Genomic DNA, 72,089 nt, shown 5'->3' on the forward strand with positions numbered 1-72,089 from the left:
TGTGCTATTTTGGTTAGTCGCATTACCAGTCTGATATTGAACCGCTATATGGACATGACTAGGGTGGTATATATCCTGCTGTGGACTGGCCCCTATTACACTGTGAAGTGAAATTATATTTCCCTTAAGCGACATCATCCCCCGGTTGATGTGCCCGTGGTGACCAACGTCTAGATATGCGGTTGCATGGATTTGTTACAATGCTGTATGAAGAGAGTTGCGGGATGAGATTTGCATACTTTCACTGTAGGACCTGGGGTTACCATGGCAGTGAACAGACACCTAGACGCGTCACCAGTCAGGTGACCGGGTGCAGCGTCATTGATCATATGACTATATTGTCGATCATGTGGGGTATGGGAATCTCGTTCTAACATTCGCGCAGCCGCAGTCGCATGCGGAAGACGCCGCTCACCATGGACACACCACGGATCAACAGCCCAAATAGGAACGCTTGGTAAGCCCTATATTAATGTACACTGTGGTGGGATTGATTATATGATTGATTGTACCTGAGAAGAGGTGGGACTATTGGTGGAAGCACACCCACTGTTATATTGGTATGAATTAGTACCCCTATATATATGTAATATGAGTCACTTGTAAACTTGTATGTAGCTTGATAAAGACGGATGTCGAAACGTTGCTGCTGAATATCTGGTGGATTAAAACACATTGAATTTGCTTCTGGAGTGCCGTGACCTTCCTTATTTTTTGATGGCCTAGGCTAAGCTGCAAGAAGGCTGTGGCGCTACTGTGAGTGCTAGTGCTTTCTCAAACAGCTGATTGTGGGGGCCTGGGTGTCAGACCCCCACTGATCAAATACTGATAACCTATCCAGAGGATAGATCATCAATATAAATGTTTTGGAAAATCTCTTTAATTGCAATTTAGCTGAGACTGACAAAGTGTTAATGGTGCTTGGTCAATGATCACACAACCAAGTTGGTGCACCCTTAATTTTAAGTTCTGCAGCAAAGTATATTTTGAGGCAGGGTCATACTGGGAGGCATTTTTCCTTGCAGTGATATAGGCTACAAATCTGGCATGGCAACTGTCATACATATGCTAGATACCCTCCTGAGGTATTTCATTCCAAGCTCTTTCAACTTGGACGGTGTTTGTCTGCTCTATATGAGAGATCCATCGACCCATCCAATCCCAGACATTGTTAATGGGGGAGAGATCTAGTGATCAATCTGGCCAGGGGAACTGCTGGATACCCTGAAGAGCACATTGCGTAGTGCAATCACTGTGTGGATGAGGGTTATCGTGTTGAAACACAACATCTCTTGTCAAAAAGGCTGTAGGACTGGTTCCACAATGTCCTGGACATACTGAAGGCTAGTCAATGTTCCCTCTATGAATACCAGCTGGGAATGACCATGGTAGATAATGGTGCCCCACACCATGACACTTGGAGTTTATCTTGGTGTGTGTCTCAGGTGCTCTCCAGCCCCCCATGCAGCCATCAATGGCAAACAATAGTGTTCAGTCACGAAAGGAGGTTCTGCCTTGGTATTAAAATTGGCTGCATTAGAGTTTGCAGGATAGTTCTCTTTTTTGTACTTGCATTTCCTGACATTATACAGTAGAGTAATGTCCATGGGTTGTGTCTACTATTTCAGCTTAGCCCCATTTACTTGAGTCACTCAGGATAAATACCAGTCCCAGGGCAAGAATGGCACTGCTTCTAGAAAATAAAGCAGATCTATTTCTCATACAAGTTGGAGCTTCACCAAACCATTTCAAAATTAATTACCGGAGGGTTTACCCAGCCCCTTCAGCTTCATTACCAGGCCTGATTTGATAGATTTTCTTCATTTTGCATCACCATATTAAGAGAGCCATAAGGCTAGTTTCACACTAGCGCTAAACAATTTCGGCAGGCTGTTCAAATCAACAGTAATGAACTCTGGCACGCTGTTCCTCAACTAGATGATTTTTGAGACTGTTTAGTGCTAGTGTGAAGCTAACCTAATTTTATTATTTGGCCAAACGTGTAGCAGCTATACGTTGTTTATATATTGTTTTGTTTGCAGCTTGAGTTGCATTTTTCAATGGTACAATTTTGGGTTACATATAGCTTTTATTCACTTGGGGAATGGAAAAAACAGCAAATTATTTTTTGTGGTATAACTTTATTATACAAGTAACTACAATTTCAGTAATACATTATATATGTGTATTTTTTAACCTCTTTAGAATATAAAAATATTTTTTATTTTTAGGTATTACTAGGCGATCTATTGATAAATTATATAATGATTTTGCTATGCTCAGTATACCAAGTCATTGCTGCCTGTCAATAATATAGCTGTGGTTGGCGTAAAGGCTTATTTTAGGCCTCTGGCTGCCATTGCAACCCATGATTGCAATACAGGGTGCCAACGGGGTGACAGATGAGGAACCCTCCCTTTGTCTAACTACATAGATGCCACAGTCAGCACTAACCATCAAATCTAGGAGGCTTCTGTTTTCCCCTGCACCTAGAAATTCCAAGTAACAGCATACTTATTTGACCATCATTAGCAATGATTCACTTTCAAGATACCCCTATTAACAATTTCAATACCCTTTTTTTCGGGCAATAAACTTTTCATACAGAAAAATGTAACAATAGATTTCAGGAGCTCCTTCTCATAAACACACATGTAAGTCTATTTAACACGCACTATGACTCTTCATAAGGTAGTCCGTCACTGCTTTGCTATCAACCACACCTCATTGTGTCGATTTAGTAGCTTAAACGGGCTGTCATATCCAGCAGTGTAGAAATTGTTCTCATCAAACACCTTTCCATCTCGTTTTAGACATTCTGATAGCTTCAACATTTGTTCTTGGTTTTTTGCTCCATTAGTAAACCCTGCAAAAGATCTATAAGGGAAAAAAAGGCATGCACATATATTATGCTGCATTTGGTGCTATGCTAAGATTCTAAGCATGGAGAAGGAACAACGTACCTATCCCTTTCATCTTCAGTAATCACAATATAGCACAATACATATGGAATAATGATACTCATAATGATATTATACTGTAAATTGTAAGAATATGAGAAGCTATTGATGCAATTTTGTTCTGTGATCATGCTCAGTGGTCACAGGTCTTTCTAATGTAACTTCAAGCAGAAGGTGAACTATTCCTTAAAATAAATACATCCATAGAGATTCCTTTTGAGTATGAAAGGGGAGCTTCATTTGAATGTGATTTGACTGAACACAAACTCTGAAAATTATTTTCTTTGCAGCAGAACAAGCCATCAATAGGACACGAATAGAAGCTCAATGCAGCACCCATCTCAGCATTGTCCTCTAGCTCAGTCATTTCAATGTAATGGAGATGAAATGCTATACCCGAAACAGCCACGTTGTTATGGCGGCAAGGTGGGCACAGCAGCTTCCTTGTTCACCCACTCCATGATTTCACACCTCGGGTGGTCTGGCCCTGCCGTAGTCCCACTCTCCCTGCCTGGCTGGCCCGGCTGCTGGAGTAGCACTGTTCTTACTCCTTGCAGGCTGAGGCCTCTCATTGCATGTAGAACGTGCTCTCTCTGGCTCTTAGTGGGCCAGAGTGCACACCTTGCTCTTCCACAACCTATGAATGGCTACCTTGGGGTATGCTTTGTGGGAAGGTGCGATAGGTTCTAGTACGCAAGTTTCCGGCAAAAATGCACCATTAGGATGTTTGCCTATACCGTGTACCAACTGACTTCTGGATTTGACCCTTGACTGCCTCATTTGATCTCTACCTGATCTTGAACTGACTAGAGCTGAACACCCTGACCTCAGACCTGACGCAACACTGGGAGCTTCAGGTCTTGCAGCTTCCAGTAAGTAGTGAGTGTCCCCACGCATGCAAGTGGATGAAGTATGTACCCATTTTTTATGGATGTTAGACAGGTGAACTCCTGTCTAAACGAAGGTTAATAACGGTCTTATTTTTTGACAGCTGCTAATGACTGTCCGGTAAAAGAAAACAAAAACTACCACGTGAAGAGTACCATAGACTTTGAGTGGTTCTGAAAAAATGGCCATACTTAAATGTCACAAGACCATTTTTCACATTCATGTGAATGTAGTCTTATAGTTTATGGGCGCTGTATTGGTACAGGTTGGATATGACATATGGAGACATGTGTATGGGTTCCCAAGTGTCGATTTTCTCAAATAAAATTAACATTACAAAAATTTCAAAACTACTCATTGATGAGTTACTAATCCAATAAGACTATGCCACAAGTAAATCTCCATTCTATAACTTTAAGGCTTAAATAATACAGGACAAAAAAACATTTTTTACCGGACATAAACTGTTGTTTCAGGTCTTTCTGTAACAAATACATTGCTCTCAGAAGGTGTAGGTGGATCATCCTGGTTCTCTGGAGGAATGTAAAATGAAATGGTAATGGTGGATTCACAGGCTGGGCCCGCGCCAGGTTCTACATAGGTGGTGACTGGAGCCGTCATCTCAACTTTTACTTCTGCAAAAAACAAGGTGCGCAAAGACAGATTTTAAAATCACAGCAAAGAAAGTGGCATACAGACATGTTCAATTGATATGGCAAACTGTATATACTGTTCAGTCATCTGCAGTTTCATTTCAAATTTTGTATGACTACTGATACATCCAAACCAAAATATCTAGCAGTGAGCTATCCTTTCACTATGGGACCAAGGCTGCATCAAGCGGGAGTTAGGTTCACATCTGCTTACGTATTTCCATTTTTCTCTACCATTATAGAAACAGAAAAACAAAAATATCAGCAGTGCCAGAACCATTATATGACAGACAGCAAGGCAGTATACTGGGTGCTAAACAGTCAAAAATCTGTGTGATACATTTTCTACTGATGTATAGCAGCAAACTATTAAGAAAGCATTGGGCTTGTGCCGAAGTACCTAGCTCACAGAGGATTGGCCTGACTCAATACCATGCAGCAAACTCTAAGGTATGGGAAATAGTGCATAGCCTAAGAAAAACAACAAACAAGACTGTGCTTTCTTCACGATAGAAAACAAATTATAAAAAACACAGTCTATGGTTAAAATAAAATACAACTTAGAATTAAAGGATAACTGTCACATTTAGACCCTAATTTAAATTTTCATATATGTAGTTACTAATAACATGATATTCCAGAATCAGTTACTATTAGACTGACTTACCCCATATTTAATAAGATTCAGCCCTTAGCAACCAGTCTGCATAAAACTGCAATTTCACTATTCAGTTAAGATGGCCGCCACTGCCCTCACCCTGAGGCTAATCCTACCTGCCCTCACTAGCCAGTAACAATAGCCCCCCAAAAGTGTCAGTAACCAGAGCCCTCCCCCCTAAAGGGTTAATCTCCTGCAGCACAAAGGGGTCCTCTTACCACATGTTGCTTTCATTTATACACTGAGCAGATGGCAGATCTCCCTTCCCTGTTATGCGCTGCTTCAACTCTGCATTCTCCAGCTCTGCTGAGCGAGGGAGCGTCTGCCAAGCACAGGGACAGGGAGAAGTGCACACAGCCCAGGCACTGTTATCAGCTGCTAGGGAGGACCTGGCTTTAATCATTTACTTACAGTCCCTGGCTGTCAGTAATGTGAGCCTGCACGCAGACACAGATAGACAGACCATGCCTAGCAACCCTATTTTAAGCACAGGTAAAAGTAGGCAGTACAGGGAACAAAAATGTGGAATTAAGAGGTAATTGAATACACAGTGAAAAGTTGAAATAGAGCCACCAAGGTGATATTAATCACCACAATCCAATACTCCCAAAAAAAAAATATACGACAGTTATCCTTTAAAGAGGACCTGTCACCATAAAATGCAGTGCAATCTGCAGGCAGCATGTTATAGAGCTGGAGAAGCGAAGCATATTGATGTATAGTTTTGTGGGAAAAGATTCAGTAAAGACTGTAATTTATAACAGGGCTCCAGATGGCGACCAAAACGGTCACCAATGCGCCTTAAAATTTGCAGATGGCGACAAGACTTTTTAGTCTTGTCGCCAATTGCGACTGTACCGCCGCGATCCTGCGCAGCCTACGTTCCCTTCACTAGCACACCGCACAGTGGAGAAGGAAGGAGTCCCTCCCTCTCCACTGACGCTGCCGCCACTACCACCAATGGGGATATAGCAGGGAGGAGGAGGGGAGGAGCTGTCGCCACTGCGCCGCCAATGAATGTAAAACATAAGTGTCGGCAGCGGTATAGCAGACCCGGCACCCGGCCTCAATAACAGGTCAGGCGATCCGCGGCCATTAACCCCTCAGGTGCCACAGATCGCATGCCCTGTTATTGAGGCCGGGTGCCCGGTCTGCGATACTGCTGCAGACAATTGTATGAAGGAGTCAAAGAGGACCTTTCATGGGTCCAAAGAATCTGAACTTATCAGCAGGCTGCATAGAGCGGCGCCCAGGGATCTAAGTGCACTTACTATTATTCCTGGGCGCCGCTCCGTTCGTCCGCTGTGGCCCCCGGTATTTTCAGCATTCAGAGGAAGGAGGAGGAGACGCCAGTGTCAGTCCTTCTCCCTGACAGCAGCGCTGTCCAATCACAGCACAGAACTCAGAGCCAGGGAGGTTTTTTTTCTCTTTGGCTCTGAGTTCTGTGCTGTGATTGGACAGCGCTGCTGTTATGGAGACGGAGAGACACTGGCGTCTCCTCCTCCTTCCTCTGAATGCTGAAAATACCGGGGGCCACAGCGGACGAACGGAGCGGCGCCCAGGAATAATAGTAAGTGCACTTAGATCCCTGGGCGCCGCTCTATAAACATTCATTGGTGGTGCAGTGCGCTCTCCCAAAGCCTCCCCCCCCCCCACCATTATCACTGGCCACAAGTCGTCCCCGTCTCCCTCCCATTGTTATATGGTGGCCACAGTGTCCCCATCCCCTTCATTGGTGGCAGTGGCAGATTACACTGCTGGGGCTCAGATCGTTACCATGGCAGCCAGGACGCTACTGAAGCCCTGGCTGCCATGTTCAGCTCCCTGCTGCTGTGTGCACAGAGCACAGGGCAGCAGGGAGATGTGAGATCCTATTCACCCTGATAGAGCTCTATCAGGGTGAATAGCACAAGGGATGAAAAGATCCAGGTTCTAGTTTCTAAGGGAAGAAATGGTTGTTAAATAAAAAGTAAAAAAAAAAAAAAAAAAAAATACTAAAAGTTTAAATGGCCCCCTTCCCAGTTTTACATATAAAATTTACAAACAATAAAGAACATATTACATATCGCCACGTCCCAAAAAGTGTGAGCTATTAAAATATAAAAAAATATTTCCGCTCGGTGAAGGCCGTAACAGAAAAAAAAACTCTAAACCACGCAATTCGCCATTTTTAGTCACCTTGTTCCCCAGAAAATGTCCCTGGATGTGAGAGGCATGTGGTGCTGTTTTCTCCTATATGTAGTGCACCTGCGTCTCATCTTCTCAAAGTCCTTTTTTTAAAAAATTATATGCATTTTAAATTTGGCGACTAAAAAATTTAATTTGGCTCCTAAATTTTTTAGTTTAGGAGCCAATGGCTCCTGGTCATTTTTTTTGTCTGGAGCACTGTATAAGGAAAGTTATCTTTGCAATACTAGGCAATACTTACTTTTCTCATTGTTTCCTTGAATATAGTTGAAAAGACGCATGAAGCCCGTGCTGATGGCACTGTCCCAGTCTTTCATAGACGTTACCTTAGTGTTTACCCACTTTGCAGGTTCATACTGTCGTATTTCATAATCTGTAGACTACAGAAAAATGTGATCATAATGAATAATGGTGTTCCACTAATAAACAGCAGATTTCATACCTAATGATCAGAAGTTGCTTATTAGATCAGTAGTATGTAAGTGGTGTAAACATTACACACCCTTCCTTTATGATAAAAGACATGCCTCATCATAAATTAACTGCATCTTCCGACAGTCTATGCACCTGGGGTCTGAAATATAGGTAATATAAGGGCTTTTTCACACAAGTGGATCCTGTGCGTGGAATCCACTGCGTGAAAGAGTGCCAAGCCCCGTTCCGGACAGCAGAGACACTGAGCATTAACATGATTGATAATGCTCTTTGCCTCTCTGTGACCGTTTTACTACAAAATCACAGAGACAACTTTATCTCACTGTGATTTGTAGTAAAAAGATCACAGAGAGGCAAAGAGCATTATCAATCATGTTAATGCTCCGTGCCTCTGCTGTCCGGAACGGGACTTAGCACTCTTTCACGCAGCAGATTACCTGCACGGTATCCGCTCGTGTGAAAGAGCCCTAAATCTCCCCCTTTATGTTTTCACTTTGTGTCTGCTCATTTGTGGACTGCTTAATTAGCACTGGGCACTAAGAAATCGACAAAACTTCAGATTCGTCTGGCAGACAAATTTTTGGAAAATTTGTAACAAATCCAATTTGTTTTAAATTAATTTGCTCATCTCTAATGCATATTTTTTGGTGCATTATACCCGTGTTATTAAACGTGCTGTATATTACTGCAAGATACTGTTCAGTGTTATAGCAAAATCAATACTGCAGTAACGCCATTATTATACCCATGTTATTGAGCGTGTTATATATTATTGCAAGATACCATTCAGTGTTATAGAAAAAGCATTTTACTGCAATAACACCATTATTATACTCAAATTATTGAACACATTGTACATTAGTGCTTGATACTGTAACAAAAGCAATACTGCAATAATGCCACTTTGTTATGGAACACACTGTATACTACTGCAAGACACCATTGTACCAGCATTACAGCAAACACATTTACTGCAAAAACGACATTGTTACCATTGTAAATTGTCAATACCAGTGTGCAGTGTGTTTAAATATATTTAAATTACATAATAACACTTGCCTTTTTTTTCTAGTACTGTTTAATAATCTGTGTACCAAACCCATTAGTTTTCATTTATAGGCCTCAAAATAAGGTAAATGGAAGAGTAGCAAAAGAAAAACCCAGGCCTTGTCATCCAATGTTCAGAATGTGGGTAGTAGTGCAAACAGCTTTAGCAGCACCAGACTTCTGGCCAGTAGTAGTAGTGGTGGGCCATAGTTCTTCCTGGCTTCCAAGTGGTGCAACATTATTATTGAGGACAAATCGGATGAGTATGTAGCTTTTTTCTCCTATCAGACATCATGCTTTATAGCCAGGGGTCACAGCATTCCTCCTGCTACTTCTCCTTGCAACCCCAGAGAAGCCTTTCAGTTGCATCTTCTCTGTTTTCACTGCTCCTCCTAGTGAGCCAGCTTATTTTTCCCTAAGAAGAGGCAACAAAACCCTATGCACTACAGAAATGCAAGAGAGTCTTCCTGTTGATGACTTGTGTGAGAAGCATCAGCATTAGGATTTCCATGAGAAGGAGGTTCCGGTGGAGGCAGGGGACCCCATGCATAGCTTTGTTGTTAGTGGTGGTAGTAGTGGTAGTATTGCCACTTGTAACCATGGTGGTAGCAGTAGGGAAAAAGGTAGTAACAGTGGCACTCAGAGCAAATACAGAGCAGGGAATTAGGAAGTGGGTCAAGCAGCCAACAATAACATATTGCAGTCTGATAAAAGTGGCAGGGAGAGTGAGGACTATGAAGAGGTTTGTGTGTTGGACAGAACTGGGGAGCCAAATCAGGATGCTGAGGAGGAGTAGACATCAGAGGAGAAAGGTGATGGCGGGAAAGGGTGATGGCGGGGGCAATAAAGAGCGGAGGCAACATTCATCCAAAGCCTTCAAAATAACTGTCAGGGCCAAATCCACTTCTATTGTGGTCAGTTTGGGAACGGGTGATGACACTGATACTGTGGATTGAGGTGCAAAGCGTGCCAGACTTAAGAAAAGTTTGGCTGCTGCTAGTTCTGTGGAAGTATCTCTCAAATGGCTTTTTTTCTCCACAAGGCTGGCACACAAAACCATAGCCGTGTGCAAGATCAGCAGGATTAAAATAAGCCATGGGCGTTCAAACACAAATATATGTACCAGTGCTCTATTGCAGCACATGAGGTGGCATTACCGGATCCGACATGAAAACAGAACTGACCAGCATTCTGAATGGGAACAAGTCTGTCCTCCTCCGTGTTTTCTTTGTGGCTGCTTCTTCTCCTGCTCCTGCTCCTCCTCCTTGTCCTCTGCTCCCTCATGAAATATGCATAATGAATGTGTGACCATGGAACAGGCAGGAGTCCATAAAAAATGTTGCATCATTATGGAAATGACGCTAAGTTCCACGCCTTAACCAAAATTTTATTCTACTGTATAATATTCGTACTTCTGCCCAGCTGTAAAATGTTTTTTTTTTTTAAACTTATTTAAAATTGCCTTGTTTTCTAAATGACCTTTCCCTGGCACATACTGTACCCTGTTCCATGACTCCATGGACTTCTGGTGAGGCAGACTGGAACAGTAGCTTGAACTGGCCCAGTTTGCTTTCGTTATACTGTCCAGCCTCCAGTGTCATCTCAGAGAAGGTTTTCAGCACTGCAGGTGGCATCATCACTCCCAACAGAAAAAGTTATCCTCTGCCAGTGTACAAAACATCACTTTTGGCAAAATGAATCAGGCATGGATCCATGGGGATTTTCACATACCTCAGGCTGAGGCAAATGAATTAATCTGCCATTGCTAACAGTAGCTATTAATCGCCGGTCCCATTATGCCACTGCCTACCATCATGTTCCATATCATATGGCTGCTACTTCCTGTTGCTAAACCCACTACTGCTACTACCATTACCCCTACACAGCCGCCACTACTACTCTACTACACCAACAAAACCACAAACATGAACTGCATTGACTGTTCCATGCTGTGCTGCTACTGTTGCAGCTACTATTGCTGCCACATAAAAGGGGTTGTCCAGGACTTTTTTTTTAAATGTCCCTACGCCTGTACACTGGTCCCTGCACCGACGGGGCTGCTTGCACCTTTTCAATCACTGGCCTCAGTGATACATGACGCTGCAGTGACATGGTGCTCAGGGACACGTCACCATTGAGGCCAGTCAAAGTTTTAAAAGGATATGACACCTACAACATCAGGGATCAGCAACCTTCGGCACTCTAGCTGTTATGAAGCTACAACTCTCATAGAAGTGAAAGGAAGATACTGGGAGTTGTAGTTTCAGAACAGCTGGAGTCCCAGAGGTTGCAATAATACAGTAACTGCACCGAGTCCACATTTGCCTATATCAGAAGAAAAATGTCTTCTCTATCACAGCAAAAAACAAACAAAAAAAACAACTGAATACAATTTTACACATTTACTTTGACTTACACGCATGCACACAGCACAGAGGTGCATTTTAATACAGACATACACACACGGGAGGAGGGAAGAACTGCTAACTGGTGGTGGAGGGAGGATCAGTGGTGCACCCATTCAGTGTGTAAAGGACCTTTCTCCAAAGCACCACACAAACCAATCTGTGCCTCCCTTACTAGTGAAACAACCAATGAGCACTTCTGTCAATCTCAGGAGGGAAGTGCTCATTGGTTAGCCTACTCCTTGGTAAAGGCGTGGCCCCTTCCCCGGTGCTGCGATTCCTCAGTGCTTCTGGGTGATTTAATTGCAATTGCTGAGATTAGGACAAGGGCGCCTCTATGGCGCCAGATATTAAACTGAACACTGCTGCCTATACGGCTACTACCACTCTTGTCCCAGACTAATAAAACATAACTTTTACTTGTTTATGTTAAAACACAAGTGAAAATAACAAATTGTGAGCTACCTATAAGGTTAAAAACACTGTACCACATGAGACTTGCTATGTATAAGGGAGCACTGCGGTGTATGGATTGGCGGGAGTGCACTATTACCACTCAACCACACACCAGCATCCCTGCTGTATAAACAGATCCCAACAGTGCCTGATAACTGCTTGGCCCCCGTGTCTGGGGTATACACACCAAGATTTAGCAGACCTAAAGGCCACACATATTAGTATATATATCAGGCACACAGGTCCCTGCAAGAACTCAATGTGGTCAGCAAACTGCCTGCGCAGGGCCCTTGTGCCTCTCATAAATAGCGATTATATCTGCCAGAAGCACAGTTGCAGCTGAGATCGCTCCACACAGAACACAGAGAGAGAAGGCAGCCTAATAAATTAAAGGGTAACTGTCATGTTTTCATCAATTTATTTTTTAGCATATGTTACTGCTGCAGCAGCATTATGCATGAAGCAATCTTTAGTTTCTTCACATACCACTGTTTTCCTTTAGTTTTTCCCTTAGTTACGGCTGTTTAAACATTTACAATATGAGTACCTTCTCACGATGGCTCCTCTGCCAGTTCTCTGAGGCCAAAACTGCTTTCCCTCACTTCCCATACACACTTGCTGTAGCCAGCAGCTCCCTGCAAGCCAATCAGATTGGATTACTGAGAGACACGCCTCCTCACTCTGAAGCCTACATGTGTGAAGGACCGCCCCTCTGTCTTCCTGTCTTCTTAGCCAGAGACAGACAAGCCATAGCAAGGGAGCAGTGGAAAGGGAAAGAGGACTTTAATGAAAGCTGTTATTATAAGGTAATTACAGATCTTTTGACAATCATTGACAGACTAACTCAGGTATACATGCCTAGCTGTAATAAACTAGCAAATAAATAAAAATATGACAGTTATCCTATAAACTTAGCATCGCTGTGAGCGACATTTTTTCCATTTTCCGGCTCCTAACAACTTGCTGTCATGTGGCGCCCTAGGCGGTCGCCTATCCCCGACTACCCTTTCTTCTAGCTTAATAGGCAGTGCTACGAAATGTGCTGGAGAAACAGGTGGGTAAGTATATAATGATCTTTTTTTTTAAACCCGGTGCCATGGGGAAAAAAATGTAGTGAACTTCAACAACCTCTTTATGAAAACAGAAGAATAATGGACTATACCGTTTCAATTGCTGTCCAATTAGGCATTTGAATTCCAGATGAAAATAAAACTTGTTTCACAGTCTTCAGCATTGTTCACTGTAAAAAGAACAGGAATGTGACATCACTAACATCACCCAACCTACCACAGTCTATAGGACAATGGAAAATAAACAGGAGTATTCTGTGAAATCATTCTATTACCAAATAGTAGGAAGGTGTCTCCAACCCGAGTGATCTGAACATAGGCAGATAAATAACAGTGTCAGGTAATGTAGCATTGTAATTCAACAGTGCAAACATTTGTACCAAATGTATTCATATAGACCAAGCTAGAGTGAGCATAACACAAACTGCACACATACACGCAAATATCTTCACACGCAAGTCAGAATTCTATGCTAACTTCATTCTGCAGAATTCATACAATATCCCTTATCTTAAATGAGGAAAGCCACATACAGACCTCTGCTCAGTCGCTGCAGTTGCTGAGAGCTGGTTCCTCTGGTTTTATACTGGCGGCTGCTGGGTGGGGCCAGTGCGCCGTGTGTGTTACATGAGCTCTTTGTGTTGGTCTGGTTAAGTAAGATGTGGTTTTGTAACAGATATGATTTCAGGCATCTCCCACTCCACACGCTGGTGGGCGTTACACCCATAACACATTTTTTGGGCTGGAAGTGCTGGTTGCCTACACCATTCTATAACGTCTCTTTGTCATTTAGGATTTATAAGGCAGCACTGGTACATACTGTATATATTAACTCTTTCAGCCCCAGGCGACTTCCATTTTTGCATTTTTATTTTTTACTCCCTGCCTTCCCATGAACATAACTTTTTTATTTTTCTGTTCACACAGCCGTATGAGGGTGTGCTCCCTTCTGTAAGAGTCCATTCATTATTATAGCCACTGATGGAAGAACAATGTTAGTTCCGAAACGTGTTTGACTTGTGGCAAACTAGGGGGAAACATACTGTACACAGTATCCTCCTTTCAGCAACAGCAACAGTACCACTCAGACTAATTGTTACATTATAATCTGTCAGAGAACCGTGATATTGGCATCTAAAACTGCAGAGTGCACATGTACGAAGACAACGGTTCATACAAATCAACAGGATGGCAAACCACAGGACACAGCAGGCCCAGCAAAAGAGGAAGGGGGTGAGATGTGTTATTGAGTGCAGTCAGGCTGCCAGTCATTTTATAGAGAATTACAACATGTAAGGATACAGTCAGACTGCCTCAGTGAGGCTTCCAGCCCCTCATTTGGACTTTGACAATGAAGTTTTTCATTTTTTTAACCTCTTCAGGACACATGACGTATCGGTACGGCATGTTGTCCTGGTACTTAAGGACACATGACGTACCGGTACGTCATGTATAGTTCCGATCACCGCCGCAAGCTTGAGTGATGGCAGCTTTGTGCCTATATGTCCCATGAGGGAATTTTTCACAACAATGCTGGCCAACAAAATCATTGTGTGCATATTCTGTAGGCAGAGAACAAGATGTGACCATTTATGTACCAAGGTAGGAACTACGGCTCTCCTTAAACTCATGATTTGGCATCATGGGCTCATATGGGAAAATCAAACTTACCAGTAATGTGAGTAAGGGTCCATTCACACGTCCATAAGTGTTCTGCGGATCCCCAAATTGCGGATCCGCAAAACACGGACACTGGCAATGTGCATTCCGCAATTTGCCGACCGCACATCGCCGGCACTATAATAGAAAATGCCTGATCTTGTCCGCAATTGCGGACAAGAATAGGACATGTTCTATTTTTTTGCGGAAACGGAAGCACGGATGCGGAAGTGCGGATCCGCAAATGCGGATGCGGACAGCATATTCCGGCCCCATTGAAAATGAATGGGTCTGCACCCGTTCTGCAAAATTGCGGAATGCAGACCCATTTTGCGGACGTGTGAATGAACCCTAAGACTGTCCTTCTCCTCTTCGTTATTCTAATAACCAGGCCACATTGTCATCATTATCACTATCAACATCATTAGCTACTGCTCCTTTTACTCCTCCTCCACTCCATTGTCAGTAATCTACAATAGAATGTGTAGGCAGGAACAACAATTCCTGCGCAGTAATCTGGTTATGTGCAAACTGAACTCCCACCTGGCCATGTTGCCTGCAATATAGTCACTGCTGTACCACTTAATGGATCGCACTGCCTTTATGTAACTCATAGTACCCCTTAATGGAAGATACTTAGCCAATCTTATTTCTCAAAAATACTGTAGCTGTACCTGCCTTATATTTTCATGCAGCAGAAAATATAGGCCACTCTTCGAAATTGTTGCTATGTGGCAAAGTGCACGCCACCATCAACAAATAGAGCAGCTGTTATAGCCAGGTTCTTTCACAGCCTACTGGGTCAAAGTGTTGCACACTAGGGGTGACTATGCAGCACTGCCACAAGGCTAGGTACTACTGACACCTCCATGTTTGTGCAGGTCTGGTTCCCTCACCAGGTGCTTGTCCACTGCCTCCCAGTCTTCCTCAATGTACATTCCCCAATCTTAAACTGAACGAGGATTGGTTCCACTCCTCCTCCTTTGTTTCATATTGAAAACTGAAGTGTTGCCATGGTGAGTTACAACTGCCACACTGCAGATCAGTTACTATTGTGCATCAAACAGAAAATTTCCTATTGGATATCTCCCTGCTAACTACAACTGGGAAACGTAGTGAGAGGCAATAGCAGGGAACATCATGGTTGCCCTGCATTTGGGGAATAAAACACATGCTCCTTGCATACATTTGATGGTGTAACATTTTTTTTAAACGTATTGTGGCTTGCAAAAGGTGATGACCATGTCCAGAAGAGTTTGTGTGTGTGTGTGCATTTTAGCCGTTCTTATGCTATTAAAAAAGACCTTCGGGACTTGCAGAGACAGAACAGTCTGTCTTTGCCCTGCCTGAGCTGTTATATTGTAACTTGCTGGAATTTCATTTGCATTAGCTGGAGCATCTGTACGAGTAGCACAAAGCAATCAATAATTACATCATGCCCTAGACCACTACAGCATGGAGTATGTTTTACGTTGAGCTCAGACAGTTGCAGTTCATCAGGGACTTGTGTCATGTACTTAGGCATTTTGAAAAGGTCACCAGATTTGAGTTGGGACAACAATAACATCAATGATGCTATTCATTTCCCTGATCTTAATGTTGGATCAAACAATGCAACAAGGGATGGTAGAAAAAAAACTTCTTGATTGCTGACCTGCACCTGCAGGAAGAAGTGGAGGAGGATAAAGAGGAGTTAGTGTTAGAGTGCGACATGTAGTTTTCATAGGCACAGCTAGGAGATGAGGCTGATGCTCATTGCAGCCCACATGAGAATGATGACGAGAAGACTGAACAAAATTCACAGTGTCCTTGGCACAATGGCAAGCTAGGTCATTGGGCACACTGGCAAGCTGCATGCTTGGTTGTTTATGTGCTGACAACCGTACTGTTTCTCCAGCAAATATCCTGTTTCATGACCCCATGGACTTCTGGGTCAGCTAATTGGACGACTGGCAGGAGCTTGCCGAGTTTGCCATTAATGTGCTGTCTTGTCACATTGGGGGAATGTGCAGTCAAAGTTAATATGAATTGTGGCAGGTGACATCATGACAACAAAGCAGACAAAATTGTCCTTAACAATTGTGAAAGATATTGCATTTGTGAAAATGAATCAGGTATGGATCTGTGAAGGTTTTCACTTACCTCCGGCTAATACCAATGAATAATTCTGCCATTGCTGACAGTGGGGACTGGCCAATTATCACGTACCCAATTATGGCACTGCTGTTGCCTAACTGACCATCATGGTCCATACATCTGTACTGCTACTGCTGCCCCTGCTGCTACTACTAATACACTTACAAAGCAGCTTATTGCCTGTCCTGTCCATCATGTTCCATACTGTGCTATTGTCACTACTACTACCCCTATATGACCATGCATCTCCTGCTTAACTTATTGTACTATATAGCATTGAGCGAATCGAGCTTCGGATCATAGATCCAAAGTTGATTTGTTTAAGGCCACTTTCACACTAGCGTTCGGAGCGGGTCCGTCTGATGTTTCATCAGACGGATCCGCTCCTCTAATGCAGACGTTTGCATCCGTTCAGAACGGATCCGTCTGCATTATAACTTAGAAAAATTTCTAAGTGTGAAAGTAGCCTGAACGGATCCGTCCAGACTTTACATTGAAAGTCAATGGGGGACGGATCCGCTTGAAGATTGAGCCATATTGTGTCATCTTCAAACGGATCCGTCCCCATTGACTTACATTGTAAGTCTGGACGCATCCGCTTGCCTCCGCACGGCCAGGCGGACACCCGAACGCTGCAAGCAGCATTCAGGTGTCCGCTCGCTGAACGCTGGCAGACTGATGCATTCTCAGCGGATCCGCCTCTACTGAGAATGCATTAGGGCTGGACGGCTGCGTTCGGGGCCGCTTGTGAGCCCCTTCAAACGGAGCTCACGAGCGGACACCCGAACGCAGGTGTGAAAGTAGCCTAATACTGTCTTTCAATGCTGTACGGAGATCCGGCTATTAACTACTAGAACCTCCTTTCGATTGTACAGTTTTCCCCAATAAACTTATCCTTTCTCTCTAATATTGTAATCACATATATCATCATTAAATTCATAAATATATAGTTTCATTTAATTCCAACAACTCCTTCTTGGTGTGCTTTTTGTCAATGAGTGTATTTACCTTATTTTTCAACATTCAAGTTTTCTGTCAACTGTTCCACTAAGTTTAGTGGCCTGCAGCAAGGGTACTTTAGAATATGGACGTGTGTGGACATTAGCCCCTATGCAAAGGCATCAACTCCCTACTTTATTGCACTTTGAAGGGTTAATGGACACTATGAGTTGTGCCTTTGTTTACATTTAAACTATTTTACATCGTTGGACAGTATTTTATAAGTAAAAAACAATCAAAGGGAACCCGCGCTGCCCTATTTGTTGAAACAGAATGAAGAATAAGGTACACTGAATGACACTCCTGGGAGTGTGCCGCTGCAGGTCTATAATAGGGAAAAAATTGCCTAAACCCTAGAGAAAGTGAGTCAAGTCAAAAAACAATGTAATGAATAGACCGCGCTGACTGTCCAGTATAAGATCGTAACTAGTTACGATCTTACACTGGACAGTCAGCGCGGTCTATTCATTACATAGTATTTTATAAGTTTATTGTAATATATCCTGCTCATTTGCTCTGTTATTATACTGTATCTGCACTGCAGAAAGGGTTAATACACAGCTATCTAATACTGAGAGACTGCATTGAGAAGCTAACTTTCCACAGTTACTATATGACAGACACAGTAAACCTTTGACTGGTTAAACTCTGTCTAGAGTGTTGATTAAAGCTGAAAACGACTTAGCTATTCCCATTGACTCGTATTGAGGTTCAATACAAGTGTATGGCAAACTACAATTACAACCGTGTGTGTTAGGCGGTGCTTCTCCACTCCTCCCACTACAAAGTTCTAGTTCAGTTGGAAACTATAAAAAGGAGAGCAGTCAGAGCTCTTAGTTGTCTACAGACTGGGACTAGTGTTCAGTAGGAGAGAGTCTTCCAGATAGTGTGAATGACTAGAAGAAGACACTGAGACAGAGATTGGGTCTGCAGCCCTTTGGACAGGGAGCCAGCCAGCTTTCTGAGAGAGAAGATTAGGCCTTTCCTCAGCATGGAAGCACACTGGTTTACTGCAAACCCTGACACTCTAGACTTCTTTCCCATTGAGGTGCACCATGCCTTACCATTCCCTTCAGAAAGCAGCAACACAAGGTGACACCTCAACAGTGTCCAGGGGACCCAACATAGCATTGGGCCCAACTCAAACCTTGCCACCGCATAAGCAGATAGCAGGTGCTTTTGTATGCAAATTTTCATTATTAGGAAACATTTCTGAGTAGTTTTGTTACTGTCACCAGCAGAAGCATGGGTGCGGCTTAACACGTCCCACAGTTTTGAATTTAAATGCTGCTAAAGACTCCATAGCTGTACAGGCCATGTCTATTATGAGTAATAATAGTAATGCTATAAAAAGGTCCATAATGTCTCCACTCTACCCATTGTATGCCTTTGATTTTGTATGAAAGTTTTGTTTTTTTTGTGCAGTTTAAGACAGGAAAACACAATGGCATTTTCCATCATATGTATAAGGTATTTCCCTTAGAAGCATTGCTTCTAGGAAAAAATGGGACACACAAACGATACTCAATGGAGCCTGTATGGCAGCACATAGAGACTGTACAGCTCCATAGTGCACCATTGTACAGTCTCCATGAACATGATTCTACTGTATGCATAGGGTCTGGGTATGAATTAAAAGTAGAAAGACCCCTGGTGACCCACCTTTTCACTATAAGGTTACAATACCACACACTTTATTCATATATGAAAAAAGTTTAAATGGGTTTTGATTATGTAGTTGCTTATCCCATGTACGGTACATCTTCCCCATGATTGGTTTCACCTTGTAAACATATAACTTGTTTCCATCCTGTACATAGCACTTCCTGTTGCTGTTTCCAACCAAACCCAAGATGTTCTTCTCCTTGCTCTGCCATAACTCCAGAACCGCACCTAACACCCATCTAGTTTATAGCTTCTCCCACCTAGTTACATATACAACCCCCTATCACTGCTAGAGAAACACTGCATGATCAACTATTCTTTTTATACAAAAGGAATTTGTTTGCTTTCTGCAACCTTATGTTCTTTCTGCAAAAGATAGAACATGTCCTATTTTTGGCCACAAATGAGGACCACAGACATATTGAAGTCAATGGGTCCACAAAACACAAGGACACACATGGGATGTCATCTGTATTTTGTGGATCCATGTTTATGGGCTGTGAATGCCCCATTAATATGTGTTAGTGAAGTGTGTGGTTTTAATGGCCTAGTAGAGAAAGGTTAGGTGAGTCTCTAGCGTATTGTTTGCTAGTCTAGTTCAGTTCGTTTCCCAGGCTATTCTTTTTTTTCCCCATATTCCATTTTTACAGTTGCTATGATTTGATTAGGAAAGATTTTAGAGAAAAGAGAAAAAACAAACCAAAGGGGCTTTGAAATGTGTCTAATCGCTTCCAACTATGTGTAGCAACTATGGTTGGCAATATAGATGTAGCAACTGTGTTTGTAGTTTAGTGCATGGTTTAAAAACAATACTCCAGATTTATTAGATAGACAGGTTAGACATGTAAACATGGAGGGTCTGATTTATTATAGACCAGTGTTTTATGCTGACCTATGATTTCTCTGTGTGGTGCTGGAAGATGCTCATTATTTATGACAAAGCACACATCTCTTCTTAAATTAGACCCCTGGCTTGCATAGATTTCACTCTTTTTTACCCTAGAAGACAGCCGTAAAAGAAGATAAATGTGCTGGCCTCACCTCCTTTTCTTATAAGTGGAGAGAGAGTTGGAGGAACCCCACTTTTCCAAAAATCTTTGTGCACAAGTGCGTTTAAAAAGTCACAAACATGCAGTTTGCAACTTTTTACCGCCAGAAAACTGGTATGGTGGGAGTCCTTAAAGGGGTTGTCCGGGATTAGGGATCATTGTTTAATAGCATTGCACATACACACACTTTACATACACCCATGTCCTACCTTTTCAGCATGTTTCTAAGTACCCTTTTTACCCAAAACCTTTATGGCAGGAAGTAACTGATTATTTTCAGTCAGTGACGTACCGGGTCCCTTGCAGAGGAGGAAAGCTTCCGCTTCCGCTGCTCTGGGAGCCCGGTGACGTCACTGACAGCCTAATTAATTATTCAAAAGTCTTGGAGGGGCAGTAACTCTCCTGGCCAAGATTGCGCTAAGCTCCGCCCCTCCAGTAAGCTCCGCCCCTCCAGTCCGGTGCCGATATTGATGGCAGCGGCTCAGGAACGGAGCCGCTGCCATCAGCAGAGAGCGTTAGCTGTAACTGTAACAGCTAACACCCGCGGCATCCAGATCCATGAGGTTGAGAAGGAGGGAGCTCCCTCTCTCTACCATCACGCCCCTGCCATGGCAACCGGACGCCTAACAAACTCAGACTTTGAATTTACAAATGGCGACAAGACTTTTTAGTCTTGTCGCCATTTGCGACTAGACCCGCCGCCGCAGCTCCGCTCAATACAGCGGCGGGGCACAGGACATGATAGTTCTCAGCAGCGCAGTGGAGGAGTCTCTCCCTCCCCCCTGTGCTGCTGCTGTCCCCGCCGCTGCCTCCGCCAATATGAAGAGACGGGAGGAGGAGAGGAGAGGAGAGAGAGGGGGGGGGGGCGCACTGCGCCACCAACGAAGAAAAATTACCTGTAATACAAATACAGGAGGCGGGTGCCGGAATCAAATAGCCGGCACCCGACCTCTGTGACAGGGAGCTGCGATCAGCTGCAGTTGAGTTAACCCTTCAGGTGCAGTACCTAAGGGGTTAACTGCTGCTGATCGCAGCTCCCTGTCACAGAGGTCGGGTGCCGGCTATTTGATTCCGGCACCCGCCTCCTGTATTTGTATAAGAAACATTGGTGGCGCAGCCCCCCCCCCCCCAGTATAATACATGTTGGTGGCACAGTGCGCCCCCCCCCCAGTATAATACATGTTGGTGGCACAGTGCGCCCCCCCCCCCAGTATAATACAAGTTGGTGGCGCAGCCCCCCCCCCCAGTATAATACATGTTGGTGGCGCAGCCCCCCCCCCCAGTATAATACATGTTGGTGGCACAGTGCGCCCCCCCCCCCAGTATAATACATGTTGGTGGCGCAGCCCCCCCCCCCAGTATAATACATGTTGGTGGCGCAGCCCCCCCCCCCAGTATAATACATGTTGGTGGCACAGTGCGCCCCCCCCCCAGTATAATAAACGTTGGTGGCACAGTGCGCCCCCCCCCCAGTATAATAAACATTGGTGGCTCAGTAGGAAGTGCCAATGAGGGTTAAAAATAATTTAAAAAATTAACTCACCTCCTCCAGTTGATCGCGTAGCTGCCGGTCTAGTGTTCTTTCTTCAGGACCTGTGGTGACGTCACTGACCTCATCACATGGTCCATTACCATGGTGATGGATCATGTGATGAGCACAGTGATGTCACCACAGGTCCTTTGACAGGTCATGAAGAAAGAACAGAAGACGATCAATTGGAGCGGGTGAGTTAATTTTTTTTAAATTTTTTTAACCCTCATTGGCACTGCCCACTGCGCCACCAATGTCTATTATATTGAGGGGGGGCGCACTGCGCCACCAATGTCTATTATATTGAGGGGGGGCGCACTGCGCCACCAATGTCTATTATATTGAGGGGGGTGCACTGCACCACCAATGTTTATCATACTGGGTTGTTGGGGGGGCGCAGTGCGCCACCAATGTTTATTATATTGAGGGGGGCGCACTGCGCCACCAATGTTTATTATATTGAGGGGGGCGCACTGCGCCACCAATGTTTATTATATTGAGGGGGGCGCACTGCGCCACCAATGTTTATTATATTGAGGGGGGCGCACTGCGCCACCAATGTATATTATATTGAGGGGGGCGCACTGCGCCACCAATGTTTATTATATTGAGGGGGGCGCACTGCGCCACCAATGTTTATTATATTGAGGGGGGGGCGCACTGCTCCACCAATGTTTATTATATTGAGGGGGGGCGCACTGCGCCACCAATGTTTATTATATTGAGGGGGGTGCACTGCACCACCAATGTTTATCATACTGGGTTGTTGGGGGGGGGCGCACTGCGCCACCAATGTTTATTATATTGAGGGGGGGCGCACTGCGCCACCAATGTCTATTATATTGAGGGGGGTGCACTGCACCACCAATGTTTATCATACTGGGTTGTTGGGGGGGCGCACTGCGCCACCAATGTTTATTATATTGGGGGGGGCGCACTGCGCCACCAATGTTTATTATATTGAGGGGGGCGCACTGCGCCACCAATGTTTATTATATTGAGGGGGGCGCACTGCGCCACCAATGTTTATTATATTGACCTTCTACTATGCATTCTGTATTAAGAATGCTATTATTTTCCCTTATAACCATGTTATAAGGGAAAATAACACAGTGAATAGACTTTCATCCTAGCAACCATGCGTGAAAATCACACCGCATCCGCACTTGCTTGCGATTTTCACGCAGCCCCATTAACTTCTATGGGGCCTGCGTTGCGTGAAAAACGCACAACATAGAGCATGCTGCGATTTTCACGCAACGCACAAGTGATGCGTGAAAATCACAGCTCATGTGCACAGCACTAATACATTCCTATGGGGAAAAATGCCGGATCCGGCATTCAGGCAAGTCTTCAGTTTTTTTCGCCGGAGATAAAACCGTAGCATGCTGCGGTTTTCTCTTTTACCTGATCAGTCAAAATGACTGAACTGAAGACGTCCTGATGCATCCTGAACGGATTACTCTCCATTCAGAATGCTTGGGGACATACCTGATCAGTTCTTTTCCGGTATAGAGCCCCTGTGACGGAACTCTATGCCGGAAAAGATAAACGCTAGTGTGAAAGTACTCTAAAATATTAAGTTTAAATCCCCCCTTTCCCAATTTTACATATAAAAAATATAAACAATAAATAAACATATTGCATAGCGCTGTCCAAACTATTAAATTATTAAAAAATATCTCCTATGCGGTGAGCATTCGCCATTTTTTAGTCACCTTATCACCCCAAAAAATAGGATAGGACTATTCTATTATGGGCCGAATGTTTCATAAAATGCGAAATGCACGCGGCTTTTTTTTGGTGTTTTTTTTTTTTTTTGCGCGGTATTGAGTATCGCAATACTTTTTTATGGTGACGAAAGCGAATCAAAATTTTGGTTTCAAAACAACCCTACGCCGATCTGATCGGCGTAGCGTTGTCACGATACCTAAATTTTGATTCGGTTTCGATTTGGCGACTAAAAATTTGATTTGGCTCCTAAATTTTGCAGTTCAGGAGCCAATGGCTACTAGGTATTTTTTTTAGTCTGAAGCACTGTTAGTGCAAAAGTAGCACTGACAATACAGTGCATTGAAATAGATGACTATTGCAATGCACTGTATGAAAGTGAAAGTTTTAAAAAAGGGAATGAAAAAAAAGTAAAAGTGAAAAAAAGTGACAGTAAAAAAAGTGAAACTGAAAAAAAGGGAACGTGCAAACAAATTGAAAGTGAAAAAAAAATTTGAATTAAAAATAAAATAAAAATTGTCTTTTATCCGTTCATTTATTACATAAAAAAAATTAAATGAATAAAAAAAACCTACACATATTTGGTATTGCCTTGTCCGTAACAACCGGCTCCATAAATATATCACATTACACACCATGTCCGAAAAACACCTTAAAAAATATCATAAAAACTGTTAAAAAAAAGGGCTTTTTTTTAACCTAACATCACATAAAGTGCAACAACAAGCGTTCAAAAAGGCGCATGTCCCCCAAAATAGTACTAATCAAACCGTCACCTCAACCCTGCAAAAAATGAATCCCTAACTAAGACAATCGGTCAAAAAATAAAAAAATGGTGGCTCTCAGACTATGGACACGCTAAAACAATATTTTTTTGTTTCAAAGCTGCTATAATTGTGTAAAGCTCTCAGTCATGTTTAGGGATCTTTATGGGAGCGTGGCCCTTATAGTGTGACGCTGTCAGCGATGTTTATGGATGTGGGAGCGTGGCCCTTATAGTGTGACGCTGTCAGCGATGTTTATGGATAGATGTGGGAGCGTGGCCCTTATAGTGTGACGCTGTCAGCGATGTTTATGGATGTGGGAGCGTGGCCCTTATAGTGTGACGCTGTCAGCGATGTTTATGGATGTGGGAGCGTGGCCCTTATAGTGTGACGCTGTCAGCGATGTTTATGGATAGATGTGGGAGCGTGGCCCTTATAGTGTGACGCTGTCAGCGATGTTTATGGATAGATGTGGGAGCGTGGCCCTTATAGTGTGACGCTGTCAGCGATGTTTATGGATGTGGGAGCGTGGCCCTTATAGTGTGACGCTGTCAGTGATTTTTATGGATAGATGTGGGAGCGTGGCCCTTATAGTGTGACGCTGTCAGCGATGTTTATGGATAGATGTGGGAGCGTGGCCCTTATAGTGTGACGCTGTCAGCGATGATTATGGATAGATGTGGGAGCGTGGCCCTTATAGTGTGAAGCTGTCAGCGATGATTATGGATAGATGTGGGAGCGTGGCCCTTATAGTGTGACGCTGTCAGCGATGTTTATGGATAGATGTGGGAGCGTGGCCCTTATAGTGTGACGCTGTCAGCGATGATTATGGATAGATGTGGGAGCGTGGCCCTTATAGTGTGAAGCTGTCAGCGATGATTATGAATAGATGTGGGAGCGTGGCCCTTATAGTGTGACGCTGTCAGCGATGTTTATGGATAGATGTGGGAGCGTGGCCCTTATAGTGTGACGCTGTCAGCGATGTTTATGGATAGATGTGGGAGCGTGGCCCTTATAGTGTGAAGCTGTCAGCGATGATTATGGATAGATGTGGGAGCGTGGCCCTTATAGTGTGACGCTGTCAGCGATGTTTATGGATAGATGTGGGAGCGTGGCCCTTATAGTGTGACGCTGTCAGCGATGTTTATGGATAGATGTGGGAGCGTGGCCCTTATAGTGTGACGCTGTCAGCGATGTTTATGGATGTGGGAGCGTGGCCCTTATAGTGTGACGCTGTCAGCGATGTTTATAGAGAGGTGTGGGAGCGTGGCCCTTATAGTGTGACGCTGTCAGCGATGTTTATAGAGAGGTGTGGGAGCGTGGCCCTTATAGTGTGATGCTGTCAGCGATGATTATGGATAGATGTGGGAGCGTGGCCCTTATAGTGTGACGCTGTCAGCGATGTTTATAGAGAGGTGTGGGAGTGTGGCCCTTATAGTGTGACGCTGTCAGCGATGTTTATAGAGAGGTGTGGGAGCGTGGCCCTTATAGTGTGATGCTGTCAGCGATGATTATGGATAGATGTGGGAGCGTGGCCCTTATAGTGTGACGCTGTCAGCGATGTTTATGGATAGATGTGGGAGCGTGGCCCTTATAGTGTGATGCAGTCTGCTATCCCTAAGGGTGTATACCATGAGTAACTAGCACAAGCATAAAACTAAAAATGAGATACCATTGTGGAAAGATGGAGCTGCTCCCTGTGTGTTAGTTCACTGTCTGCAAACACTGAGCACATGACATGTGCAAGAGACAGAGGGGGGAGGAGTTTATGGGGAGGAATATGTAAGAGGGGGGCGGATCTATGGAGGCGTGGCTGATGTGGAGGAGGCTGAATATGTATGAGGGGGCGGATCTATGGAGGCGTGGATGATGTGGAGGAGGCTGAATATGTAAGAGGGGGGCAGGTCTATGGAGGCGTGGATGATGTGGAGGAGGCTGAATATGTATGAGGGAGGGGGCGGGTCTATGGAGGCGTGGATGATGTGGAGGAGGCTGAATATGTATGAGGGAGGGGGGCGGGTCTATGGAGGCGTGGATGATGTGGAGGAGGCTGAATATGTATGAGGGAGGGGGCGGGTCTATGGAGGCGTGGATGATGTGGAGGAGGCTGAATATGTATGAGGGGGGCGGGTCTATGGAGGCGTAGATGATGTGGAGGAGGCTGAATATGTATGAGGGGGGCGGGTCTATGGAGGCGTGGATGATGTGGAGGAGGCTGAATATGTATGAGGGGGGCGGGTGCAGGGAGGGGATCTTACACTGTAGACACCGGGAGCTGCTGAGCTGCACTGGGAGCCACAATGCACTGCAGCAGGAAGTGATGGCACATAAACAGATATGTAAACAGTCTGCTGGGGACTGTAGGAGCCATGCAGCAGTGCAAAAGCTTAGGAAGATAGATTTGGCTACTAACAGTGAGTAAGCAGTTTTTTAAAAAAAAGTTTGATCCCGGACAACCCCTTTAAATGTGTCAGAATTATCCCAGTGGATCACGTTGTATGATAAGTCTGGTTCATCTAAAGACTGACTTTTTTAGAAGTATAACACAACTTTAGCTACATTACTTAAATTCAGATTGTGAAGAAAGAAATGTTGGCACATTTTAAGCCACACCCTCTTTCCTGGGAAATTAAGCCCCTTTTCAGCTAAACCACATCGTCCTGTCTAGCATGTCTGCAAGCAAAGACAAAGACATGACAGCAAGCTGGAAACTGGACCAGCAGGTAAGGGACCAGTGGCAGGTAATACCTGCACTGGATTGACATGGGGTCAAACTCAGAGGACAGAGACTCAGTGAGCCCCGTTCTTCACAGAGCCCCTGATGGTGGGGATGAACTTAGCCGAGGGCTCACTGGTCGCACCTCCAGGATGGTCCCAGTGCACTTGGCCACTTACCTGCAGAGACTGACAGTACAAGCACCAACAGTCCACACAAAACAAGGACTGGAACCCAGACACATGGACTGGAACCTGAATAACCACACAGTACACAGTATAGACTAGGCAAACAGGAACCAGCACACAAGCAGCTGCCTGGACCCCATGCAGACCCCAAACTGATGCCTGCCTAAACAGGCATCAGCTTGCCTGCCTGTTTCGGCAGCTCCATCCTGGAGCTGCCCAAACAGGCAGACAAGCAGGTGCCTGGACCCCATGCAGAACGACATATAGCGGTCTCAGGCAGACAAGCTGATGCCTGGACCCCATGCAGAACGGATGTATGGCGGTCAAAGGCAGCGCTGCCACACAAGCAAAAAATCAGATGCCGGGACCCCATGTGGAACGACACATGGCGGTCTCAGGTAGAGCGGTACATATAAAAGATGTCCTCCCTCCGCAGAAACCAGGAGCCCTTTCAGCGAAGGCGTAGACAGGACTATATGTATGCAGTGATATATGTATTTGTATATTTTCATCCACATGCAGTACGCAGCCCTGCAGGGTATTGCGATGGTGAGGTCACGGTTAATAGGCAAAACGAGGGTTGCTCTTGGTTACTCACAGTTTATGAAAGACCCTGGGCAGGCGTACAGCAGTGATGGAGAGGCTGGCACTTGGATCCTCTGGGGCACTCTCTGTATATAGGGACCAGGCCGGTGGTAGGTGAGGTGCCCTGGGTGTTGCAGGTTTAATGTGCCGGTGGCAAGATTCCTTTAAGTTCGTGACGCCAGTGCCGGTAACGGTGGCACACCGATTTATTGTAGGAATAATTGAGGAACACGATGTTGTAGTGAACCAAAACTTCCTTTTACTGGAAACAATCAACTATTTACAGTCTTTGTTCAGTTCCATATGTCAGCAGCAGTCACAAGCAGGCTTATACAAATGGCAGGCACAATGTTCTTGCAAGATACTCAGAGGGTTAACACACTTACAGATCAGGCTGCACTTTTCCTCAGAAATCCTGTCTGTCTTTATCCCAAGGCCCGTATGCCCTATTGTTGGCTTTATCCTTGGTTAGGGAAACTTCCTCAGGTATATGTCCTTGCTTTCAAATAAATCCTTCTGCCCTTCAGCTCTCTTGTCTGTCTGGAATACTGGCTCTTGGTTTCTTGGTTTCTCTCAGGAGGCAGACCCTTCTCCTGGTGGGGCAACTAGAAGCCTGGACTGTTTAGCTGCATGTCAGAACCTGGCCTTCAGCTCCTGCCTGGCCAAAGTGCCCACTCTGAACTGACTCTACACACCCTTTCCCTGAACAGGACCTGACTATATATATTAGGGGTTCCCTAGCTCCCTCTACTGTCTAGGAGGAGGAACTACACCCTAACAGGCCTGATACACAGATAAAGCAGGGAAAATGCACATAAAACATAGCAATATACATTAAAATGTAATGTAAAATACAATGCCACTGTTCCACAGGAGGTGGAGAATAACGTGGCCCAATTGACCCTTGTGTAATGCCCACCTTTACCTAGTGGGACACTACACACACGCTACTCCATCTTGTGAAGGATGCCTTTGTGGTGCATGTGGTCAGCTGCTGACATACTCTATTGTATGCTTTTTTGCTGGGGATTGCCGCTAGCAACGGATCACATGCAGAGGAATTGCTCCTTCGGTTATAAATACGCTACAGTGTTTGGGGTTTTTGAGCATTTCCTCTCATTTAGGGAACTTTATTTTAGTGATTTTTCGTAGACAGGACTAGCAGATGCCAGTTCCTCATGTGGAGTTAGTCCATGGGTGAACAGACAGAACTGCACACAAATCACAGACAGGCATAAAGTCTGGACCCCATGCGAAATGACATATGGTGGTCACAGGCAGAGCAGCACAGACAGGCAAATGTCTGGACCCCATGCAGGATGACACATAGCGGTCACAGACCAGACACAGAACCAGACAAGGTGACCTAGATGTCTTACTAGGCGGCCACACAACAAGGGCAGATGGAATAACCCTTTTAGGGACATGAATAGGGGTATGCGGGAAGCATTTAAAGAGGGACGTTTTGATTGCCTACAAGTGACTAGTTACCCCACTCCTGGATTGTCACTGTATAATCTGGAATGTATCAAAGAAGGGATGTCCGTAAGCATTTTTTCGCTCTTTTTTGATTTATGGGACGTATCTAAAGAGTGACGCTTTGATTATTGATAAGTGACAGTTGGCCCTATTTCAGGACCATTACCTTAAGGCCTGAGACATATTTAAGAAGGGGCATTTACTTCCCACATAAGCGTTTTCTCTTTTTAGACTTATCTAAGTCTTTTTATGAATTTTTAGACTGTTTGTTTGTCACATTTCATAATTTTCTGTCCATATGGGACCATAGGCTATCGCAGATAGGGCATCAATAAAGATCAGAGAGGGCTTAGACATCGAGAGATGGGGTTGCCCCTACCAGGATGGGTGCTCTGCCTGTAGGCAGGGGTAGGTGAGGGACTTTATAGGGACAGATATACCTTTTGGTCCCTCCCTATGGAGAAGTATACACATTTATCCTTTGCTTTAAAATGAAAACCATACAAGCCTCTGGTCCTAAATATTATATATGGTCAAGGTTCCATCTTGGAATGAATTAGTCTATAATATTAATCACATTAATATGTCTATTGTATTAATGTGATGGTTTATGTTCATTTCCCTGTGTTATCTGGATGTCAGGCCTGTTAGGGTGTAGTTCAGCCTCCTAGACATTAAAGGGAGCTAGAGAGCCCTTAGTATACAGTACAGACCAAAAGTTTGGACACACCTTCTCATTCAAAGAGTTTTCTTTATTTTCATGACTATGAAGGCATCAAAACTATGAATTAACACATGTGGAATTATATACATAACAAACAAGTGTGAAACAACTGAAAATATGTAATATTCTAGGTTCTTCAAAGTAGCCACCTTTTGCTTTGATTACTGCTTTGCACACTCTTGGCATTCTCTTGATGAGCTTCAAGAGGTAGTCCCCTGAAATGGTTTTCACTTCACAGGTGTGCCCTGTCAGGTTTAATAAGTAGGATTTCTTGCCTTATAAATGGGGTTGGGACCATCAGTTGCGTTGAGGAGAAGTCAGGTGGATACACAGTTGATAGTCCTACTGAATAGACTGTTAGAATTTGTATTATGGCAAGAAAAAAGCAGCTAAGTAAAGAAAAACGAGTGGCAATCATTACTTTAAGAAATGAAGGTCAGTCAGTCAGCCGAAAAATTGGGAAAACTTTGAAAGTAAGGGCTATTTGACCATGAAGGAGAGTGATGGGGTGCTGCGCCAGATGACCTGGCCTCCACAGTCACCGGACCTGAACCCAATCAAGATGGTTTGGGGTGAGCTGGACCGCAGAGTGAAGGCAAAAGGGCCAACAAGTGCTAAGCATCTCTGGGAACGCCTTCAAGACTGTTGGAAGACCATTTCAGGGGACTACCTCTTGAAGCTCATCAAGAGAATGCCAAGAGTGTGCCAAGCAGTAATTAAAGCAAAAGGTGGCTACTTTGAAGAACCTAGAATATGACATATTTTCAGTTGTTTCACACTTGTTTGTTATGTATATACTTCCACATGAGTTAGGCCTCTTTCACACTTGCGTTGTCCGGATCCGGCGTGTACTCCACTTGCCGGAATTACACTCCGGATCCGGAAAAACGCAAGTGTACTGAAAGCATTTGAAGACGGAACCGTCTTCCAAATGCTTTCAGTGTTACTATGGCACCCAGGACGCTATTAAAGTCCTGGTTGCCATAGTAGTAGTGGGGAGCGGGGGAGCGGTATACTTACAGTCCGTGCGGCTCCCGGGGCGCTCCAGAATGACGTCAGAGCGCCCCATGCGCATGGATGACGTGATCCATGCGATCACGTGATCCATGCGCTTGGGGCACCCTGACGTCACTCTGGAGCGCCCGGGGAGCCGCACGGACGGTAAGTACACTGCTCCCCCGCTCCCCGCTACACTTACCATGGCTGTCAGGACTTTAGCGTCCCGGCAGCCATGGTAACCACTCTGAAAAAGCTAAATGTCGGCTCCGGCAATGCGCCGAAACGACGTTTAGCTTAAGGCCGGATCCGGATCAATGCCTTCCAATGGGCATTAATTCCGGATCCGGCCTTGCGGCAAGTGTTCCGGATTTTTGGCCGGAGCAAAAAGCGCAGCATGCTGCGGTATTTTCTCCGGCCAACAAACGTTCCGTACCGGAACTGAAGACATCCTGATGCATCCTGAACGGATTACTCTCCATTCAGAATGCATTAGGATAATCCTGATCAGGATTCTTCCGGCATAGAGCCCCGACGACGGAACTCTATGCCGGAAGACAATAACGCAGGTGTGAAAGAGCCCTTAATTCATAGTTTTGATGCCTTCATAGTCATGAAAATAAAGAAAACTCTTTGAATGAGAAGGTGTGTCCAAACTTTTGGTCTGTACTGTATATAGGTAGGCCCAGACAGGGGAGAGTTAGTGCATTCCAGGTGGCTAGTAGTGCAGTCTAGCCTGCCTGAAGTTCCTGAGCCTCTATTAGCTCAGAAGATTCACCCCAAGAAAAGAGTTTGCCTCCTGGGAGAAACCAAGTTCCTTAGCCAGAGCAGAGCAGAGCCATCGTTTCCCAGCTAAAACAAGTAAGCTGAAGGGCAGAAGGACCATTAATCTAAAGCAAGTGATATATACCTGAGGAAGATTGCTACCAAGGATAAAAGCCAGCATTAGGGCATACGGGCCTTGGAATATAGCCAGCCAGAATATCTAAGAAATAGTGTAGCCTGGTCTGGGAGTGCCGATTTTACCCTCTGAGTATCTTGCAAGGAATATTACCTGCCATTTATGTAAAGCCTGCTAATCGTTACTGCTTCAAGGTGGAACTGAACCTGAATTGTACAAAGTTGAACTGTTTCTCAGTAAAGCAAAGTTTGGTTCACCATAACACTGTGTTCCTCATTTACTACAACTATAAATCGGTGTGCCACCGTTACAGGCACTGGCGTCACGTTTCTTAAAGGGACCCTGCCCAGGCACATTAAACACCTGCAACATCCAGGGCACCTCATCCACCATCAGGCCTGGTCCCTAAATACAGAGTGTGCCCCAGAGGACTACTGTGTCAGCCTCTCCATCACTGCTGAATGCTGCCCAGGGTCATCCTACAAACTGTGAGTAACCCATAGCAACCCTCGTTTGCCTAAGTAACCGTGACCTCACATCGCAATACCCTGCAGGCCTGCGTACTGCATATCTGTCTACAAACCGTAAGTAAGAGGGACACTAACAGGTCCCTCCGGGTAGACTTGCCGTCTCATGCTTTAATAAGAAATATCTGTGTAGCAAGGCCAAGTTTATTGTTGACAAACAATTGATTTGTGGAGTTTTGGATTGTTTTTGAGTGTTTTTTTGTCATTTATATTTTAATGAGAATTTATTAAAGGTTAATTTTTAAATGTAGGAAGTGTTCCAAGTGGTATTTCGTTTATAGACTTCCTCATGAATATATCTTGCTAGTCTAGTGGTTGTGTTACAGCAAAATGTGACGAAATTGAAGACTAATCCAGTTGCGCTGTCAATAGTAAATCTGAGCCAATATTTTCACGTCTAATTTCATATAAGAGGCAGAAGAGGTTTAGAAAATGGAGGTTTGTGACTCTTAAGATAATAAAATATATACTGTAATATTAAAGCCACTTAGATAACACAAGGGTTGCTTTCCAGTACATGGTATATTTTGTAAGGATAATGTTGCAGAACAGGAAGGCTGTGCTTGCTGACAGGAGGTTGCTGATTTCTATGGCAGCATGTCAATATGTTACTGGAAAAACCTGAGTGGCTACCAAGCTCTTGGGATGATGTGACAGTGATGTGCAAATTACATGTACTGCGCCCATGTTCTGGTTTGCTCTGCCTTCTTATAAATCGTTTGTTACACAAGTAAAATTTTAGAGGATACTAGTTGGCTTATGAAGTGTTATGAAAGATACCTCTTCATCTCATCATTTTCCGCAACAACATGCATTTTAAGTTTGCAGAACTATAAGAAAATTAAACGGTTTTCTCAAAATAAGATAGAAAGTTAGAAGTCCCATCTGTCAGAGCTATTATTAAAGAACATTATATAAAGTGAAAATATCAGGGTTTGATTACCTTTTGCAGAAGGAGTGTCATTGTCATAATCGGGCATGGTGTCATTTTCTACTTTTATTACAATGTTCTACTTTTTGTACATGTTCTGCTCAGTAGAGATTTTGGTTGGCAGTTGTACCCGATGTTGAGGCTCAACTAGGTGTTGTATGACTTTATTTCACAGAGACCTGTACTTCACCTACAATTATTTTGTAAATGGCCTGCACACTGTAAAAAAAACCACAAGACTTTCACATTCCAAGACTTTGTTCCAGCATAAAAAACTCATCCTATCTGGGTATCACATTGGTGGTAGTATCATTCATGATGCTGAACAGGAAGGCTGTGCTTGCTGATAGGAGGCTGCTGATTTCTATGGGAACTTGTCAGTATGTTACTGGAAAAACATGAGTCATTACCAATCTTTTGGGATTATGAGACAATGATGCTCAAATTACATGCACTGCACACATGTTCTGATTTAGAAGATTGAAATTGGTGGTGGCTGCTCTCCTATATAGCCTATGATATGGTGCTACAAGTCCAGGGAGAGGACACCCTACCTCTCAAGATAAAATAGAACTGGAAAAAAGGTGTGTGGACGAGCACTCTACCAATTGACACACATTTATTTGAGAAATTGATGTGATTAGCTAGCAATATAAAATTGATAATACAATTCAATAAAATAGTACAATAAAATACAATGATATAGCCACAATGGGGTGAATGGTTATACTCAATGGTATACAATGTCCAATGATCCTATGACCAAAGTGATATAAAGGCCTATATGTCCATAGGAATCCAATGAGGCCCTAATAGGTAGGAATAGTGTAAGTATAGCTCCACAAGTTCCGGCAGTCTACCAGTATTAGTGTATCAGGTATTAGTCCCGTAGCATACAGTGTTGTTGATAGAATAGAAATGGACTTGCCGGCTTTTTAGCCGCTTACCTCCCCTTCGTATATAGCTTCAGTCCTGCGGTTTGTTCAGACTGGATAAGTGGGGCTCGTCAGTGCGGCGTCTCCCGTCACTGTATTCAATGACCGGGCTTACCTCTTCATGTGGATGATGTGCTTTGTTCTTGCAGTGCGGGTACAGCACGTGGAACGTCCCGGTTAGTATGAAGGGCCGGCGTCTCACAATGCTATGCGTTGGTATCCGCGTCGGATACTTGCGGAGTAACACTTACGTCACTTCCTGTGGATTCCGGTAGTGACGATTATTGCGTCCGATGATTCCAAGCTGCAATTATCGAATATTTGGTATTGCAGATATCAAAGTCCTTTTTGCATGGCCATGCAGTTGAAGAAGTATCGACAGGTATATGGCGTGAAACCCAGACGCGTTTCGGGAGTTGTCACTCTCCCTTCCTCAGTGGTTGCGCCATACCTGTCTAAACACGCCTTATATACTTCTCTAGGTTATCTTCAAAGACTGGAACGGACCTCTGGATTTGTTCCTTCCATTTCTGCACAATTTAATGTCTGAGACTTCTAGTTTTCACAGTCTGTTATTTATTGTATATATATCTCAATTTTAGGTATCGGAAAGTCTCAGATCACCTTTCAATCATTGATATGTATAATAAATTTCCCTTTCTTGCAAATTTTCCAAAGAGAAAAAACGTAACAAAATTCCATTCAATATATACCCCATTGATGGATGCATCTTATTATTTAAAACCAGAGTAGTAGTTTATACTAAATAATTTATGCTAAATAAAATATTTTAATAAATATAAATATATAAAATGTATAAGTAAAAATGAAATGGAAATGGGTGTGGATAATTCAAAAAGGTGTATCGGTATAGTGGGTCTATATCACAATATAATAGGTATTAATCAAAATCTAAATTACCGATAGCGGATATAAATCCATTATTCCTATCGTCAATGTCGCAATATATGCCCAAGCACATGTGATATGCCCAAGCACATAAAGACCTGCATAAAAAACCTGCAGTGACACCAAGGCAGGCGGCACTATTGACTCCATTAATAGAGTAAATGATAGGGTTGATGGGGGACCTCCATTTGAGAACGGCCACAGTATAAAGACATAGTTTGGCCTATAACCCTACATCAAATAGAGGGCATCCTCACAGAAAGCCAAAGAGTTCCAACTCTGAATTTAGTCCCGACGGTAATAAACTCCCAAATTCGTATATTCGTCGGGACTCCCTTCTGGACATGTGTTTGATATAATTGCCTCCTCTCCAGTGTTGGTCCACCTTTTCCAGCGCCATAAAGACGAGACCGGCCGGGTCACTATTATGGACCTCCTTGTAATGCTTGGACAAGGAATGTTTATCATAGCCTTTCTTGATATTGGCTATGTGTTCAGCCAGTCTCGTCTTTAATAACCGTTTGGTTCTGCCAATGTATTGTCTATTGCAGGGGCACTGGACCAGGTAGACAACACCGGTAGAGTTGCATGTCAGGCAATCTTTGATGTCCCAGACAAAGGTATTCTGTGTGGAAGGGACTGTGGTGGTCTTACGGGGTTTGTTATTGATTCTACATGCAATGCACTTGCCGCATTTGAAAAACCCTTTCAAATCCATCCAAGTTCCCATCAATGATCTTTTTTTCTCTCTAGATTTCACAGAGGGAGCTATTTTAATGCCCAAATTGGGTGCCCTAGTAAATATAACTTTTGGGGATGTAGGTAAGAGATGGCCTATCACCCTATCATTTAATATATGGTGCCAATGTGTCTTCACTATTTGCTGTATTTTTCTATGATCGTCATTAAAAGGGAGGATAATCTTATTACTAATCTCTTCACTTGTCTGGGATTTTTTCTTGATTTCCACTTGACTGTCAAAGAAGGCTTGTCTGTCTAATTTCCTAACATTTGCCAAAGCTTTTTCCACTATTTCGTCCGGATAATCTTTCTCCCGGAATAGCTGCCGCATTCCCGCCGCCTCCTCCTCAAAACGCTGGTCCTCCGTACAATTCCTCCTGATCCTACGAAACTGACCAGTCGGAATATTACCAAGCCATCTTGGGAGGTGACAGCTGGAATATTGGATAAAACTATTTCTATTCGTTGGCTTGAAAAAGGTATGGCAGACAAACCGATTATTTTGTTTTCTGATCACTAGATCAAGGAATTCTGTCTCTTCCTTGATCATGGCATTGAAAACCAAATTCAATTGATTTTCATTAATCTCCTTCAGAAAAAGATCAAGGGAATCTCTTTCACCCTTCCAAATGAATACCACATCGTCAATGTAGCGACGCCATAGGGCCAGGTCCGCCCCCAGCCTAGGTCTAATGTGATGATGTTCCCATTCTGCCAAAAATAGGTTGGCATAGCTGGGGGCAAACCTGGTCCCCATGGCGGTCCCACATTTCTGCAGGTAGTATACACCCTCAAAATAAAAGTAGTTATGGTTGAGGATGTACTCTATACCGTCTAGAATGAACTGGATGTGGGTTTCCTCTAGCTCTCCCTCTCTTTCAATTTGTTGTCTCACTGCGGTTAGTCCCTGTTGATGGTCAATTGATGTATAAAGGGATTGTACATCCAGAGTCCCCATAATCCACTCTGGTTGGACATCCAGACGTTCTAAAGTCTGGATAATGTGAGTTGTGTCCCTTATATATGACCTCGTTTTTTTCACTATCGGCTGTAATCACTATCGGCTGTAACCGTCTTTATGGCGCTGGAAAAGGTGGACCAACACTGGAGAGGAGGCAATTATATCAAACACATGTCCAGAAGGGAGTCCCGACGAATATACGAATTTGGGAGTTTATTACCGTCGGGACTAAATTCAGAGTTGGAACTCTTTGGCTTTCTGTGAGGATGCCCTCTATTTGATGTAGGGTTATAGGCCAAACTATGTCTTTATACTGTGGCCGTTCTCAAATGGAGGTCCCCCATCAACCCTATCATTTACTCTATTAATGGAGTCAATAGTGCCGCCTGCCTTGGTGTCACTGCAGGTTTTTTATGCAGGTCTTTATGTGCTTGGGCATATCACATGTGCTTGGGCATATATTGCGACATTGACGATAGGAATAATGGATTTATATCCGCTATCGGTAATTTAGATTTTGATTAATACCTATTATATTGTGATATAGACCCACTATACCGATACACCTTTTTGAATTATCCACACCCATTTCCATTTCATTTTTACTTATACATTTTATATATTTATATTTATTAAAATATTTTATTTAGCATAAATTATTTAGTATAAACTACTACTCTGGTTTTAAATAATAAGATGCATCCATCAATGGGGTATATATTGAATGGAATTTTGTTACGTTTTTTCTCTTTGGAAAATTTGCAAGAAAGGGAAATTTATTATACATATCAATGATTGAAAGGTGATCTGAGACTTTCCGATACCTAAAATTGAGATATATATACAATAAATAACAGACTGTGAAAACTAGAAGTCTCAGACATTAAATTGTGCAGAAATGGAAGGAACAAATCCAGAGGTCCGTTCCAGTCTTTGAAGATAACCTAGAGAAGTATATAAGGCGTGTTTAGACAGGTATGGCGCAACCACTGAGGAAGGGAGAGTGACAACTCCCGAAACGCGTCTGGGTTTCACGCCATATACCTGTCGATACTTCTTCAACTGCATGGCCATGCAAAAAGGACTTTGATATCTGCAATACCAAATATTCGATAATTGCAGCTTGGAATCATCGGACGCAATAATCGTCACTACCGGAATCCACAGGAAGTGACGTAAGTGTTACTCCGCAAGTATCCGACGCGGATACCAACGCATAGCATTGTGAGACGCCGGCCCTTCATACTAACCGGGACGTTCCACGTGCTGTACCCGCACTGCAAGAACAAAGCACATCATCCACATGAAGAGGTAAGCCCGGTCATTGAATACAGTGACGGGAGACGCCGCACTGACGAGCCCCACTTATCCAGTCTGAACAAACCGCAGGACTGAAGCTATATACGAAGGGGAGGTAAGCGGCTAAAAAGCCGGCAAGTCCATTTCTATTCTATCAACAACACTGTATGCTACGGGACTAATACCTGATACACTAATACTGGTAGACTGCCGGAACTTGTGGAGCTATACTTACACTATTCCTACCTATTAGGGCCTCATTGGATTCCTATGGACATATAGGCCTTTATATCACTTTGGTCATAGGATCATTGGACATTGTATACCATTGAGTATAACCATTCACCCCATTGTGGCTATATCATTGTATTTTATTGTACTATTTTATTGAATTGTATTATCAATTTTATATTGCTAGCTAATCACATCAATTTCTCAAATAAATGTGTGTCAATTGGTAGAGTGCTCGTCCACACACCTTTTTTCATGTTCTGATTTACTTTGCCTTCATATACATTGTTCATTACACAATTAAAATTTCAGAGAACTTTTTTTTATATTCTTTATTACAAGTAATAATAAAACCATACATTATTTAACGTGGCTTCCATATACAAGTAGAAAATATACATTAACAAGAATTTTTCATTTTTAACCCTATCCTCCCCCCCTCCCTCCTTTCATACCTACTCAAATCCAAACGAAAGAAAAAAAAAAAAAAAAGGGGAAGGGGAAGGGAAAAAATAATTCCCTTTCCCTTTCCCCTAACTCTCCCTGATCCCTGAACCCCCCCCCCCCCCCCCCCCCCGGGGTCCCTGTCTCCTCCAAAACGCCTCATGTTAGCCATCTCTTCCACCTCTTATCGAAACTGGCCTTTTTTTTTTTCTTGATACTATATTAAGTTTCTCACATGCTATTGATCATTTAATGTAATTCTCCCACATTTTAAGCGTGGGAGCTCTTTTTTCCACCCTGAGCTTCATTATGCATTTTTTCGCCTGGAATAGTAATTTGGTAACTAGCTCTTGATATCTGACATTCCCAATTTCCCCCATGTCCCTCAGGACACATACTTCCAAAATTCTTGGTACTTCCAACGGGTAATAGCTCTCTATTTGTAAGATCACTTTATTCCAAAAAATCTTGTATGTACATACAATTCCATAGTAGATGTACATCATCCACCCCTATCTCATCGCATTTATAACATTTGAACATCCTTTGTTTATAGTATCTCATTAACATTTTTGGGTAGTAGTGAAGACGGTGAGTCACGAAGAACTGCACCAGTCTATGGGCAGAATTCATGGAGATCCTCCTTGATTCCAGCAAGATCCAACTTCATCCCTCAGCGTCCATCAGCTGCACCACTCCTTCACATTTGTTCACCCCGTCCAGGATTCCCGCTTTATTGGACTTCTGCTGTAACAAAATATTATATACTATGGATATCTGCCTCTTTTCTGTTGTCAACTTAAAATCTTTATTAACGGCTGAGGAAGTCCCTTTACATGATTCCCCTTTCCCAACCTTGCTCTTATTGCATGTCTTAATTGGAAGTAATAAAAAAAAGTCCTCATCGGGAATTCCAAATCTTTCCTTAAGTTCTTGGAACTCTATTACGTCCCCGTTCTCCCATATCTGTCCCAATCTATATACCCCATGTTTCTGCCAGATTTCCCTTTCGATATTTCCTAATTTCCTAATTCATCTCAATTAGAATTATTCCATAGCAAGGTATCATTGTGTATCTTTGTATCTTGCCATAAGGATTTTACCTCCATCCAAATTTTAAACATTAGTTTTATTGTTGGGGATTTCAGAAACTGCTCTTGTGAAAGAATACCCGCCTCCAGTACCTGGTAGATGCTAAAGTTTATTAGACTTTTATCAATAGTTCCTAAAATTGACCTGTACATTTGAGTTCTACCCCATGTCATCAAGTTCTTAAAATTATACTCAGGGGTGGGATTCAAATTTTTAAGAACAGGTTCCCCACTCAATGGCAAATACGCAGCGTCATGACACATGTTTACATATACATACACCATATATATGCAACACAAATACACATAAATACTCCATATATACACTACACACACATACAACACAATTTTTAAAAAGCCTAAGGAGCTAAACTATCAATGTTGAATTTTTTTTTTCCAGCGCTGGCCCACACCTCTAACTCGTCCCAATGTCTATCTGTACATGTCCCAACCCTGCTTAGTCTTCATTGTGCCCCACACAGTACATAGTTATGCCAGATCTGGGATGGTTGGGAGGTATACATACATAAACAGACTATATAGACACTACACTCACATAATCACATATACAATATACATCATACAGTATATAAATGACCCCTAGGCTACACTTACAGTAGATTTACCTACACCATATACATTTTATACACATTTGTACCTAGCACTAAATACATATTTGCATACATATTATATTCTGTGCTATCCAGAATACAGCACCACATACCTTTTATATCAAGTGACTTCTCCTCTGATGCAGACCTTCTCTTTCTTCATCTTCTCCTTTGAGAGCAGACTGCCATGATGATTTTTCATCCATCTCTTGTCTTTGCAGTTTGACAAAAGGCATCTTAGGTTCCTACTTTTCCATCATCCTTATACCTTCTTAACAACTTACCTGCCACCTTCAATAATAATAATAATAATAATAATAATAATAATGATGTGCACTAGTTCAAAAATGCTCCAGTTCTGTGTGCCAGTACAAAAAAATTCCCTCAGTGCCCCCATAATGTGTGAAAGTATAAAACACCCCTATATAATGTGCCTGGTAAATGCTCACATAGTGCTCCTCTCCTCTTCCCCATAGTGCCCCCATAATGTGCCAGTATAAGATTCCCCCATAGTGTCCCCCTGAATGTGCTAGAATAAATACCCCTTCTTAGTGCCCCCATAGTGTGCCTATATAATATGCCCCCATAGTGTTCTTCCTCCCCTCCAACACCATAGTGTCCCCATAATGTGCAAGTGTAAGATGCCCCCATAGTGTTCCCTATGTGCTAGCAATGCCCCCAGTAGATGCCCCCCATGTGCCAGCAATGCCCCTAGTAGATGCCCCCATAGTGTCCACATGTGCCAGCATTGTCCCCACTAGATGCCCCCATAGTGTCCACATTTGCCAGCAATGTCCCCAGTAGATGCCCTCATAGTGTCCCCATGTGCCAGCAATGCCCCCAGTAGATGCCCCTCGTAGTGTCCCCATGTGCCAGCAATGCCCCCATTAGATGCCCCCATAGTGTCCACATGTGCCAGTAATGTCCCCAGTAGATGCCCCCATAGTGTCCACATGTGCCAGCAATGTCCCCATTAGATGCCCCAATAGTGTCCCCAATGATGTGCCAGTAGAGGCCCCCATAGTGTCCCCATGTGCCAGCAATGTCCCCAGTAGATGCCCTCATAGTGTCCCCATGTGCCAGCAATGCCCCCAGTAGATGCTTCCATAGTGTCCCCCATATACCAGCAATTCCCCCAGTAGATACCACCATAGTGTCCCCCATGTGTTAGCCATGCAGCCAGTAGATACTCCCATAATGTTGCATATGTGCAAACAATGCCCCCAGTTTCGCCACAGAAAAGCAAAACAAAAACAAAAAACACTTACCTCCACCCTGTCAGTGATGCGATGCAGGCCTCTTCCGGCCTGTGTCCCACGCTGTACAGCTCAGGCGGCACAATTACATCATTGCGCCGCCTGCACCGGCCTCTGATAGGCCGCTGGCCTTATGCCAGCAGCCTATCAGAGGAACAGGGAAGGGAGACGCCTCTCCCTTGCCCTGCTGCAGTGTTCATCTGCATCGCCGTCCTGAGGACGGTGATACAGATGAATGTAGGGAGATGAGCGCCTCCACAATGCAAGCGCTCATCTCCCGCCGCACCGGATCGGGATTCAGCCGGTTCTCCGATCCGGTTGTAATTTTAACAACCGGATCTGTAGAACCGGAGCGGGTCAGGTTAAGTCAGGGACTAACAATCCTCCCTCCTTCTCCGGGCACTGTAGAATTTGCATTCTAATTCTGGGTCTTCTCCCCCTCCATATTAATTTGCTAAATAAACTCTCTATTATCTTAAAGGTCTTCTTTGGTATTTTTACATAGTAACATAGTATATAAGGCCCAAAAAAGACATTTGTCCATCCAGTTCGGCCTGTTATCCTGCAAGTTGATCCAGTTGATCCAGTTGATCTGATGGTGAATTCCATAATATACAATTTATCACTGGGAGTAGACACATTTTAATCAGAGAGACTCTACCCCCCATTGAAACAGGCAACTTTTTCCATATGTTTATCTTCTTTCTAATTTTATTTATTAACGGTGTTACATTTAATTGAATGTAGTTCTGTGGGTTGGCTGTTAAATGGATCCCTAGATATTTAACACCCTCCCCCTCCTTTTTAATATCCAGGAGCCCAGGTACAAAATCTCCTAGTGGGTCCAGGGGGATGCAGGCCGACTTACTCCAATTTATCTTTAAACCTGTTACTAAAGTTTTAGAGAACATTAGTTGGCTTATAAAGTCTTATGCAAGACCCCCCTCCACCTCATAATTTTCTGCAAGAACATACATTTTAGATATACAAAACTGTAAGACAAATTAAACAGTTTTCTCAAAATGAGATAGAAAGTGAGAAGTCCCCATCTGTCAGAGCTTATATTAAAGAACATTATATAAGTGAACATAGGATTGTATTACCTTTTGCAGAAGGAGTGTCATTGTCATAACTTGCTATCGTGTAATTTTCTACTTTTATTACAACGTTCTACTTTTTGTACATGCACTCAGTAGAGATGCAGGTTGGCAGTTGAACCTAATGTTGAGGCTGAACTAGGTGTTGTATGACTTTATTTCACAGAGAAATGTACTTCAACCAACAATTATTTTCAGTGTAAATGGCCTGCACACTGTAAAAACAACCATAAGACCTCTTTCTCATTCCAAGACCTCATAGCAGCATACAAAACTCATTTCATCTTGAAAACACATTGATGGTAGTATCATGGTGTTATGGTGGCGCTCTGTGCCCGCCACCATCTTGCTATTAAGGGCAGGAATGGGTGCTGTATCTCTTCTCAGCTCACGTGCAGGGGGTCAGCTGCCAGAGTCCAGAGAATCCTCTTGTGCTGAAGGCCTCAGCCTGCTCTCCTTTTCCTGGTCCCCTGTGTCTGCTCATAAGGTATGCACTTTCCCTGGCCCTTGATGGGCCAGTGCACGCACCCTAATCTTCACCAGCCTATAGCTGGCGAACTCAGGGTACCTAAGGCAACTTCCCCTGGGGGAGGGTTCCTGATCATTAGGTATTCCAGCTTGCTAGTCCTAGTGCTTATTCTGTATAAACTCTGACCCTTCACTGTCTGTCCAGACAGTATTGACCCTTAGCTGCCTACCCTGACCTAAGACTTGTTTCATGGATAGCACAAACTGCCTGCCTGACCTCGACCTGTTCCCTCAGTGCTATGCACTGTGCGTCAGTTGCCAACTAAACCAGGACTATTCCAAGAGGTAGTGCCTGGTGGCTCCCCTTTAGAGAAGGCCAAATACCTGTATATGGGTTGAAGGGCAAAAATCAAGGGACCACCAGATTAAGCCTTTAGGTTTAGTCCAAAGGCAAACTGTTTAGTTGGTACAGTGGGTTGAAATTGACTGTCCATTACACATGGTTTGTGCTTGTTTTCCTGCATCTGGGCCAGGACAGTTTGCCATTTTTGATAAAACAAAGAATTATGAATTATACCCTGTCAGGACATCTTTCCATGAGCCAGATCTCAAGAAAACAAGACAACTACACTAAGCACACTAGTCGCTCTACCAAAGAATGATTAAAGAACAATAAAGTTACCAGTTAACAATGCCCAAGTCAAAAGTCCTGACCTTAATCCAATAGAAATGTTGTGGAAGGACTTAAGCGAGCAGTTCATGGGAGAAAACTCACCAACATAACAGAGTGGAAGCTTTTTTGTACGAAGGAATAGGCTAAAATTCCTCCAAGCTGATGTGCAGGACTGATCAACAATTACCAGAAATGTTTAGTTGCAGTTATTGCTGCATAAGGGGGTAATACCAGATATCGAAAACAAAGGTTCACATACTTTTGCAACTCACAGACATGAGATATTGGATGATTTTCCTCAATAAACAAATGACAACATCGAATGCATTTTAGGTCAAATTTATGCAGAAATGCAGAACATTGCAGAACATTCTGAAGGTTTACCACTGCTGTACACTCATTGACAGAAAGATACACTTAGATAGAAATGTCTGATTGCTGCAAAAATCAGCATACAGTTATGTTCCAATGATTACAGTTTTGGTCATATTAAGTCCTATTAAGACTAAACCTGGTTGTTTGCTAGGTCTTGCCACAAGAGTGTGTTTCCCCTGCATCCCTATCATATGGCTTTCAGAGGCTACATTTGGATAGCTGTACCTCCAGGTAAGAGATCATTTACTGCTAAACATGCCTCTACAACACACTTAAATAAAAATTTTCTCCATATGACACACTAGAGGTGCATCATTGGACAGAGAAAAGCAGGATGGTTGTTTTGATTAACTGTACGCTATCTAGGCCCTCTTGACCTAGTTGTTAGGAGGTGTTGGGAGCAGCACTTATGTGAGGGCGTGAACATACTGTACGGCGAATAGCCTCCAGATGGCCCAGTTAGATTACCAGTGGACAGGCTTATTTGAGCTGCCGATAATCAGCTCCCACAGTTACGTTGTTCAGACACAGCTGGCACCTTCATTACAGACCTTTATTTCTGCTTGAATCATTTACAGGCGTTGTGGCAGTGTCGATCATGGGTCCTTCCATTGACAGCTGGCCACTGTCACTTTTCTTGCAGCGATGTCATGAACGAGAAACCGGGACTGTTACAGATGGAGCCATATTGTCTTCACCAGCAAATCCAGGTTCTGTTTGGAATCCTACAATGGTTAGGTTTGAGTGTGGCGGCCTTGTGGTGAGCGCTTCAATCCTACCTTTGCTGTGGTGGGGTGACACACTGCCCCAACTGCTGGTGTCATGATCTGGGGAGCTATCTTATACAACAGTTGATCACCCCTAGTAGTGATGAGGGAATTCACAGATATGTGTAGGACCTCCTGCCACCACATGTGTTGTAGAGCTTCCAACTTGCATTTTTTCAGCAGGATAATGCTCGCCCACACACAGCAAGGGTTTCACAGGAATGTCTCAACCAGATTTTGTTGGCCTTCATGGACACCAGATTTATTGGCAAACGAGCATTTATGGGACCAGATGGGGCGCCAGCTTCGGTAACCTACGAATGTACAGGATCTACAAGCCAAGCTACAACATATGTGGGCAAATGTGCCACAGGATATCATACGCAACCTGTATGCCTCCATGCCCAACCGTATCTCATCATATACAGTTGCAAGAAAAAGTATGTGAACCCTTTGGAATGATATGGATTTCTGCACAAATTGGTCATAAAATGTGATCTGATCTTCATCTAAGTCACAACAATAGACAATCACAGTCTGCTTAAACTAATAACACACAAAGAATTAAATGTTACCATGTTTTTATTGAACACACTATGTAAACATTAACAGTGCAGGTGGAAAAAGTATGTGAACCCCTAGACTAATGACATCTCCAGGAGCTAATTGGAGTGAGGTGTCAGCCAACTGGAGTCCAATCAATGAGATGAGATTGGAGGTGTTGGTTACAGCTGCCCTGCCCTATAAAAAACACACACCAGTTCTGAGTTTGCTTTTCACAAGAAGCATTGCCTGATGTGAATGATGCCTCGCACAAAAGAGCTCTCAGAAGACCTACGATTAAGATTTGTTGACTTGGATAAAGCTGGAAAGGGTTATAAAAGTATATTCAAAAGCCTTGCTGTTCATGAGTCCACGGTAAGACAAATTGTCTATAAATGGAGAAAGTTCAGCGCTGCTGCTACTCTCCCTAGGAGTGGCCGTCCTGTAAAGATGACTGCAAGAGCACAGCGCAGACTGCTCAATGAGGTGAAGAAGAATCCTAGAGTGTCAGCTAAAGACTTACAAAAGTCTCTGACATATGCTAACATCCCTGTTAGCGAATCTATGATACGTAAACACTAAACAAGAATGGATTTCATGGGAGGATACCACAGAGGAAGCCACTGCTGTCCAAAAAAAACATTGCTGCACGTTTACAGTTTGTACAAGAGCCCCTGGATGTTCCACAGCAGTACTGGCAAAATATTCTGTGGGCAGATGAAACCAAAGTTGAGTTGTTTGGAAGAAACACACAACACTATGTGTGGAGAAAAAGAGGCACAGCACAACATCAAAACCTCATCCCAACTGTGAAGTATGGTGATGGGGGCATCATGATTTGGGGCTGCTTTGCTGCGTCAGGGCCTGGACGGATTGCTATCATCGAAGGAAAAATGAATTCCCAAGTTTATCAAGACATTTTGCAGGAGAACTTAAGGCCATCTGTCCACCAGCTGAAGCTCAACAGAAGATGGGTGTTGCAACAGGACAACATCCCAAAGCTTAGAAGTAAATAAACAACAGAATGGCTTAACCGCTTGCCGCCACTGTAACTCCGATAGGCGTCCGGGCGGCAGCGCTCTCAGGTCTCAGCGACGTCTATTGGCGTCATCTCGTGAGACCCGAGATTTCGGCGCGCAGCTCTGAAGTTAATCTACAGCCTGCCAGCGCTGATCATTCGCTGGCAGGCTGTAGATGTTTAAAAATTTGCATCAGAAAGGTATATTAGATGCTGTTTTGTTAACAGCATCTGATATACCTGCTACCTGGTCCTCTGGTGGTCCCTTTTGCTTGGATCGACCACCAGAGGACACAGGCAGCTCTGTAAGTAGCACCAAGTACCACACTACACTACACCCCCCTGTCACTTATTAACCCCTGATCACCCCATATAGACTCCCTGATCAACCCCCTGTCATTGATCACCCCCCTGTAAGGCTCCATTCAGACGTCCGTATGTGTTTTGCGGATCCGTGGATCCGCAAAACATGGACACCGGCAATATGCTTTCCGCATTTTGCGGATCCGCACATTGCCAGAACTAGATAGAAAATGCCTTTTCTTGTCCGCAATTGCGGACAAAAATAGGACATGTTCTATATTTTTGCGGAACGGAAGTGCGGACCCGGAAGTGCAGATCCGCAATTCCGGATCCGAGCGGGAAAAAGTCTGTCCCCATAGAAATGAATGGGTCCGCAATTCCGTTCCGCAAAATGCGGAACAGAATTGCGGACGTGTGAATGGGGCCTAAGGGTCCCTTAGCACCGCCAGTTAGCTACTTGTTAGGTAGTTAGCGCCCACCGCACCGAAGTCACTGATTAGTCGCTGATTAGCGTCATCGCTGTCGCTAATCAGCACTAGTACTATATAGTATCTGTAAGTGATCAAGACTGATCACAATCAGATCTATATCAGTACATTAGGGTCACCTTAGGCTCTACAAAAAATGCAGTGTTCGCCCGATCAGGCCTGATCTTGTGCGCACACTTGCGTTCAGTCCACCCCACCGCAGTGACAGAATTTTTTTTTTGTGATCACTGCAAAAACACAGTAAAATCGCTGCGGCGCTATAAAGATCACTTTTGAGCTTTATGGATCTTTATTAGCGATCGCAGCTTTACTTCGCAAGCACTCCTATGTCCAGATTTTTTCATCCACATTGATCGATGCGAATGAAGAAATCTGTGCCGTTCATTTTTTCTTTCAGCCCAGAGGCTGAACAGAAAAAAAATAATTCATTACCTGTATGCTCAATATAAGGAGAATAGCAGAAACTCCTAATTCTGGCCATACATGTAATGATTGCGGAGACCCTCAAATGCCAGGGCAGTACAAAAAACCCACAAATGACCCCATTTTGGAAAGAAGACACCCCAAGGTATTCGCTGAGGGGCATATTGAGTTCATGTAAGATTTTATTTTTTGTCACAAGTTAGTGGAATATGAGACTTTGTAAGAAAAAAATATATATATATCAATTTCCGCTAACTTGTGCCAAAAAAAAATAATCTTCTATGAACCCGCCATGCCCTTCACAGAATACCTTGGGGTGTCTTCTTTCCAAAATGGGGTCACTTGTGGGGTATTTATACTGCCCTGGCATTTTAGGGGCCCTAAAGCGTGAGAAGTAGTTTGGAATCCAAATGCGTAAAAATGCCCTGTGAAATCCTAAAGGTACTCATTGGAATTTGGGCCCCTTTGTGCACCTAGGCTGCAAAAAAGTGTCACACATGTGGTATCGCCGTACTCATAAGAAGTAGGGAAATGTGTTTTGGGGTGTATTTTTACATATACCCATACTGTGTGTGAGAAATATCTCTGTAAATGACAACTTTTTTTTTATACAAAGTTGTCAATTTACAGAGATATTTCTCTCACCCAGCATGGGTATATGTAAAAATACACCCCAAAACACATTGCCCTACTTCTTCCCCCGTTGTTCCCAGAGGCTTATTTACATACAGTTGAGTTCAAAATAATAGCAGTGTGTTTAAAAAAGTGAATAAAGCTCAAAATCTTTCTAATAGCTTTTATTTCCATACACACAAATGCATTGGGAACACTACACATTCTATTCCAAATCAAAACATGAAGAAAAATATATCAAATTTGTGTTGTTAAGAAAAGTGAATTTTAGACTGTTCGAAAAAATAGCAGTGTTTGTATTCTTCTTTACAAACTCAAACATTCACTATATAAACTGAAAAATGTTTGAAGATTTTGCTTTCCTTTGAATCACTTCACTAATATTTAGTTGTATAACCACTGTTTCTGAGAACTGCTGTACATCTGTGTTGCATGGAGTCAACCAACTTCTGGTACCTGTGAACAGGTATTCCAGCCCAGGATGATTGGACTACATTCCACAGTTCTTCTCTATTTCTTGGTTTTGCCTCAGAAACCTTTTTGATGTCACTCCACAAGTTTTCTATTGGATTAAGATCCGGGGATTGGGCTGACCACTCCATAACGTCAATCTTGTTGGTCTGGAACCAAGATGTTGCACGTTTACTGGTGTGTTTGGGGTCGTTGTCTTGTTGGAACACCCATTTCCTCTTCAGCATAAGGCAGCATGACCTCTTGAAGTATTCTGAATAGGGATGAGCGAACCCGAACTGTATAGTTTGGGTTCGTACCGAATTTTGGGGTGTCCGTGACACGGACCCGAACGCGAACATTTTCATAAAAGTCCGGGTTCGAATTCGGTGTTCGGCGCTTTCTTGGCGCTTTTTGAAAGGCTGCAAAGCAGCCAATCAAAAAGCGTCATACTACTTGCCCCAAGAGGCCATCACAGCCTTGCCTACTATTGGCATGGCTGTGATTGGCCAGTGCAGCATGTGACCCAGCCTCTATATAAGCTTGGGTCACGTAGCGCTGCACGTCACTCTGCTGATACAAGCGTAGGGAGAGGTTGCAGCTGCGACGTTAGGGCGAGATTAGGCAGATTAACTCCTCCAAAAGACTTCATTCTGTGATCGATCTACAGCTGTGGATCATTGAACTGCTGATATTCAATTGCTCACTGTTTTTAGGCTGCCCAGAGCGTTTTTCAGTCACTTTTTTCTGGGGTGATCGGCGGCCATTTTGTGGCTTGTGGTGCGCCAGCACAAGCTACCACCAAGTACATTTAACCATCAATAGTGTGGTTATTTTTTGCTATATCCTACATCAGGGTCAAGCTTTCATCAAGTGCATTTAACCATCAATAGTGTGGTTTTTTTTTGGCCATATACTACATCAGGGGCAAGCTGAGCCTGTGTCACCCAAGTGCATTTAACCATCAACAGTGTGGTTATTTTTTGCTATATCCTACATCAGGGTCAAGCTTTCATCAAGTGCATTTAACCATCAACAGTGTGGTTATTTTTTGGACATATACTACATCAGGGGCAAGTTGAGCCTGTCACCCAGCGCCTAAAAAATAGGCCTCACATTTATATTCATCCAAATCTGTACTGTTTTAGCTGGTCAAGTTATTTTTAGTGCAAATGAAGTAAGGTAGGGGGCGGCACCACTACACCAGCTGGACGCACATAAAATGCAGCACTGGCGTGGCTGGGAGAGGACACACACTAACGGAGGTACTCAGCTGGACAAAGCAGGTAAGGTACAATGCGTGATCAATGTAGAAGTGAAAAAAGGCAGCGGCACTCACCCGTGTGCAGTAGACAGCTTTATTTCTCAAGATTTACATGAGGCAGGGGGCGGACAGATCCAGAGCACGCATTGAACAGCGGCGGCCGTTTCGCGCTACATGCGCTTCTTCTGGCTGTGCGTCAATGCGTGCTTGCGCATCGCTCCTTTTAAATGCTGGCGCAGGCCGTTGCCATGGAAACTGACAAACCAGGCTGCATCCGCATAAAGGTAATGACTGAAAGTAATACAAATACAAGTATAAAAACAATGACATGTGCAACGTCATGGATCATGAACAATACAAACAATGTACCGATGAGCTAATACATAGAATATTATAAAAAGGGGCTGAGATCGTTCCTATCGTTCCTACCCAATTCCCCTAGGGCTTGTGTACGTAGTACCTATCTAGCCTCTCTCTGTAGGAGTATGCGGTGTCTGTCTCCTCCTTGCAAGGGCGTGGGTACGGTTTCTAAACCTGAGAAGGAGATACAGCTGACGTCACCATCATGAGCTCTTCTCACATGTTCTATGAGTCTCGGACATCCTTTTCCTGTCCTAATGGAATTAAAATGTTCCCTGACTCGTTCATACAGGCATCTTATAGTCTTCCCGATGTAGAAGCGGCCACATGTGCACAATAGCAAATATACTACATAAGTACTGCGGCAATTGATAAACGTATCAACTTTATGTGAAATGCCAGCAAACTCGATACATTTCTTCTGAGAATTGCTAGTGCACAGTGAGCAGCTTCCACACCTGAAGTTACCCTTGGGAAGGTTACTATTAAGCCAGTTTTTGCTCCTATCTGATTGAAACCTACTCCTCACAAGCTTGTCTCTCACAGTGTGACTTCTTCTAAAGGAGATCAGGGGTTTCTGCTGTGTCAATTCGTTCAGAGTTGCATCCCTTCTTAAGACGTCCCAATTTTTAAATATGACTGACCGTATGCGTTCAGCCATGGGGCTGTACTTAATAGAAAATGCAAATCTGGCACTCTTTTTCCCCCTTTTCCTCTGATCCTTTTTCTCACATCCACTTTTCAGAAGACTATCTTGTGTGAAATTTTGTTCCACTCATTCCATCTCCCTCTCTAGTACCTTCTCAGGATAGCCTCTCCTCACCAGTCGCTGTTTAAGATCCTGGGCCTGTCTGTGGTACCCACTGTCTGTGCTGTTGATACGTCTCAATCTAATGAATTGACCATAAGGTACGGAATTTTTAACACTCTGTGGATGGAAGCTGTCGTGGTGGAGCAAGGAGTTGGTCGCTGTGGGCTTGCGAAAGCCCTCCGTGACCAACCCGTCGCCTTCCACCAGGACAGCCACATCCAAGAATTCTAACCTACTTCCTCCAAAATTGAGGGTAAAGGTCATGCCCATATCATTCTCATTGAGGTACTTCACAAATTCACCACATTCTTGTTCTGTACCTTCCCAGACTAGGAACACATCATCTACAAAGCGTAGATACGCTTTAAGTTTAGAAAGAAAAGGATTATTGGTAGAGTAAACATACCTGTCCTCTAGTCTGGCAAGGTACATATTAGCAAATGTACAGGAAACTGGGGTCCCCATAGCCGTACCCACTCTCTGTCTGAACCACTCGTTCCCAAACTGGAAAGTATTATTAGTTAAAATAAACTTAAGTGCTTTGCCAACAAATTCACGGTACAAATCACTCTTACCCAGGTTCGCCACGATGTCAAGGACCGCCTCGACACCCGCATCATGTGGGATGCGGGTGTAGAGGCTTTCCACATCGAGGGATACCAACTGGTAGTCTTGTTGCCAGCATATCTCCCTGAGGGCCAATAAAAAATCATTAGTATCCCTGAGGTACGCGGGGGCGCTAACGAGTGCTGGTCTTAAGAGCCAGTCCAAATATTTGGACAAAGGCTCAGTCGCTGAGCCAATCCCCGCGACGATGGGACGTCCCGGGGAATGGCTCAGCGACTTGTGAACTTTGGGCAAGAAATACCAGGATGGCTTGGCTGGACATAATGGGACAAGTTTGTCCAACATATTTTTTGGGAGGAAGCCAGCCTCCACATATCTATTAACGAGGGTTGTCAACAGCTGTAGGTTATTAGGTAGGGGATCCCCCCGTATCCTCTCATAGACATGAGTGTCGCCTAGTTGTCTAAAAGCTTCATTGAAATAATAATTTCTAGACATAAGAACCACATTGCCCCCCTTGTCCGCCGGTTTCACAATGATATCTTCCTGGGAGCGAAGCCACTGTAAGGCTTTATGCTCATCTGGACTAATGTTAGATTGAGCAGTGGAATAAATAACTGCTTTAATATCCCTCATGACTTGATGCTGAAAGATATCAATGCTACTGCCGGCGGGCATAGGGGGGCAAAAAGTGGATCTGACTCCACCTGTAAATGGATTCACAGAGATGTCAAGTGAAGACTCCTCAGCAACATCCATTCCAGCGAGGAACTCAAGACAAGATTGCTCTTCCTCACTGAATTTAGTGGATACCTGAAAGGCTCTGAGGTCAGGGTGGAGTGGTGACTCCCCCTGGGTGGTGGATAGCTTCTGTGGGGTATCTCTAAACAGCTTGTGTAGATGTAATTTACGAGTGGCTTTGAATAGATCAACCTCAAAGGTGACGGGATCAAATTTTTCAGTAAGACTGTAGCCGAGTCCTTTATTGAGAACCTTCATACAGCCAGGTGGTAATGGACGGTCCGTCAAATTAATCACTAGATTTTCATCAGGGGGTAAGGAGGTATCTACTTCCTCCACGAGACTTGTTTCTTCTCCCTCCCTGATTTCCTGATCCCTCTTCCTCTTGTTGGTCTTTCTCCCTCCTCTTCTGGTCTTTTTCCTAAAGGGTCAAGAGATTCGCTCACGGAGTCGGCTGGTGCTTGGCTAGGGTCGTCAGAGATGCTGGAGTCGGAATCAGTCGTCCAATAATCGTTATTTTGACGACGATACGTTTTTTTCTTTTGTTGCCTTCTATTAAACCTTCTATCGGTATTCCAATTGAAGATAGAGCCAGACTCATAGTCATGCTTGTCTCTGACAAACTTATCTCTTTTTCTTTCTTTAACTTCCGCCTGTGTGATAGTTAGCTTTTTATTCAGCTTTTTATCAAATGCATCCAGGAGATTCTCAGACAGTCTAGATTCTAGTTCTGTCCGTGCTTTGTCAAGTTCATTTTTGGTTATGTCATACTCGTTAATATCTCTGTTTAGAACCATCTCTAATATTTGTAGAGAGAAGCCCATATGCAGTGCCTGCCATTCTTTTAAAAAAGCATCGTCATGTTCATATTGTGCAGGGAGTTTATAGATCCTCAAACCCCTGGGCACCCTTCCACTCTCCTTATAGGACTTGAGTGACTTAACTGTCCAAAACAGACGTATTTCTTTTTCTGCTAATTGTGCTACTTTAATTTCAAGCGCACGGGTGCTCAGGTTCTGCAAAGCATCCTTCACGTTGCACTGTGCAAAGAAATCCTCCGCCCCTTGCCTGCCTTCAAGTATCGATTGGCTGGATGCCTCAGTAGCCATAATGATGCAACAAAAGCGATCGCAACAAAATATCTTCTGTGCTATATCAGCTTATCGTAGTGTGCTCAGGCCCCAAAGTAACAGTCCTGGATAATGCAAATGAAGTAAGGTAGGGGGCGGCACCACTACACCAGCTGGACGCACATAAAATGCAGCACTGGCGTGGCTGGGAGAGGACACACACTAACGGAGGTGCTCAGCTGGACAAAGCAGGTAAGGTACAATGCCTGATCAATGTAGAAGTGAAAAAAGGCAGCGGCACTCACCCGTGTGCAGTAGACACCTTTATTTCTCAAGATTTACATGAGGCAGGGGGCGGACAGATCCAGAGCACGCATTGAACAGCGGCGGCCGTTTCGCGCTACATGCGCTTCTTCTGGCTGTGCGTCAATGCGTGCTTGCGCATCGCTCCTTTTAAATGCTGGCGCAGGCCGTTGCCATGGAAACTGACAAACCAGGCTGCGTCCGCATAAAGGTATGACTGAAAGTAATACAAATACAAGTATAAAAACAATGACATGTGCAACGTCATGGATCATGAACAATACAAACAATGTACCGATGAGCTAATACATAGAATATTATAAAAAGGGGCTGAGATCGTTCCTATCGTTCCTACCCAATTCCCCTAGGGCTTGTGTACGTAGTACCCATCTAGCCTCTCTCTGTAGGAGTATGCGGTGTCTGTCTCCTCCTTGCAAGGGCGTGGGTACGGTTTCTAAACCTGAGAAGGAGATACAGCTGACGTCACCATCATGAGCTCTTCTCGCATGTTCTATGAGTCTCGGACATCCTTTTCCTGTCCTAATGGAATTAAAATGTTCCCTGACTCGTTCATACAGGCATCTTATAGTCTTCCCGATGTAGAAGCGGCCACATGTGTGCAGTGTACTCAAGTTGTGCGTAGTAGGTGTTTCTGGGTGTAGTAGTGCAATATACACTAACCTGGTACAGCTGACTCTCTGCAAGGGCAGGTATAGGTAGAAATAGTTCGTGACGCCAGTGCCAAGTAAACGGTGGCACGCCGTTTGCGGATGCAGGAAATAATTTGAGGAAACGCGGTGTTAAACAGAACTTCAACTTTAGTAGGTTGCAGGCAGAGACAATATTGGAAACGCAGTTCCTCAGCATACAGTCGATTTTGCAATTCGGTCGATGCAGGCAATTCAGTACAGCAGGGTAATTACAGAGTGTAAAACACAGGATTCGCAGCACAGGAGCTAGCACTCTAATTCTGTCTGATCCTGGAATATAGCAATTCTTCACCAAGGCCCATTAACCTAATACTGGCTTTATATCCTTGATTATGGCTTTCATAAGTACCTCCTCTGTTTCCTCAATACCTCTGGCTCCTCTGATATTTGCCTCAGTCTCTCCTAGCTTCTGAATGGTTCCTCAGGCTAAGGTATTCCTGCTTCTGCATGTAGGAATTCAGGAGGGAATCTTCTCCTGAACAGCAGGCTTCAGGCCTGGACTGGTCTCAGACATTATCTAATCTCCATCTGTAGATTACAGACACTAGACTCCGTCTCCCTTGCACTTCCCTGTCTGGCCTTTTATAAACTAGGGCTCCCTAGCTCCCTCTATGGACCAGAAGCTGTAATTACACCCCCAGCAGGCCTGTGCATGCAAGTCTCAGTGACAGGGAAATACACACATTACATTGCATTTTACAAAACTGACATACAACAACTTTCCATAATTAAGAAGGGACAACAGCACACCAAGTGACCTTTGGTAGTAACGGGTATTACAACTCCCGTATACTACATACCCCACTGCTTTAAGCTGAGTACGCCCTCGTACTCCATCATGGGTAGCCCAACTGGAATCTCTACCTGAAATAGAAAAAGAGACATGCAGGCATACATATATGCAATTCATCTGCATTTACATCAGGTCCAATTGGCAAAGGTGCAGGGCAGTGACAAGGGGCGTCGTTCTCTTCTCTCAGGATAATGAATGAAACGGGGGCGCTGACCTGGCACAGCGTAACATTAGAACCAGGATAGTCCATGACAATGAATAAGTCCATGATAAAACAGTAGAAAACGGTATAAAAGTTCTTGGAGGCTCAAATAACAAACATGAGTCCGTACCCAGGTTATTTCCATATTAAATCACAGAGGCTCTCATGCGGTGGAGTCCATCTCTGGGCACAATACTTTTAAAAGAATAAGAATCTCAGAGGCTCAGGTACTTTTGAGTCTGTCTCCGGGCACGGTTCCTTAGTAACTGGTTGCACAATAAAATGGACAGCAAAGACAAGTGCTGTAATACCCCTGATCAACCTGAAAAGGGGGTGAAGGGTAAAAGGTGCAACAAAGGAACAGGCACAACTTGGCGTGGGTAACAAAAGCAGGCAGGAGGTCCTGGAAACAAACGTGGCCTTGCTGACTTTGTGATTTCAGTGGTCAACACCTACCACTGAGCCGTGGACAAACTGGCAGCTGCAACAAAGGACCAGCAACATAGGACTCCTGTCCTGGAAGGGTTAACATCACCTTCTGAAGAAATAAATCAAAGGCCTAGCAGGCTGATCACAGTGGCATATTGTAGCTGCTTGGCTCTGCAGGGAGGTATCTTCTGTAGTATTCCTCTACAGGAGGATGGGCCCACATGACTGTATCAGGGGGTAGCTGCAGGGTAAAGGGGCCCCTAATAGGTATTGGCCCCATAGGCCTAGGGGTGAACCCTCTGGTGGGCCGTGCCGGCCCTGGCATAATCACTGCAGGGTGTGACATACTTGGTACCGCCGCAGCAAGCGGTCCGGTGCTCTGGGTGCAGCAGTTTACGGCAATCGCGGGTCCGGTCTGGGGCACTGACGGAGCGGTGACAACAGAAGGCGGTCGGCGGGTGGTGACAGGCACCCTTACCTCATCCTTCTTCGGCGGCGTCTGGATCCTGGCGGTGTAGGTCTTACGCAACTCCCGCAACTTCTCCTCCAGCCGGACGATCTGCTCACCAATACTCTCGGTGTCGGAGTCGCTGTTCTCTGCTGGCGCCGCCGGCGCAGGTACAGTCACCGATGACGCGGACTCGGCCTTTACAGGTACTGGCGATGCGTCTGGTCTCCGTCCCATCCGGATGTTCTGGAAGGTAGCACTCAATCCTCTTTGCTGCTCCAGCTCAGATAGTGTCTTCTCCCGACGTGGCAGCTCGGGGGAAGGGTAGGGGCTCACCCATTTCTCCAACACGGTTGGCTGCCAGAAGACGTTCGGCCCGATGAAGGAGCTCCGCTCCTGAAAGGCGTGATGGGCCGGCTCTGGAGAGCGTTCCGGTTCTCGCTCGCAGCCAGAGTGGTCTTCTTCTTCTTCTGCCTCCCAATCCTCAGGTCCTCGCTTCGGACGGGTCACAGCAGTCGCATAGGGGCCTCGCAGGCCCTCGGCAGGGGTGTACTCCACTTCCTCTCCCTCGCGGAGGCTGTGCTGGTACGAAGGGAGGTAGTCTCTTTTGACAGACCTGCGATTCACATAGAGGTCTCTGCCAGTAAGATAGTCCTGAATAAACCCGTAGCCACGGGATTTGTCAAACGACAGCACCACTCCCTTTCTCCTTTCCAGGCGGGGTTGGGTGTGCGTATGTCTTTCATGTATGGTCTTAGTTAGCTCCTCATACACGATCTTTGTCTGGGTATTTCGCTTGATAGCGGCCTCCCGAATCTCCGCCATCAGGGAAGACCATTGGAACGTTGGCTGAAAAAAGTCCCTCCATGAGCCATAGCAGGGCTCGGGTTCTTTCTCCCTGGTGCGGCAGGCAGGTTGCTCCGGTCCCGGAGCGTAGGCCGGTGGAGCCTCCTCTGGCTCTACACCGGTGTCAGTCATCATGTCAATTACAGGTGCGGACGCTGCAGCAACACTCTGTTCACAATCCAACATGCTCGATCCTACTGAGGAGAGCGATAGGGTCGCGTCAATTAGAGTAGCCAGCTCCTCCCATTGCACTGGGGAGCCGCCCCCCAGGTATTCCAGTATATGGAGGGCGGTGTCCATGCTGGCAGACATGCAAATGTCCAGATAAGCCGTGGCGCCTGCCCTTGACCTTCTTCCCGCTTTTTCTTCAGAAAGGCGCCAACTTTTCCCGCCTTTTCGGGATGAAGGTGACGCAGCAGTAAATTCAGCAAGCTCAGCGGCCATCTTTAGGTACAAACGCTGTCTGTTCACTGACAGCAAGCAGGAATGTTTAAAGTCCACAAAACCACACTCCAATGCGGCGATTTTCTTCCTCTGTATAGCGCAATACTGCACAGCGCTTTTTAGAGGTTTTTGGTACACTTTGGGTATAATTTTCAGTCCACAAAGTCCACTTGAAATAAACAGGAAAATTGTCACTTTGGTCACAGGGCACTTGTATAAGGCACAAAGTTCACGCTTCTTGCACTATAAAGCGTGCGTATCCTGTTCGTGACGCCAAAAGAGAGGTGCAGTGTACTCAAGTTGTGCGTAGTAGGTGTTTCTGGGTGTAGTAGTGCAATATACACTAACCTGGTACAGCTGACTCTCTGCAAGGGCAGGTATAGGTAGAAATAGTTCGTGACGCCAGTGCCAAGTAAACGGTGGCACGCCGTTTGCGGATGCAGGAAATAATTTGAGGAAACGCGGTGTTAAACAGAACTTCAACTTTAGTAGGTTGCAGGCAGAGACAATATTGGAAACGCAGTTCCTCAGCATACAGTCGATTTTGCAATTCGGTCGATGCAGGCAATTCAGTACAGCAGGGTAATTACAGAGTGTAAAACACAGGATTCGCAGCACAGGAGCTAGCACTCTAATTCTGTCTGATCCTGGAATATAGCAATTCTTCACCAAGGCCCATTAACCTAATACTGGCTTTATATCCTTGATTATGGCTTTCATAAGTACCTCCTCTGTTTCCTCAATACCTCTGGCTCCTCTGATATTTGCCTCAGTCTCTCCTAGCTTCTGAATGGTTCCTCAGGCTAAGGTATTCCTGCTTCTGCATGTAGGAATTCAGGAGGGAATCTTCTCCTGAACAGCAGGCTTCAGGCCTGGACTGGTCTCAGACATTATCTAATCTCCATCTGTAGATTACAGACACTAGACTCCGTCTCCCTTGCACTTCCCTGTCTGGCCTTTTATAAACTAGGGCTCCCTAGCTCCCTCTATGGACCAGAAGCTGTAATTACACCCCCAGCAGGCCTGTGCATGCAAGTCTCAGTGACAGGGAAATACACACATTACATTGCATTTTACAAAACTGACATACAACAACTTTCCATAATTAAGAAGGGACAACAGCACACCAAGTGACCTTTGGTAGTAACGGGTATTACAACTCCCGTATACTACATGTGCACAATAGCAAATATACTACATAAGTACTGCGGCAATTGCCAGATTTGCATTTTCATTTAAGTACAGCCCCATGGCTGAACGCATACGGTCAGTCATATTTAAAAATTGGGACGTCTTAAGAAGGGATGCAACTCTGAACGAATTGACACAGCAGAAACCCCTGATCTCCTTTAGAAGAAGTCACACTGTGAGAAACAAGCTTGTGAGGAGTAGGTTTCAATCAGATAGGAGCAAAAACTGGCTTAATAGTAACCTTCCCAAGGGTAACTTCAGGTGTGGAAGCTGCTCACTGTGCACTAGCAATTCTCAGAAGAAATGTATCGAGTTTGCTGGCATTTCACATAAAGTTGATACGTTTATCAATTGCCGCAGTACTTATGTAGTATATTTGCTATTGTGCACATGTGGCCGCTTCTACATCGGGAAGACTATAAGATGCCTGTATGAACGAGTCAGGGAACATTTTAATTCCATTAGGACAGGAAAAGGATGTCCGAGACTCATAGAACATGTGAGAAGAGCTCATGATGGTGACGTCAGCTGTATCTCCTTCTCAGGTTTAGAAACCGTACCCACGCCCTTGCAAGGAGGAGACAGACACCGCATACTCCTACAGAGAGAGGCTAGATGGGTACTACGTACACAAGCCCTAGGGGAATTGGGTATGAACGATAGGAACGATCTCAGCCCCTTTTTATAATATTCTATGTATTAGCTCATCGGTACATTGTTTGTATTGTTCATGATCCATGACGTTGCACATGTCATTGTTTTTATACTTGTATTTGTATTACTTTCAGTCATTACCTTTATGCGGATGCAGCCTGGTTTGTCAGTTTCCATGGCAACGGCCTGCGCCAGCATTTAAAAGGAGCGATGCGCAAGCACGCATTGACGCACAGCCAGAAGAAGCGCATGTAAAGCGAAACGGCCGCTGCTGTTCAATGCGTGCTCTGGATCTGTCCGCCCCCTGCCTCATGTAAATCTTGAGAAATAAAGCTGTCTACTGCACACGGGTGAGTGCCGCTGCCTTTTTTCACTTCTACATTGATCACAAGTTATTTTTAGTGACCGTCAAAGCACAGTTGTTGTTCTGGGTTGAAAAACAATTCCCAAATTTGCAATTCTCAAAATTAGTGGTTTCTGCTGTATCAGGCCTACTTTAAATCTATCCCTAAAAGGGTATATTAGATTCAAGGTGCTGATAGGGTAATTCTCAAAAACTTAACACACACGCTACAGTGCAGATCCAAGTCTAATTCTGTGATTAAACGTATACCTGTCACCCAGCGCCTAAAAAATAGGCCTCACATTTATATTCATCCAAATCTGTACTGTTTTAGCTGGTCAAGTTATTTTTAGTGATCGTCAAAGCACAGTTGTTGTTCTGGGTTGAAAAACAATTCCCAAATTTGCAATTCTCAAAATTAGTGGTTTCTGCTGTATCAGGCCTACTTTAAATCTATCCCTAAAAGGGTATATTAGATTCAAGGTGCTGATAGGGTCATTCTCAAAAACTTAACACACACGCTACAGTGCAGATCCAAGTCTAATTCTGTGATTAAACGTATACCTGTCACCCAGCGCCTAAAAAATAGGCCTCACATTTATATTCAGCTAAATCTGTCATTACTGGTGTGCCTGTATTAGTGTAATACGGTACCTAAATAGATAGCCAGATAGTGTTAGGTGTCTGTAAAAAAAGGCCTGAATTTTAATTCAATACATTGGCCCGAATAATATTTTTCTTATTGTGGTGAACGGTAACAATGAGGAAAACATCTAGTAAGGGACGCGGACGTGGACATGGTCGTGGTGGTGTTAGTGGACCCTCTGGTGCTGGGAGAGGACGTGGCCGTTCTGCCACAGCCACACGTCCTAGTGTACCAACTACCTCAGGTCCCAGTAGCCGCCAGAATTTACAGGGATATTTGGTGGGGCCCAATGCCGTTCTAAGGATGGTAAGGCCTGAGCAGGTACAGGCATTAGTCAATTGGGTGGCCGACAGTGCATCCAGCACGTTCACATTATCTCCCACCCAGTCTTCTGCAGAAAGCGCACAGATGGCGCATGAAAACCAAGCCCATCAGTCTGTCACATCACCCCCATGCATATCAGGGAAACTGTCTGAGCCTCAAGTTATGCAGCAGTCTCTTATGCTGTTTGAAGACTTTGCTGGCAGGGTTTCCCAAGGGCATCCACCTAACCCTTCCCCAGGGGTGGAAGAGATAGAATGCACTAACGCACAACCACTTATGTTTCCTGATGATGAGGACATGGGAATACCACCTCAGCACGTCTCTGATGATGACGAAACACAGGTGCCAACTGCTGCGTCTTTCTGCAGTGTGCAGACTGAACAGGAGGTCAGGGATCAAGACTGGGTGGAAGACGATGCAGGGGACAATGAGGTCCTAGACCCCACATGGAATGAAGGTCGTGCCACTGACTTTCACAGTTCAGAGGAAGAGGCAGTCGTGAGACCGAGCCAACAGCGTTGCAAAAGAGGGAGCAGTGGGCAAAATCAGAACATCCGCCGCCAAGAGACTCCGCCTGCTACTGACCGCCGCCATCTGGGACCGACCACCCCAAAGGCAACTTCAAGAAGTTCCCTGGCATGGCACTTCTTCAAACAATGTGCTGACGACAAGACCCGAGTGGTTTGCACGCTGTGCCATCAGAGCCTGAAGCGAGGCATTAACGTTCTGAACCTTAGCACAACCTGCATGACCAGGCACCTGCATGTAAAGCATGAACTGCAGTGGAGTAAACACCTTAAAAACAAGGAAGTCACTCAGGCTCCCCCTGCTACCTCTTCTGCTGCTGCCGCCTCGGCCTCTTCTGCTGCTGCCGCTACCTCGGCCTCTTCCTCCGCCTCTGGAGAGGCGTTGGCACTTGCCGCCCAGCAAACATGGGATGTACCACAAACACCACCTCCTGCGTCACCAAGCATCTCAACCATGTCACACGGCAGCGTTCAGCTCTCCATCTCACAAACATTTGAGAGAAAGCGTAAATTCCCACCTAGCCACCCTCGATCCCTGGCCCTGAATGCCAGCATTTCTAAACTACTGGCCTATGAAATGCTGTCATTTAGGCTGGTGGACACAGACAGCTTCAAACAGCTCATGTCGCTTGCTGTCCCACAGTATGTTGTTCCCAGCCGGCACTACTTCTCCAAGAGAGCCGTGCCTTCCCTGCACAAACAAGTATCCGATAAAATCAAGTGTGCACTGCGCAACGCCATCTGTGGCAAGGTCCACCTAACCACAGATAAGTGGACCAGTAAGCACGGCCAGGGACGCTATATCTCCCTAACTGCACACTGGGTAAATGTAGTGGCGGCTGGGCCCCAGGCGGAGAGCTCTTTGGCGCACGTCCTTCCGCCGCCAAGGATCGCAGGGCAACATTCTTTGCCTCCTGTCTCCTCCTCCTCCTACTCAGCTTCCTCCTCCTCTTCTTCCACCTGCTCATCCAGTCAGCCACACACCTTCACCACCAACTTCAGCACAGCCCGGGGTAAACGTCAGCAGGCCGTTCTGAAACTCATATGTTTGGGGGACAGGCCCCACACCGCACAGGAGTTGTGGCGGGGTATAGAACAACAGACCGACGAGTGGTTGCTGCCGGTGAGCCTCAAGCCTGGCCTGGTGGTGTGCGATAATGGGCGAAATCTCGTTGCAGCTCTGGGACTAGCCGGTTTGACGCACATCCCTTGCCTGGCGCATGTGCTGAATTTGGTGGTGCAGAAGTTCATTCACAACTACCCCGACATGTCAGAGCTGCTGCATAAAGTGCGGGCCGTCTGTTCGCGCTTCCGGCGTTCACACCCTGCCGCTGCTCGGGGGGGCGCACTGCGCCACCAATGTTTATTATATTGAGGGGGGGCGCACTGCGCCACCAATGTTTATTATATTGAGGGGGGGCGCCCTGCGCCACAAATGTTTATTATATTGAGGGGGGGTGCACTGCACCACCAATGTTTATCATACTGGGTTGTTGGGGGGGCGCACTGCGCCACCAATGTTTATTATATTGAGGGGGGGCGCACTGCGCCACCAATGTTTATTATACTGGGGTGTTGGGGGGGCGCACTGCGCCATCAATGTTTATTATATTGGGGGGGCGCACTGCGCCACCAATGTTTATTATATTGGGGGGGCGCACTGCACCACCAATGTTTATTATATTGAGGGGGGGGCGCACTGCACCACCAATGTTTATTATATTGAGGGGGGGGCGCACTGCACCACCAATGTTTATTATATTGAGGGGGGGTGCACTGCGCCACCAATGTTTATTATATTGAGGGGGGGCGCACTGCACCGCCAATGTTTATCATACTGGCTTGTTGGGGGGGGCGCACTGCGCCACCAATGTTTATTATATTGGGGGGGCGCATTGCGCCACCAATGTTTATTATATTGAGGGGGGCGCACTGCGCCACCAATGTTTATTATATTGAGGGGAGGCACACTGCGCCACCAATGTTTATTATATTGAGGGGGGGTGCACTGCGCCACCAATGTTTATTATATTGAGGGGGGCGCACTGCGCCACCAATGTTTATTATATTGAGGGGGGGCCCACTGCGCCACCAATGTTTATTATATTGAGGGGGGGCGCACTGCGCCACCAATGTTTATTATATTGAGGGGGGGGGCGCAATGGATGCGGAATGGATGCGGATAGCACACAGTGTGCTGTCTGCAGCCGCAATTGCGGAGCGCGGCTCCTCAAAAAGATAGAGCATGTCCTATTCTTGTCCGCAGCTTGCGGACAAGAATAGGTATTTCTATGGGGGTGACGGGCTGGTGTGTTGCGGACCCGCAATTTGCGGGTCCGCAACACACCACGGACGTGTGAATGTAGCCTAAGGCCTCATGCACACATCCATGTTTTGTCTCAGCATCCGAACTGCATGTTTTTTATGTCTCGGGTACGTACACAGTCACTTCATTGTGACCACAATACATGCGTACAGTAATATGTGTGCTGTCTGCGTTCGTTGAGCAGTTCTGTGACCACAAAAAAAAGTATATATCATGTCCTATTCGTGTATGTTTTACTGAAAAGAAGAGGTGTTTCTATGAGGGCTCATTCACCCGTTCGTAGGAGTGCCTTTCCGTGCACTGTTGGCCTCAATTTCAGGTCACCAAGTCACGGGCAATGTCTGTGCAGCCGCCGGGATGGATCCATCCGTGATACTTCATTTACACAAAAAAGTATTGCATGCACTATTTTTTTATGTGCAGAGGCCAGAAACACCACAAAGGCACTCCGTAGTGTTTCTGTGGGGTTCCCCTGTGCATTTCTGCCCTGCATCTCCTTGATTGCGGACAAATTCAAGTGAATAGGTCCTTGATCCGTGTTGCATATGACCAGTGGATGTGTATTATGGGCCCAATGTATGCGGGAGGCAATACGGCCATGGTTGGCCAGCCGCAGTGTACATGAGCCCTGATGGACTGTTTATTTAGACAAATTTATGACAGCACACAGGCGGCATTCGTGTTTTTTAATTGCCACATAAGGGCTTATTCGCGTGACCATGTGCAGCCCGTGCCCGTACTGTTGACCGCAAATTGAGGTCCACAATGCACGTGCACCGACCGTGGGCCAGCCACATACAGATCATGGACCCATTCACTTGAATGCGTCCACGATTCATCCATTCAGCAAAAAGATAGAGCAAGTTCTATCCTTTTTCTGTGCAGAGGAATCGAATGGAACCCCAGGAAACACTCCGTAGTGCCCCATTCCAAATCTCATGATTTGCGGATTGGGTCTGCATCGGTGAATCATAATGCAAATGGAACAGTGCACATATATTGCGGATCCACCAATGCGATCCTCAATAAGGCTACTTTCAGACAGGAGATTTAGATCTCACAAGAGGTCTCCAAAACAGATCAGTTTTGCCCTAATGCATTCTGAATTGATCTGCTCAGAATGCATCAGTTTGGCTCCGTTCTGCCTCCATTTCACATTAGAGGCAGACAACAAAACGCTGCTGGCCGTGTTTTGGTGTCCGCATAACCAAACTGAGCCAGACGGATCCGTCCTGACACACAATGTTAGGCCTCTTTCACATCACTTTTCTCAGCAATGCGGGCACATATGAACATGGGACCAACAGAGATGTCTACAGCCAAGTGCTCAAGTCAATGGGGACAGATCTGTTTTTTATGACACAATCTGGCACAATAGAAAATGGATCCATCTCCCAATGACTTTTAATGGTGTTCAAGATGGATCCATATTGGCTAAGGTAAAGATAATACAAACTGATCCATTCTGAGCGGATGCAGCAATTTGTATTATCAGTGCGTATCCATCCATGATGTGTGAAAATAGCCTTACTGTGTAGCAGAGAAAAACTAGGGAAATTGTAAAACATTAGCAATGCTAAGATATATTACTAATAATTGGTTATTGTAATGATGAATGTACACAGAAAACTAAAAATGAGATACCATTGTGGAAAGATGGAGCTGCTCCCTGTGTTCGTTCACTGTCTGCAAACACTGAGCACATGACATGTGCAAGAGACAGAGGGGGGAGGAGTTTATGGGGAGGAATATGTAAGAGGGGGGCGGATCTATGGAGGAGTTTATGGGGGAGGAATATGTAAGAGGGGGCGGATCTATGGAGGAGTTTATGGGGGAGGAATATGTAAGAGGGGGCGGATCTATGGAGGAGTTTATGGGGGAGGAATATGTAATAGGGGGCGGATCTATGGAGGAGTTTATGGGGGAGGAATATGTAAGAGGGGGCGGATCTATGGAGGAGTTTATGGGGGAGGAATATGTAAGAGGGGGCGGATCTATGGAGGAGTTTATGGGGGAGGAATATGTAAGAGGGGGCGGATCTATGGAGGAGTTTATGGGGGAGGAATATGTAATAGGGGGCGGATCTATGGAGGAGTTTATGGGGGAGGAATATGTAAGAGGGGGTGGATCTATGGAGGAGTTTATGGGGGAGGAATATGTAATAGGGGGCGGATCTATGGAGGAGTTTATGGGGGAGGAATATGTAAGAGGGGGCGGATCTATGGAGGCGTTTATGGGGGAGGAATATGTAAGAGGGTGGCGGATCTATGGAGGAGTTTATGGGGGAGGAATATGTAAGAGGGGGCGGGTCTATGGAGGCGTGGATGATGTGGAGGAGGCTGAATATGTAAGAGGGGGCGGATCTATGGAGGAGTTTATGGGGGAGAATATGTATGAGGGGGCGGGTCTATGGAGGCGTGGATGATGTGGAGGAGGCTGAATATGTATGAGGGGGGCGGGTCTATGGAGGCGTAGATGATGTGGAGGAGGCTGAATATGTATGAGGGGGGCGGGTCTATGGAGGCGTAGATGATGTGGAGGAGGCTGAATATGTATGAGGGGGGCGGGTCTATGGAGGCGTGGATGATGTGGAGGAGGCTGAATATGTATGAGGGGGGCGGATGCAGGGAGGGGATCTTACACTGTAGAAACCAGGAGCTGCTGAGCTGCACTGGGAGCCACAATGCACTGCAGCAGGAAGTGATGGCACATAAACAGATATGTAAACAGTCTGCTGGGGACTGTAGGAGCCATGCAGCAGTGCAAAAGCTACCTAAAAACATCTTAGGAAGATAGATTTGGCTACTAACCGTGAGTAAGCAGTTTTAAAAAAAAAAATGTTTGATCCCGGACAACCCCTTTAAATAAGGGCAATAATTGCCACCTGTTTTTCAAAGAATGAATGACCTCACTAATTGAACTCCACACTGCTATTATTTTAAACATGCCCCTTTCAATAAGTGATTAAATTACAGAGAATCAGCAGCATGCATGTCATGACTGTTGGGTCTGTTGGATTTCTATTAATCTGCTACACCTGCTAGTAAATTATTTGCCATGTAGAAATATCATTTCGACCAAAAACAGTGATTGATCAGGTTAGTGATGTCTGACTGCATTTATTTTGAACACAACTGTATATTAAAACATCATGTTTCTCAGTAATGCAGGCACATATGAACATGGGACCAACACAGATGCCTCCAGATGCCAAGTGCACATGTAACAGGTCAGCCAGTGTCCTAGGTAGAAATCTGCTGACAGAGGCCCTTTCAAACTGACCACTGCAAATGATAAATCCACCGCAGAGTCTTTATATGTGTCAGAATTATCCCAGTCAGCGGCGTAGCTAAAGGTTCTCAGGCCCTGGTGCTAGAGTGCACCTGGGACCCCCCTCAGTGCTTTGTGGCCAGGGGCAGAGAAGCACAAAGCCTTCCTGCTGCCTGACGCAAAAATTGAAACGGCAACCCCCCATGCCAAATTCTTGACCTGACCCCTTCCCTCCAGCAAGAGGTGTAACTAGACCGCCATGCACTTTCTATAATACCGACGTCTTCATATGCGGCACAAGGGTCTTTGGGCCCCCTCAGGCTCCTAGGCTTGGTAGCGACTGCTACCTCTGCACCCTCTACAGCTATGTCCCTGATCCCAGTGGATCACATTGTATAATAAATCAAATGCATCTAGAGACTGCCTGACTAGCTGTCTTACTCTATTTCAGATGTTTAAGGCAGAAATTTGGGCACATTTTTGCCACAAAAATGTACATTTTAATCCACACCCTCTTACCCCAAAAACCACGCCTAAAAACCACCAGATGCATCTTTTATGCCAAACTGAGTCTAAATTGCGCTGTCAATAGTAAATCTGAGCCAATAGTTTCAAGTTTAATTTCATATAAGAGGCAGAAGAGGCTTAGAAAATGGAGGTTTGTGACTCTTAAGATAATAAAATATATACTGTAATATTAAAGCCACTTAGATAACACAAGGGTTGCTTTCCAGTACATGGTATATTTTGTAAGGATAATGTTGCTTGCTGATAGGAGGCTGCTGATTTCTATGAGAACGTGTCAGTATGTTACTGGAAAAACATGAGTCGTTACCAAGCTCTTGGGATGATGTGACAATGATGACTGCACGCATTTTCTGATTTTCTCTGCCTTCATATACATTGTTCGTTACACAATTAAAATTTTAGAGGATATTAGTTGGCTTATAAAGTGTTATGCAAGACGCCCCTCCACCCCATAATTTTCTGCAGGAACATACATTTTAGATGTAAGATAAATTAAACAGTTGTGATAGAAAGCAAGAAGTCCCATCTGTCAGAGCTTATATTAAAGGACATTAAATAAAGTGAACATATCAGGGTTGTATTAACTTTTGCAACTGGAGTGTCATTATTATAACGTGCAATTGCAGCGAGCAGTAGCGACTCTAAGAACAATATATAGGGGGGCACATAATATACCACAGTCAAAAATGGGGGGACACTAATAAGTATATATACAGTGCCTTGACTTTTTTCGTATTTTGGTGCCTCACAACCTGGAATTAACAACATGGATTGTTTGAGGATTTGCATAATTTAATTTACAGAACATGCCCACAACTTTAAAGATGTTTTATTTTTTTTTATTGTGAAGCAAACAACAAATAGGACAAAATAACAGAAAAGGTCAATGTGCATAACTATTCACCCCCCTAAAGTCAATACTTTGTAGAGCCACCTTTTGTGGCAATCACAGCTCCAAGTCGCTTTGGACAAATCTCTATGAGCTTGCCACATCTTACCACTGGGATTTTTGCCCATTTCTCCTTGCAAAACTGCTCCAGCTCGTTCAAGTTGGAAGGTTTGCGCTTGTGAACAGCAATCTTTAAGTCTGACCACAGATTTTCTATTGGATTGAGATCTGGGCTTTGACTAGGCCATTCCAACACATTTACATGTTTCCCCTTAAAGGGCTTCTGTCACCCCACTAAAGTCATTTTTTTTTTTTGGGCTAGTTAAATTACTTATACTGCGATATATGAAAATATAATGGTCTTACTTACTTTGAATCAGCAGTTTCTTCTAAAAACGAAGTTTTATAATATGTAAATTAGGTCTCTACCAGCAAGTAGGGCGGCTACTTGCTGGTAGCAGCTGCAGAAAACCGCCCCCTCGTCGTGTTGATTGACAGGGCCAGCCGGGATCTCCTCCTCCGGCCAGCCCTGTCGGCGTTTCAAAAATCGCGCGCCTGCGCCGATTACATCACCGAAATAGAAGACGTCATCGGCGCAGGTGCACTGAGGGAGTGCTGAGGAGTCGAGCCTCCTTATCTCAGAGCGCCTGCGCCGAATGAACACAGGCGCGCGATTTTTGAAATGCCGACAGGGGTGGCCGGAGGAGGAGATCCCGGCTGGCCCTGTCAATCAACACAACGAGGGGGCGGTTTTCTGCTGCGGCTACCAGCAAGTAGACGCCCTACTTGCTGGTAGAGACCGGATTTACATATTATAAAACTTCGTTTTTAGAAGAAACTGCTGAATCAAAGTAAGTAAGACCATTATATTTTCATATATCGCAATATAAGTAATTTAACTAGCCCAAAAAAAAAAAAATGACTTTAGTGGGGTGACAGAAGCCCTTTAAACCACTCAAGTGTTGCTTTAGCAGTGTGTTTGGGGTCATTGTCTTGCTGGAAGGTGAACCTCTGTCCTTGCCTCAAATCACGCACAGAGTGGTACAGGTTTTTCTCAAGAATATCCCTGTATTTAGCACCATCCATCTTTCCCTCAACTCTGACCAGTTTCCCAAACCCATCCCCACAGCATGATGCTGCCACCACCATGTTTCACTGTGGGGATGGTGTTCTTTGGGTGATGTGATGTGTTGGGTTTGCGCCAGACATAGCATTTTCTTTGATGGACGAAAAGTTCAATTTTAGTCTCATCAGACCAGAGCACCTTTCTCCATACATTTTGGGAGTCTCCCACATGCGTTTTCACAAACTCACAATGTGCCTTTTTGTTTTTTGCTGAAAGTAATGGCTTTCTTATGGCCACTCTGCCATAAAGCCCAACTCTATGGAGCGTACGGCTTATTGTCATCCTATGTACAGATACTCCAGTCTCTGCTGTGGAACTCTGCAGCTCCTCCAGGTTTACCTTAGGTCTCTGTGCTGCCTCTCGGATTAATGCCATCCTTGCCCGTTCCGTGAGTTTTGGTGGGCGGCCGTCTCTTGGCAGGTTTGCTGTTGTGCCATATTCTTTCCATTTGGCTATGATAGATTTGATGGTGCTCCTGGGGATCATCAAAGATTTGGATATTTTTTTATAATCTAACCCTGACTTGTACTTCTCAACAAAATTGTCCCTTACTTGTTTGCAGAGTTCCTTGGTCTTTATGGCAGTGTTTGGTTAGTGATGCCTCTTGCTTAGGTGTTGCAGCCTCTGGGGTCTTTCAAAAAAGGTGTGTATATGTAATGACAGATCATGTGACACTTAGATTGCACACAGGTGGACATCATTTCACTAATTATGTGACTTCTGAAGGTAATTGGTTGCACCAGAGCTTTTTATGGGCTCCCTAACAAAGGGGGTGAATATATACGCACATGCCAATTTTCGGTTTTCTATTTCTAAACAATAGTTTTATTTATATATTTTTCTCATTTCACTTCACCAACTTAGACTATTGTGTTCTGATCCATAACATAAAAGGGGGGTGAATACTTTTGCAAGGCGCTGTAAATAAGATTACAAAATACGAGAGTATTGCGGTATGCAGGGATGCCTTTTTATTGTACTATCCTAATATTTAAAAGACAAGCTTTCAAGAGTTTTCCTTTCTTCCTCAGTATTGCTTCAGGCCTGAGAAAGAGAGAAACAGTCTTTAAAACTTTTCTTTATAGTTTAAAGCAGTTTCAGCAAACACCAGGGCTGTGTAAATAATCCCATATGTTAAACATGTCACTAAAGAAGACCAATGAACAGACGCTCACAGGCTTATTCACAAAAGGGTGAAGAGTTTGGAGAAGGGAACAATTTAGGACAACATAACTGAATAGGAAAGTGAGCTGAATTGGAGAATTTTTTCAAATCAGCTATGTTGTCCTATATTGCTCACTTCTCCTGACTTCTCCAAACTCTTCACCCTTTTGTGAAATAACCCTGTGGGTGTTGTTGGTGTGTGCAACTAATACTAATTATTCTGCTTGTAACGCAGAATGCGGCGGTCAGGGGTGCGTGTAACGCAGAGTGCGGTAGTCAGGGGTGCATGTAACTCCGGGTGCACTGGTCAGGGGTGCTTGTAACGCAAGGTGCACTAGTCAGGGGTGCATGTAACGCAGGGGGCGCTGGTCAGGGGTGCATCGCAGATAGAAAAGGTACTTACAGCTCCTCGTGCCTTCTTCCTCTAGGCGTGGTGGCAGGGGGAGGGGCGTGCAACTATGTTTCCTGATGTTAAATCCCCAAGCCGCATTCTTTTCTGCCTCTGAAATACACAGGCAGCCAATGGCAGTTCTGCCCTCTCCCTCCCAGCCAATAGCAGCTGAGCTGGGTAGGGGGGGGGTGGGGATTCACCAGAACTACTACGTTTAGCTGTTGTGGTTCTGGTGACTATAGTGTCACTTAATATAGAGAGAAAAAAAGAATCAGCACAAATGTATTAAATAAAATGGCTGTATCATTATTCTAAAAATTCAAAAAGCACAACTTCTGATACAAATCTATAGTATTTTGCAGATTACTTTTTTTTTATTTTTACAATGTGCAGATAGTACTGTACTACTATCCCCTCCAGCCACCCCTACATACAGGGTAATACAGCGCCACATACCTCTTACATCCAGTGACGTCTCTTTGATGTAGATGTTCTCTTTCCTCATCTTCTCCTTTCAGACCTTCAGACCAGACCACAATTTTTCAGCCATTTCTCGTCTCTGCAGTTTGACAAACAAAATCTTAGTTTACTACTTTTCCATCATCCTCCCATCTCCTGGACAAATCATCCTACCACCCGCAATACTGTGCCGCTGTGTTCCCCAAT

At 44.6% G+C, this 72,089-nt stretch overlaps 1 protein-coding gene across 1 annotated transcript; it reads right to left on the reverse strand.

Moving 5' to 3' along the window:
- Positions 1-2,193: 2,193 nt before the first annotated feature.
- On the reverse strand, positions 2,194-13,416 carry HEBP2 (heme binding protein 2). The gene is made up of 6 exons (XM_040429213.1): positions 13,297-13,416; positions 13,035-13,068; positions 12,852-12,929; positions 7,588-7,726; positions 4,303-4,483; positions 2,194-2,877 (listed from the first exon to the last, which is right to left on the reverse strand). The coding sequence occupies exons 3-6, from the start codon at positions 12,921-12,923 to the stop codon at positions 2,700-2,702; spliced, it is 570 nt and encodes a 189-aa protein (XP_040285147.1). The 5' UTR covers positions 12,924-12,929; positions 13,035-13,068; positions 13,297-13,416; the 3' UTR covers positions 2,194-2,699.
- Positions 13,417-72,089: the final 58,673 nt, after the last annotated feature.

This window comes from Bufo bufo, chromosome 4, assembly GCF_905171765.1.
Source record: "Bufo bufo chromosome 4, aBufBuf1.1, whole genome shotgun sequence".
Classification (NCBI taxonomy): domain Eukaryota; kingdom Metazoa; phylum Chordata; class Amphibia; order Anura; family Bufonidae; genus Bufo; species Bufo bufo.

Coding starts and splice junctions, on each gene's coding strand:
- HEBP2 (XM_040429213.1), bottom strand. CDS start 12,923: ATGCTGAAGACTGTGAAACAAGTTTTATTTTCATCTGGAATTCAAATG. Junction 4,484..7,587: donor TCAAGGAAACAATGAGAAAA/GTAAGTATTGCC, acceptor TGTTTTTTGCAG/AAGTAAAAGTTGAGATGACG. Junction 2,878..4,302: donor GAAACAACAGTTTATGTCCG/GTAAAAAATGTT, acceptor TTTCCCTTATAG/ATCTTTTGCAGGGTTTACTA.